General features: G+C 39.9%; 1 protein-coding gene, 1 non-coding gene and 2 pseudogenes across 5 annotated transcripts; all 4 read left to right on the top strand.

Annotated features, from left to right (window-relative positions):
- Nucleotides 1-6,100: 6,100 nt before the first annotated feature.
- Nucleotides 6,101-8,063, top strand: LOC101316522 (hepatoma-derived growth factor-related protein 3 pseudogene; annotated as a pseudogene).
- Nucleotides 8,064-13,211: 5,148 nt separating this feature from the next.
- On the top strand, nucleotides 13,212-55,553 carry DESI2 (desumoylating isopeptidase 2). Of its 4 annotated transcripts, XM_033851705.2 has the most exons (6): nucleotides 13,215-13,511; nucleotides 13,804-13,920; nucleotides 41,283-41,355; nucleotides 43,943-44,036; nucleotides 45,596-45,737; nucleotides 52,020-55,553. In XM_033851705.2, the coding sequence occupies exons 1-6, from the start codon at nucleotides 13,470-13,472 to the stop codon at nucleotides 52,251-52,253; spliced, it is 702 nt and encodes a 233-aa protein (XP_033707596.1). In that variant the 5' UTR covers nucleotides 13,215-13,469; the 3' UTR covers nucleotides 52,254-55,553. The 4 variants fall into 4 exon arrangements, with proteins under 4 accessions (XP_033707599.1, XP_033707596.1, XP_019776049.1 ...); XM_033851708.2 differs by lacking the exon at nucleotides 43,943-44,036 and having other exon boundaries at nucleotides 13,212-13,511; nucleotides 45,601-45,737; XM_004326341.4 differs by lacking the exon at nucleotides 13,804-13,920 and having other exon boundaries at nucleotides 13,220-13,511.
- A 6,364-nt stretch (nucleotides 55,554-61,917) lies between these two features.
- TRNAG-UCC (transfer RNA glycine (anticodon UCC)) lies at nucleotides 61,918-61,990 on the top strand. The gene has a single exon. It is a non-coding gene; the product is annotated as a tRNA-Gly (tRNA).
- Nucleotides 61,991-62,187: 197 nt separating this feature from the next.
- On the top strand, nucleotides 62,188-63,462 carry LOC101316822 (prohibitin 1 pseudogene; annotated as a pseudogene).
- Nucleotides 63,463-72,089: the final 8,627 nt, after the last annotated feature.

The raw sequence follows: 72,089 nt of genomic DNA, 5'->3' as shown, positions 1-72,089 counted from the left end.
CATGAGGATGCTCCTTGCAGGCCTCCTACTGCAGGAGTGTAATTGACCCAGGGCATCAGCTGCTGCCCCCTGAAATCCACCACCACATTTGCACCAAGGCCACACCTCCAACCCACCCTCAAGTCACTCCCTCTTCAGTGACTGAGTGTGGTGGGGATACTTAAGCAGCCTGGATCCTAGGTAAACACAAGACTCCTGCCAGCCTGCCTCAAGGACTCCTGAAGGCTTTACCAAACCTCCTTCATATTGCATGGCAGTTGAGGGCACCTCCACCTGATCTCTCTCTCTCTCTTTGACTCCGCCTACCTTCCACAATGTCCTATTTCCTTTCAGACAAGCATTTCCTAATAAAACTATTGCACACTTAATCCAATGTTGGTGACTGTTCCCAGAGGACCTGGAGTAACACCAGGGGTAATGTGAGTGGTCTGAGAAAACAGGAAGTGGGAGAGGATGTAAGACTGGCTCAGCCAGTACCCAGCAGGCAAAGAGGGCACCATCCTGAAGGGCATGCAAGGCACCAACCGTTCCTGGCTCAAGGTGGTAGTTTATTTGCTAAAGATTTTATTGGCAGTGACCTGGGGAAATGTCCTGATGGAGGGGAGTGTTATGCAGGTACAATGGAGCAAACATTTGAAAACCATGGGGCTAACGAAGACAGTGAAGGTTGCTGGTTACTGCTAAGTGTATATACATAGACACACATATAAATGAAACATATGTAATATATATAATTGACATACAACATTGTGTAAGTTTAAGGTATACATGAATTGATTTGATACATTTATCTGTTACAATATGATTACCACCATGGTGTTAGGTAACACTTCTATCATGTCACATAATTGTCATTTCTTTTTTTTTTTTTTTTTTGCGGTACGTGGGCCTCTCACTGTTGCGGCATCTCCCGTTGTGGAGCACAGGCTCCGGACACGCAGGCTCAGCGGCCATGGCTCACGGGCCCAGCCGCTCCGCGGCACGTGGGATCTTCCCGGACCGGGGCACGAACCCGTGTCCCCTGCATCAGCAAGCGGACTCTCAACCACTGCACCACCAGGGAAGCCCCTGTCATTTCTTTTTTGTGCTGGGAACAATTAAGATCTATTCTCTTAGCAACTTTGAAGTTTATAATACAGAATTGTTGACTAAAATCACTATGCTGTGCATTAGCTCTTCAAGATTTATTCACCTACTAGTTGCAAGTTTGTAGCCTTCAACATCTCCCTAATTCTCCCACACACACCCCACACCCCCAGTATCTAGTAGCCACCATTCTACTCTGTTTTTAGGAGTTAGGCTTTCTTTTTTTTTTTTTAACTCTTTTTTAGATTCCATATATAAGTGATATCATACAGTATTTGTCTGGTTTATTTCACGTAGCATAATACCCTCAAGTTTCATCCATGTCATCTCAAATGTCTGAATTTCCTTGTTTCTCGTGGGTGAATAATATTCATATCTACGTCTCTCTATATATATACATATAGATATCTCACATCTTTTTTATCCATTCATCTGTTGACAGACACTTAGGTTGTTTCCATATCTTGGCTATTGTGAATAATCATAATCTGCAATAAACATGAGAGTACATGTATCTCTTCGAAATCCCGTTTTCGTTTCCTTTGAATATATACTCAGAAATAGAATTGCTGGATCATATGGCAGCTCTATTTTTAATTTTTTGAGGAAACTCCATACTGTTTTCCATAGCAGCTGAACCAATTTAAATTCCTGCCAACAGAGTACAAGGGTTCCCTTACTTCCACATCCTCACCAACACTTGTTATCCCTTGACAATCTGCAGAAGGTTAGTGAAAAAAAGAACCACAGCAGTTAAAGATTGAGTGTGGGAACCAGAGTGCCTCAGTGGTAGCGTATAAAGAGATCAGCATCACCAGTAAGGGAAGGGTAGACACAATTTAACAGTAGGCTGAAGACTGGGGAATCACAGGGCTCTACGGATGTTTGTTTCGAGGCAGGTCTGTTATGCAAAGGTGGAGGCGCTGGTAGGGAAAACATGGAATTGTAAAAACTGGGACAGAGTCATCTGGATGGATGCCCCTGAATACATTGTCTCTCCACACCCACTCCACCCCACATCCACCCTCTGGGCATGCAGACATGGCCTGTCTACCTCTAGAAAGAGCTACCACTTCTGCTGGGCTGGAAGGTTCTGCAGAAGCTTCTCCCCCACAAGACAACAGGTCCCCCGCCACCTCCTCTGATGGGTTAAATCCCAGCATAATCCAGCTGGTGCTGGGCCTGATAAGGGAAGGAAGATGTACAAAAATGAACCTGCATGTACTGGCAGGAACCAGGGGAGTATGCCTGGGATTGGATTCTGAGGCCTCTTTGAAACTGGATAAGCAAGAATTTGTTGAGTTTGAGCCATTTTCTCAGGTATGGGATTTAACTAATGCCCTAGCAAAGACCCAGTGAGTCTTAGAAGCCTAGAAAAAATGCTGGCCAACTCTCTGCAAAGTAAAAAAAAAAAAAAACACCTGGTGTCCTGGCCATTGGTAGAGGATGGAATGAAAAGGCTCAGGGAGGCGGAGGGGCTGGAATGGAGGCATTATACAAGCCCAGAGGACCCAGCAGAGGATTATGTCCCATGAAAGGGTGCAGACGGCACACTAATCACCAAGGGCATTTTGATGAGAACACCACCAGCATCACTAAGACGTCCAGTGGTGTCTCTCCTCTGCAGCTAGGGATGACGACAGGTGAGGTGGCCACAGGGCTCATTGGGTGGATGAGGCCCTGCAGTAAGAGAGGCTTGGTAGTGGCACTTTACTTCCTGAAGCCAGGAGGCCACAGTTACCATAATGACAGGAAAGGTGCAGCTATGGGGGCTTGACCTACAGGGAGTTGTGAAGATAGAACATAGTGGTGTTAGTGGCAAAATTATCAAGCAGTCAACAAGGCTGTTGGAGGAGGAGGTTGAGGGCAGTTGTCCCTATAAAAAGTCACAATCCTTTGCTCTAGTCCCCAGACCTGAGTAGATTTTCAGATCCAGAATCTGTTACCTGAAGAGGTGGCCAGGTCCCTAGGAAGAAGGACCCTGCAACAGTGTGACAAGTCTATACCGTGACAATTCCCCCTCAGACCTATGGTCATTTACTCAGGTGACTACACTGAGGAACAGGGAATAATCAGATGTTTTGAGGGCTATTTGATGCAGGTCTGAGTTAACATTGATACCTAGAGACCCAAAGTGTCATCAAGCCCCCCCTTTAGAGTAGGGACCTATGAGGGCCAAAGTGGCTTTGGCCATGTGGGGGGTCTTTACCTCAGTCCCCGAGTGCATAATTGAAATTGATATACTTGGCAGTTGGAATGAAGCCCACACGGAGCCCCCAGTTTGTGGAGTAGGATCAATAATAGTGGGGAAAGGACAAATGAAACCTCTGAAACTGTCCCCACACACACCCCTGAGAAAGTTAGAAAATCATTATCATTTTCCAAGGAATAGCACAGATTAGTGCCACAATTAAGGACCTAAAAGATGCAGGGTTGGTGGTCTCTGTCAGATCTTCATTTAATAACCAGTCTGGCCCATGCAGAAAATGGATGAATCCTAGAGAATGACAGTAGAATACTGCAGATTTAATCAAGTAGTAGTGCCAATTGCATCCAGTATGCCAGGGGTGGAATCAGTGCTAGGGCAGGTTAATCAGGGCTCAGGTATATGGTATGCAACTACTGACTTGGAAAATGCATCCTTTTCCATCCCACAAGAAAAGAATATCAGAAACAGTTCACATTCACATGGACAACAATATTAAATTATCTGCCCATCCTATGAAATTCCCAAGGGTATATCCTCATACAGATAACCAAAATAGCAAACCAACCTCATTTCTGGTCCAATCACAGTGCCTGGGAAGCAATGCTGTTGTGGGCCCCAGGTCACATTGTACCAGTTAAGAATGAAACAGCTGTTCCAGATCAAGATGGCAGAGTAGGAAGATCCTGAGCTCACCTCCTCCCTACACACCAAAACTGCCGCTAGATATAGAACACTTATCTCTGAGAATGACCTGAAGACTAAACAGACTTTCTACAGATGAAGAATATAAAGAGAAGGCTATATCAAGACAAGCAGGAGGGGTAGAGAGGTCTAGTCAAAACCCACAACCCCACACCCACAAGAGGGAGGGATATCACAACTGCAGAGGTCCCCCTGAGGAACAATAGGTCCCAGCCCAGGGGACCTGCATCAGGAAGATGAGCCCCCATAATGTCTGGCTTTGAAAAGCAGTGGGGTTTACATCTGGGAGACCTGGAGGACTGTGGGAAACTGAGGCTCCACTCCTGAAGGGTTCGCCCTCAAACTTGTTGGCTCCAAGTCCCAGCCTAGAGGCAGCAGTTTGAAAAGCACCTGGGTCATACAAGAAGAAGATTCATTGACTAATTTTAGGATGTGTGCCAGAGGGGCAGGGATCTGGTAGAACTTTCTTTTTTTTTTTTTTTTTTTCCTTAATTCTTCCATTTAGCTGACAGGCACCATTTCTGTCACTCTCAGTCAACCTAGCTAACACCATGTGCCCCACCCCTGAGGACCGGCCCCAGCCAGCCCCTCCAGAGCAGCTCCTGCCCCACTCCACCCAGCATGCAATTTCAGCCTACACCAGCACCCCTCCAAAGTGGCTCCCAGTCGTGGGAGCCAGCCCTGCCCACCACTGTGCCCAAAGCAATCACAGCCCAACCACAACATGTGGATGCATGCAGCCCACACAGGGGATGTCTCTGGAGCACCTGGCTCTGGTGACCACAGGTGTGGCACTGGCCACATAGGCCTTCTACATAAGGCTACTCTTTCAAGACTGCTCCCAGGCTTGAAACTGGGACATAACTGATATACCTAATACATAGAAACAAACACAGAATGAGACAAAGAAATATCTTCCAGATGAAAGAACAAGACAAAAACCTCCAAAAAGAACTAAACAAAAAAGAGATAAGCAATTTACCAGATAAAGAGTTTAAAGTAATAGTTATAAAGATGCTCACTGAACTTGGGAGAAGAATGGATGAATTCAGTGAGAACTTCAACATAGATAGAAAATATAAAAAAGAACAAATCAGAACTGAAGAAAAAATAACTGAAATAAAAAATACACTAGAAGGAACCAGTAGCAGATTAGAGGATGCAGAAGAACAGATCAGCAGTCTGGAAGACAGGCTAGCGGAAATTACCCAACTGAAACAGCAAAAAGAAAAAGAAACCAAAAAACTGAGAATAGTTTAAGAGACTTCTGGCACAACATCAAGTGTGCTAACATTCATATTATAGAGAACACAGGAGAAGAGAGAGTAAGGGACAGAAAACCTATTTGAAGAAATAATAGCTGAAAATTTCCCTAAACGGGTGAAGGAATCAGACGTCCAAGTCCAGGAAGCACAGAGAGTCCCAAACAAAATGAACCAAAGAGGCCACCCCCAGACATATTATAATTAAGATGTCAAAAGTTAATGAGAGAATCTTAAAAGCAGCAAGAGAAAAACAACTAGTTACATACAAGGGAAACACCAGAAGACTATCAGTTGATTTTTCAGCAGTAACTTTGCAGTTTAGAAGGGAGTAGCACAATGTATTAAAAATGCTGAAAGGAAAAAACGTATAATCTATAAGGATACTCTATCCTCAAGGTTATCATTCAGAATTGAAGGAGAGATAAAGAGTTTTCCAGAAAAGTAAAAGCTAAAGGCGTTCATCACCACTAAACTGGCCTTACAAGAAATGTTAACGGGACTTCTTTAAATGGCAAAGAAAAGGCCATAACTAGAAGTAGGAAAACAAACTTATGGTTACCAAAGGGGAGAGGGAGGGAGGGACAAATTAGTAGTATGGGATTAACAGATACTACCGTATACGTAAAATATCAATAGGTAAGCAACAAGGATTTACTATATAGCACAGGGAATTATATTCAATATCATGTTATACATGATATTGAATATAACCTGTAACGGAATATAATCTAGCAAAAACTATAACTGAGTCACTTTGCTGTACACCTGAACTAACACAATATTGTAAATCAACTATAGTTTAGCTCTGGGGGAAAGAGGGCGGCGGCGGCGGCGGCGGCGGCGGCGGCGGCGACGAGAGCCGAGCGGCCGGGGACTCCCCTCCCCCGCTGCAGGGTGGTGAGGCGCGGGGCTTCCTGCGACCCCCGCCCACCCCTCGCCCCAGCCGCCGCCTCGCCGTTTCCCCTGGTCCGAGCGGCCCCTAGTCCTCCCGCCCACCCGCCCGGCCGGCAAGGAGCGCGGCGCAGTCCGTTGGCCCGCGGGGGGCCGGCCTCCCGGCGTCTTCGAGGCGCCCAAGGACGACCAGGAAGCGGAGCGGCCGAGATGGCGCGTCCGCGGCCCCGCGAGTACAAGGCGGGCGACCAGGTCTTCACCAAGGTTATAGGGCTACCAGCAGTGGCCGGCGCGGACTGAGGAGCTCCCGGAGGGAGCTGTGACGCCTCCAGCAAATAAGTATCCTATCTACTTTTTTGGCAAAGTATTTGCCAAAAATATTTGAAACTGCATTTCTAGGTCCCAAAGACCTTTTCCCTTATAAGGAATACAAAGACAAGTTTGGGAAGTCAAACAAACGGAAAGGATTTAATGAAGGATTGTGGGAGATAGAAAATAACCCAGGCGTAAAGTTTACTGGGTACCAGGCCATTCAGCAACAGAGCTCTTCAGAAACTGAGGGAGAAGGCGGGAATACTGCAGAGGCAAGCAGTGAGGAAGAACGTGAGAGAATGGAAGAAAATGGAAAAGGCAAAAGAAAGAATGAAAAAGCAGGCTCGAAACGGAAGTCATACACTTAAAAGAAATCCTCTAAACAGTACCGGAAATCTCCAAGAGATGAAGATGACAAGGACTGCAAAGAAGAAGAAAATAAAAGCAGCTCTGAGGGTGGAGATGCCGGCAATGACACAAGAAACACAACTTCAGACTTGCAAGAAAACCAGTGAAGGGACCTAACTACCGTATTGAATGCTGCATATTAAGAAAACCACACGAAGGTTATACGTTTTGTTGTCTAATATTCTTGGATTTGATATGAACCAACACATAGTCCTTGTTGTCACTGACAGAACCCCAGTTTGTATGTACATTATTCACATTCCTCTCTGCTGTGTTTGGGGGAAAAAAGACATTTTAGCCTTTTTTAAGGTTATTGATTTAATTTCATGTTATTTGGTTGCCCTTAACCACTAAGGATTATCCAGCTTTTTGCACAAGTTTATACAAGTCTAGGATCCTTTATCAAGGCAGTTAATGTTCATCACTCTCCTGCATTTACTCCACCATCACCAAACACTCAGTTAAATATAAGTTAGCATTTTTTAAAATGACCACTCAACATAATGCTTAAGGGATTTCCTCTCTGTGACAGAACCCGGGAACCAATTCCTAGATACATAATGTTGGCATATTGAAGATGAGCTTAAAATTGTTCTTTAGTTTTGAGGCCATGTGTAAAGTTTAATCATATTGTAAAGTATCTATTCCGTATTAGAAATAGCTAGTTGACAGCTTATACTTCTCAAAACTCATGTTGTTAATGTACACAAACTCAGTTTCTGTATGTGAAGTTAGTGAGTCTTTTGTGTTACTCCAAAACGAAGGCAATGATTTATTTTTTCCCAGTCTCAATACAATTTGAGCTAATGACTCAAGCTGGATACTTTACATTTTAAAGCTGGAATCAGCAGTAGCCCTATGGGAAGGAAGACAAAGCATTGCCTTTTAAATACAGACTTTTAAAATGATCTGTTGTTTTCTTTTGGAACTAGAATTAGAATAGCTAATATTCACAAACCATTATTATCTGTACCTTATTGTTGCAAATGTGATAATAGAAAAGTTTGTTTATTTTTATGCCAGCTCGTATTGTGAGAACACATTTAGTCAGTTTGGGTTTTATCAATCCTGTTATGCTTGTCCTTGGAACATCTTTCACGTATTCAAGGTTTGTAGTTGAAAACTTTACTGTAAAAAAAATCAAAACCAAAAAAAGTATTGTTTTTACAGAATAAATTTATTGGAATGTGTACTGGGAGTAAGATTTGAGGTTGTAAACAACTAAGTTAGTGTAATTTGGCTTCATATATGTAATGTGACGTATTAATGTAATTCATATCTTAAAGCAAAAATTGTTAACAGCAAGTTGACAATAGAAAAAATATATATACTTTAGTTTTTTAAAAGTTAGAGAAACAAACATCCAACAGGAAGAAAACCCAACTTTTTTTAACAGAGACAAAACTAAAAAACTAAAAATAAAATAAATAGCGTAGCATTATTGTTTCTATTTATTTAGATTTTAAAGTTTATTTCATCTTTTGTATTCTAAAATGTATGTACACCTCTTTGTAAGAAGGATTCAAAGTGGCTTTGTTTTTTCTAATGAAATAGAGAATGAAAACTAAAATATATATACAAATCTTGGCATTTGTGAAACATGGATGGACCTGGAAGGTATTATGCTTAGTGAAATAAGTCAGACAGAGAAAGACAAATACTGTTTGTTTTCACTAACATGTGAAAACAAACAAATGAACAAATAAAACAAAAAACAGATTCATAGGGACAGGGAATAAATGGGTGGTTGTCAAAGGGGAGGGGGTTGGGGGAAGGACAAAATAGATGAAGGAGATTAAGAGGTACAAACTTCCAGCTATAAAATAAATGAGTTACAGGGGTGTAATGTACAACATAGGGAATATAGCCAATAATATTGGAATCATTTTTTATGGTGAGAGATGGTAACTAGACTTATTGTGGTGATCATTTTGTAATTTATAAAAATATCGAATCACTGTGTTGTACACCTGAAACTAATATAATATTGTCAGTTATACTTCAAGTAATTGAAAAAACACGCTTGGACTCAGTTCATCTCTACAACACAGTTCAGGCAGCAATAAGCTTTAAAATGTATTTTCCTTTATAATGCTTCAAATCCTTCAGGGGGCCTAAGAAATTGTTTGTGGTAGGTTGTGATGAGGCTACTATCTCTCAGTTTCAAATCTAACTTTCTAGTTTCAAATCTGCCTTTCCTTGCTGAGGCCAGGACTCTGCAAACCACATTTCTGCTCCAGACCTAGCTCCCTGGTAGCTTTCTCTAGTACCAGGTACTGGAGGAAGAAAAGTACTTCCTGTTTCCCACCTTTCCTGTCAGCGTGAGCTTAGTCATGCTTCTTCATCCCAGCAGTGGCAGCAGATTTCAGGAGCAGTGGTTGATTTCCAGCTTGAAGTTTTTAAAACTTTCCAGGACCCATGTCACCGTGCCACTCAGAGGCACCAGCAGCACCAGCCTGCCAAACTTCCCCCTTCAGAGCTCTGGATTCCACCTCCACGGGACTCTCCTCCAAGCTTTAAAACTGTTTAAATCCCAGCCTCTTTGTGCTTCCAGGCCTAGGGGTGATAGCTGCTTCTGGTGCTTCCCACCTCTCTGATACCTTAGTGTTCCTTTTTTTTGTCTTTTTCAGCCTCCAGTACCCCATTTACAACTATTTAATTACATTTTCTTTGTTAATATTACTGTCTCCTGACAACCACCCCAAATAAGTCTCCTATTATGCTCTACTACTGCTTGTGCCCTTCGGTTTAAATTAAAAATTAATGAATACATACTTTTTTTCTGTCTTCCACTGGTTAGTAAGCTTCATGAGGACTTTAATACTTGCACAGTGAATGAATGAATGAATGATAGATAATTTCAGTTACTGGCGGATCAGTACCTAAATTACACGAGCAACACAACTCGATTCATCATCAGTGAATTCAATTTTTTTTTTTTTTTTTCCGTACGCGGTCCTCTCACTGTTGTGGCCGCTCCCGTTGCGGAGCACAGGCTCCAGACGTGCAGGCTCAGCGGCCATGGCTCACGGGCCCAGCCGCTCCGCGGCATGTGGGATCTTCCCGGACCGGGGCACGAACCCGTGTCCTCTGCGTCGGCAGGCGGACTCTCAACCACTGCGCCACCAGGGAAGCCCTGAATTCAATTTTGTAACTGGTTAATTTGAAGTGACCTTGGGACATCCTGTATGGTGGGCAGGCTAATAGCTCCCCAAAGATGTCCACATTCCAGTTCCCCAGACCATGCAAATATATTACTCTACATAGGATAAAAAGACTTTGCCGATGTGATTAGGTTAAGGATCTTGAGATGACATTATCCTTGATTATCCAGGTGGGCCTAAAGTAACCACAAGGGTCCTTGTAAGTGAAAGGGGGAGGCAGGAGAGTCAGGGAAGATATGATGGAAACAGGTCAGGGTGATGTGGCCATGAGTCAAGGAATGAGAGCAACCTCTAGGAGATGAATAAGAAAGGCAAGGAAGCAGATTCTCCCCTGGAGCCTCCAGAAAGAACATAGTCCTTGATTTTAGTCCAGGGAGACTCATTTTGGACTTCTGGTCTCTAGAACTGTAAGGTAATAAACATGTGTAGTGTTGTTTCAAACCGCTAAGTTTGGGGTCATTTGTTACAGCAGAAATAGGAAACTAATACACCTGGTGGAGACGTCTAATAGCTGCAGGTTATACTGGCCTAGTGCTCAAGAGAGAGACAGGGATTGGAGATGGGGGCCTCAGACTTTTCAGCTTACAGGTGATCCTTACAGCTGACAGAGTAGCTGAGATCACAAAGAGCAAAGGGAGTGTTTAGAGTAAGAGGTGAAATGAACCAGTAGCTTGAGCCCTCAGTAGGAGGTGTTATGACGTGTTAATGGAGAGTGCCTGCCTTTCCCCACACCTGTAGTTTGTTCAGTTGGGTTAGGAGGAAAGGAAGGCCACGGCGGCGGGGGGAGGGAAGCAAAGCAGCTGGGTACACCAAAAATGAATTTTAGAACTTTGTCCACAACCTGAGGATAAGTCAAAGAACAATCATGCACGCAGCATTTACTGTCACTCAACACTGCCTGGCAATTCAACCCTATTTCCCTGGTATATTTGTCTTCTCTATTTTACACCTTCTCCTCTGTCTTCAAATTCCCTACACCTCACCCCTCCCCAACTTTCCAGTGATCTTGCCTCTTACTCATTGAGAAGATCAAAACAAATCAGAGAAGAACTGCCCTCATTTGTCTTCTACACTTTCCATACCATCACTATGCACTTGCATCTACCTTATATGCTGTCACTACAGATAAAGCATCCCTCCTACTAAAGGCCAAACCCTCACTTATGCACTGGATCTCTTCCCCTTCTTACCTTGCCCATGGAAATCCCCTCTCTCTCCTACATCATCAATTTCTCTTTTTACATACAAGTATACTTTAGTATCTCTCGTCTTTAAAATGTCCTCCATTGACCACACAGCCTTATTCCACTATTGCCCCAAGTTGCCTACAGTCTCCATTTCTTCACTTTACACTCACCCCTCAAACCATTCCAAATGTTCTCTGGATCCCACTCCTCCCCTGACACTGCTCATGTCAATGCTACCAGTGACCTCCATACTGCTGAACCTAATACTTAACAGCTTCTGTGCTACCATGTACTCCTCCTGCCTCTGTGATTCCTCTTCCTCCTCTACATGATGGGGGCTAGATCTTTGTCTTTGACCCCTTTACCTTTTCTAAGCTACACATTTTCCTGTCATCCAGTAAGTCCTAAGGCTTTAGAGTCCATTTATCATGGCCATGTCTCCACTTTTTCCAAATGCCTACTTGACATCATGGATGTCTCAATGGTATCTGCAACTTAACAAGACCAAACCAAAACTCTTGATTTCCCTCTTCCCAACCTGTTCTTCACAATTTTCACATCTTATGAATGGCACCACCATCCACACAATTTCTGAAGTCAAAAATCTAGAAATTAGCCTTGAGTGTTCTCTCCCTAACAAACTCAATATCCAATTCATTAGCAAGTCCTGTAGAGCAGCAGTTCCCAACCTTTCTGGCACCAGGGACCAGTTTCGTGGAAGATAATTTTTCAAGGGGGTCGGGGGGAAATGGTTGAGGCGGTAATGCCAGCGATGGAGAGCGGCAGATGCCAGCGATGGAGAGCGGCAGATGCCAGCAATGGGGAGCGGCAGATGCCAGCGATGGAGAGCAGCAGATGAAGCTTCCCTCGCTTGCTGCTCACCTCCTGCTGTGTGTGTGTTGGGGGGGCGGGGCGGGCGAAACCCCTGCTGTAGAGTCTACTTCCAAAATAGTCCAAATTAATTTATTCAGTGTTACCCACTACCCCCAATATCCAAGCCACCTTTTGGCGTGCACTTGTGGAATAGCTTCTTAACTGGTTGAATCAATTAACTTTGCAGGGCTGGCTTTTCGTCATTCGGATCTGAGCTTACACCTAGACCTTCGCACTGCAGCCAATCTAAGCTTACTCTCAATCACTTCATCCTATTTTAACTCTCTACAAAGCACATATCACCGATATTTTGTTTGTCCTCCCTCCTGTTCATTTCTATATTCCCCAGGGCCTACATCACGGCCTGGCAAAGGGCAGGCACATAAATAATTTTTGAACGAATACAAAAGCACATACTGCGTCCCACGGTTGTGCTAATCTATGAGTACTGTCCTCTCTTCCCATCTCAGCAGGATACTTTCGTAAATGTAAAATTCCACACTGAGGATTAACTGGATGCATATTACACCGGTTCCCCCACCAGTAACCCGCCTTCCCCTATTTCCCCACCCCTCCCCTTGCAAAAATAAATAATAATAATAATGAGGAGAGATTTGGAAAACGGCGTCATCAATATGGTCTTCTGCCACATTCCGAAGGCTTCATCGAGTTAAACGTGACAGAAACTAACCGCAGCAGCAGCGGAGAGGTAAGGTAGAAGAGTTAGAAGACCTCACCAGCCGCAAGAGCGGACTACAAGTGCTGGGGCGCTGACCGCAAGCACTGCATGCTGGGAGCTGTAGTCTCCCGGGGAGGCCTGGCTCGACGCACCGGGCCCCCGCAGCATGCTGGGAACTGTAGTCGACGGCTGGCAACCCGCCGCGAGGAAGGACCGCAGTTGAGACTCCGCCTCTGCGCTTCCTCATTGCATGCTGGGAACTGTAGTCTTTCTGGGAACCCGCTCCTCCCGGGCCGAGAGGCACCGAGGCTGCGCCATCTTAGGTCCGAGTGCGGCAGTGGAGGCTAGAGCGCAGGCGGGCTCAGCCCAGGCGCCGGCCGGCCGGCCCCGCCCCCGGGGGCCTGGCGCCCGCCCCTCGCTTGGGCCCCGCCTTCCCCCACGTGTCTGCTGCCGGGGGAGGCGCCTGAGCCGGAGCGGGCCGCCTGCGGTCCGGCCCGGTCGGCGCAGAGGGTGTAGTTGGCGGCGCCCGGGAACGAGTCGCTTCCCGATGTTCCCGCCCCGGCTGCCGCGGGCCGCGCTGTGCGCTTAGTGCCCGGCTCCGGCCCCCTGAGGCGTCCGGGGGGCGGTGAGAGCGGCCTCGGCCCCGCGGAGACGAAGCAGCTGGAGGGCGAGGCGGCGGCCGCCGGGAGGAGGATGGGGGCTAACCAGTTAGTGGTGCTCAACGTGTACGACATGGTGAGTACGGCGCCAGCGGCGGGAGCCCGGCCCAGGCCCGCACCCTCTCGCCGGTCGGCTCGGATCCGGCCCCACGCGCTTCCTGCCTCGCGTCGCTGTCTCCCGCTTGGTTCTCTGGTGTGGGGGGAGGGGAGTATTATTTTTTAATCCTTGTAAACGTCGACGCGCTTGTTAGCGTTGCCCAGTCTGCCCCGGGGCTTTGGCCAAGACTCGGTTCGTCTTGAACCTCTCGCGTGCCCCGACTTGGCCCGGACCCTGGGCTGGGCCCGAACCTCTTGTCCCTTCCGCGAAGCTTGGGTCGCGGGCCGGACTTCCCACTCCACACGGACTCCGGGGCAGCCCCGCTTCTCCCACGCCGACTGCCTACTCTGCCAGACCAGCCCAAGACTTCAGAAACTCCCAAGCTCTTGTAAGTCCACAAAGTCACCGCTTGTGATGCCTGTGTTAGAGTCTCTTTAAAGGTGAACAGGAGCCAAGACACCCTTGCCTCCAAGGCAACCTCATTAAAATGAATGAGGCTAAAATTTATCCAAAAAATAGCCCAGCAGAATTATTTAGGGATCATGGTGGTGCTCCTTTCCTGGATTTTGGAGACCACTTTCCAGGTGATGCAACAGGTATGTGACGTGACCACAAGAGAGGGACTCGAAGAACTTGTTTGTTGTCATCTAACTTTGGAGTACTGTGAGCACACAGAATTGAGTCCAAGGATTGGTTTGCGTTATAATTGCCATTGAAATACCCAGTACACAGTTATTGTTGCAGTTAGATGCGTGTTTGGGTTTGTTTGCTTTCGGTTGATAAGTTTTTGTTTTATAAGGGATTCCCTTCTACCTGCGATGTTTAAAATTTCTTGTTAAGTGGATTGACAAATGAAAAAGTCCCCAACATTATTTTTGTTGTCTTAAAGATGCAGAAGAGCAAAAATACTGGAGGTCAGGAGTCTCGGTTCTCATTCACAGATCTAACATTTTTGCTCCCTTGTACTGTTTTTAAGTTTTTAAATTTACAGTGTAACATCTTGGGTAGAAAGGGATTCCCATGCCACAATCTGGGAATTATGTGAGAAGGCCATAAGAACTGCTTGAGATTTGAGATCAGATCTCTGTTGAGTTCACATATAAACTTGGGAGGTGAAAGGAGATGGGTTAACATACAGAGAAAAGTGGCACATGATAGAAAAAGTTACAGAGAAGACTGTAATTCTCTAGAGTAATAATTCTCTAGAGTAAATAATTCTCTAGAGTAAAACGTTTTGTGGATAGCTGTGGATGCCTTTATTTTCCAAGAATTTTTATTGCTCTTTTATTGTTTCTGTTTACCCTCCTCCCTACCACGCCCCCAGTGATCTGAATTTGGTTTCTTGTTTATTCGTGAAGATTGTTACCAACCATCTGTCCCTCGGGATATATTCTGCTCTTGAGAGCACAATATCCCTTTTCTTCTAGATTATTAAACCCCGTTAGAAATTAGGATTATGCAATGGCCAGAGGACCACGGTTTCATAGCCTAAAAGAAGTCTGTGAAAGTAGAGGAAGAGAGTGTTTTGCTTTTTTAATAAAACTGAAAGTACATTCTTTGGCTTTTAATGGCCTTTTTTACACTTTAGGTATTCTGTGAATCACAAAAATCATTGCCATGTGGTAAATGTAGGAAAAGCTAGAGATGATATTAAAACCAGTATATTTTAAAGGGAGGAGTGTTCTGAAAGATTTTAAAAATATTAACTGGATGACAAAGATCTTATTCTTCACATCACTTTTGTAAAGTAGGTAGTTACAAAGGAAGCAGAGAATAGGGTAGGTTAAACCTTCCCAGGTAACTATGAATAGGATCTAGAATTTCTAGACCACAGTCTGTTTCATTATTTTCTCTACTGAATAATTCCTGTGTCAACAGGAGGAGAAGGAGCATGTGAATGTTTATTATCAGAATGGAAACTAGCTGAATTATATGACTTCTAATAAACTTCCTTTTATATGTTCTTTTAAGGGCTTTTGGTCTGTGAGTGTTTTGTCTCACTAACTCAGCAACCTACAGTTATTTAGTTAGGACCCTGTAAAAGTCACAAAAATTAATTACCCTTTTTTTCTTTAAGGAATTTAGAAAGTCATAGGGGAGTTAACAATACAGTAGTAACAGTAGTAACAATTCAAAACAGAATACCATGCTTTTGATAAGAGGAGAACAAGATGTAAAGGAGAAGACTGAGTGTGCTTGTAGGATCAGGGAATGCTGAAAGATAAAGGGGGCAAAACCTGAAGGATTGGTAGGATTTCCGCAGGCAGGGAACATTCAGCATGAACACTGGCAGGAGTAGGAAGGCATAGGTTGGATTTGGGAAATCCAGTATAGCGAGAGTGTAGGATGCATGAAAGGAGACAAAACTTTCAGTTTGATTAGAATTTTTATTATTTGGGGCTGAGGGGCTGGGCTGCGAGCCAGGGGGAACCATTTAAAGTTTTTGTGGGGAGGAGCAATGTGATCAGAGTTACGTTTTAGAATTAAGACCAGTGGGTTGAGGTACAAATTTGTATCTATTACACTCTCATTTTTCTCAAGCCAGTTTTGGTTTTTGAAACATTTTTGCTTGATGTGAAGGGCAAATTCCTTTTATCTTTGGTAGTACTTCCTATTCATCATAAATGACTTTGATGAGGATTACTGTGGTCTGTCTGTACAGGCCTAATACATCAACTATCTATCTAGTCCAGACTTGGTAAACATGAAAATCAGCCTTTGATTTGCACTTAATAATCACTGTTTATAGGGACCTCTTGCGGTGTATCCTTGTACCTCTTTCTCTGTGAGACTGTTACTTGCTCTAGGTGACTGTAATTTTCCTGTTCAGTAGATTGGGAGCTGTTCATCATTTCTTTTCTCCCATAACTCTGCCACATACATGAAAATAATTGTATCAGGGTCATCTGAATTAACTTTCTTCTCATGAAGAAACAGTATAATCCTCAAAAGGTTACTTAATCTTACACAGTGCTGCTTAATTATTGCTTGCTGCCTTCTCAGTGATTATGTTCCTCTCTGTACTTTGGGGTAATCTACCACCAATAAAACATGTCCTGGAGTTATTTTCCAAGTCTTGGGAACGAGGTTATTCACATATTGCTAACTTACTGGCATACATAGTAAAGCAGGTGATTCAGATTAGTTTCCCTTGCTGGGCCAGTCTCTGGTATAGTCACTTTAGCACAAAGTCTTCATGTGTCATAGATCCAGATTTTGTGCTACTAAGGAATTTTTATAAAGTAAGAATATGCAGTAATATGATGACGTTTGTAGATTCATTCCGTAAACAATTTTCTTCCTATTGTTAAACAGTACCTGTACATCTTCAGAGTCTTAACAGAAAAGAAACACTTTCTAGGACTCTTCAAATGAGGAAGTTTTTGTCTGGACTCCATTCTTTTGATCCTCCTGTCTGCATTACACTTCCAGAGAGTGTGAGGCCATGCAGGTGTGACATGGTCTGACTTCCCGTACATCTGTAGATCTAATTCAGACTTTCTGAAAGAGTTTCAGACTCATTTAAATATACTTTTCACCTAAGTGATTCCATAATATTATTAAAACAACATGTCCAGGAACAAACTTCTTTTCCCCTTTTCTCCTTTCCTGACTTCAGACCCTTCCCCGTTACTCTACCGAACCCCCCCAGTCCCCCACATTTCTTGTTAAAGGCCCATTTCCTACCAATCCCCCACTGTCTCCCCTCCCCCCAACATATACTCTTTATGCTCACACAATGAAATTTTTAAGTTATCCGAGTAAGCTATACTGTACCCAGGTTCTTTCACACATGCTGATCCTTCTGTGTGGAATGTCCTATTCCAGCGTTGATCAGTATGACCCCCTGCTCCTAGCTGTAGCTTAGCCTTTATTCATCAGACTTGGCTTAACTTCTGTGCCCTAGTTGTAATTTCTACATGTCTCAATCACTGCATGTATTATAATTCTGTGCATCCCACTAAACTGTAAGTTCCTTGATAGCATCATACTATCACCAGTGTTTAGAACAGGGCCTGTCGCTAGAATGTGTTCTGTAAGTAAATCTTTACCAGATGAATGGGATTTTAACTAGGCAGTTTTGTTAGGAATGGTGCTAGTACTTGAATGGCCTGAAAAGGTCATCTGTTCCCTCTTCTCCCTGTGTCAAATGCCTATTTCTGGGTTTTTTTCCTTGTACTTTTACTTAGTTTATTGCAGGATTTTAGCTTTATTGGACCAAGAAGGGAAGTAAGATAGCAAAATAACATCAATTATTCTTCTTTGACATTGTTTTTTTGTTCTGTTTTGTTTTGTTTTTAACACTGTGTAACTAGACTGAAGAAATGTTCTTAATCTGTTTATTCTTTGAACTTGGATTTTAGTCACTCCTTGGAAGATAATCCCTTCAAAAACATTGTCAGTTCCTGAATTTTAATAAGATTTAACTAGTTAATAGGAACTAGTCTTAACTTTCTTGTACCAAGTATGCTTCTTGGGCCAGTGACTTTCCTACCACTTGATACAGAAACAGTGACCCGTGAGTCTAGCTAAAAAAAAAGAAAAAGGGCAGTCATAAATCAGCCCTCCTGTGTTATCTCTGACAGTATCTCCTTTTTTCTTTTTTCTTTCTTTTTTTTTTTTTGGTTTAGTGTATAAAAGAATCCAGTCCCTCTATATATTTGTTTTATATTCCTGCAATAACAAATTGCCCAAAACTTAGTGGTTTAAAGTAATGCAGATTTATTCTCTCACATTTCTGTAGGTCATGCATTCAGGTGGACTAGGCTGGTTCCTTTGCTCCAGATCTCACAAGGCTTGAAAGCAAGGTGTCAGCTGGCCTAGGCTGTGGGGGACACATCTGCTGCTAAGCCCGTTAGATTGTTCCCAGAATTCAGTTGCTTGCAGTTGTAGGGCTGAGGTCCCATTCCTTGTTTTGTCAGCCGAGCCTCTCTCAGATGCTTAAAGCCTCTTGCATCCTTCATCCTCAAACCAGCAATAATGCATTGATTCCTTCTCACACTTCACATATCTCTGGCCTCCCCTTCTCCCACATGTTTCCTACCTCCATCCAGTAAAAGTTCTCTGCTTTTAAGGGCTCTTATAATTAGATGAGACCCACAAGGATAGTCCAGGGTAGTATCTATCTTAAAGTCTGTATCCTTACATCTGCAAAGTCCCTTTGTCATGTAATATAGCATATTCACGGGTTCTGGAGAGCAGGATCTGGACATCTTAAGGAGTCATTCTGCTTACCACACCATCTGTGAAAGGTATTTTGTAAACCCCAAAATGTTCAGTGTTCCCTTTTAGCAGTCCCTTGACTTGGCATGGAATAAATGTTAACCTAGTAATTTAAAATGGAAAATTTGAGGTACAGTCATCCCTCAGTATCCATGGGGGAATTGGTTCCAGGATCCACCCTAGATGCCAAAATCTGCAGATGCTCAAATCCTGTGGTTGACCCTCCACATGCGCAGGTGTGGAACCTGTGGATACGGAGGGCTGACTGTATGTTATTGAAAAAAATCCACGTATTAAGTGGTCCCGTGTTGTTCAACCGTCACCTGTATTCAGAAAGTAAAGTATGGGAATCTTTTATGATTGGCAAATACTCCGATGTTAAGGGTCCAAGCATGCTGATGACTACAGACCCTTCAAACTGCAGTGGTATAGTGTATATCAATCTCGAGGTCACGTGTTGATGGATAAAGTTAACAGTATAGAATTCAGTGAAACTTATAAATTAAGTACTTTAAATACTAAGGAGAGCCTACTATTTTAGGTGAAATCTTTTGTTAAATGGATTTTTCTTAAGACAGGTTATACTTACACTTTCCATTTGTTGACTGTCAGATTTTCTATAAGAATATTTAAATTCCAAAGCACCATTATTGTTCAAGTATCACCCAGCTGGTTACTAGAATATAAAGAGAAGACTGCCAAAATAATCTTAAACTATGAGAAAGGCAGAACAATAATAAAGGGAAACGAGATACATGTCAATAATTTTGTTTCAATTTATTTGGAATGTATTTTGGTGTATGACTGTGATAGTCCCCTACCCCCAAAACAATAACTCAAAACTTAACTAATTAACCCCACATTATTTGAAATAAAAGTCTCTCCTCACTAAATTGTGATGTCATCCTTATCATAATACTAAATTCTTGCCCATACAGGATTGATTCTAGTCTCATTACTACAGTATTTTAATTATTATAATCTCACAATATATTTAGTATATGGCTGGGCCAGTTTCCCTTTCTTATCATTCCAAAGTTTTCATGGCTGTTACTCATTTTCTTTTTTAGAAGTACTTTGTAAGGCTCTGAAAAAATTGCATACTTTTTTGTCTTTTTTTTTTGACTTTGTTAAAATACACATAAAATTTACTGTCTTAACTATTTTTACCTGTGTAGTTCCGTGTATAACACATTGTTGTGCAACCAATCTCCAGAACTTTTTCATCTTGCAAAAGTGAAACTATACCCATGAAACAATTTCCCACTTCCCCTTCCCCTCAGTCCCTGGTTATTCCCATTCTACTTTCTTTCTCTGTGAATTTGACTAGATGCCTCATATAAGTGGAATCATACATTTGTCTTTTTGTAACTGACCTATTTTTCTTTGCATAGTGTCCTCAAGTTTCATCCCTGTTGTAGCATGTGTCAGAATTCCCTTCCTTCTTAAAGGTGAATAATATTCCACATTTTGTTTATCCGTTTATCTGTTGATGGACACTTGTTTGCTTCCACCTTTTGGCTATTGTAAATAATGCTGCTGTGAACATGGGTCTACAAATAAATCTGTTCAAATCTTTGCTTTCAGTTCTTTTAGCTGTATACCCAGTAGCCCACAAGATTTTTTTTGTTTTATGACATTTCAGTCTCATGTCATCCCTAGAAAGGCTTCCCCTAGCCTAAAATTATAGAAATAATCTACATGTTTGTTCCCAAGTGGAAAACCAGTACTAATTATTGAATGATCCATGGTTCCCCATGTTAATTGGAGGTACGTGCCACGTTTATCCTGTCTTAAATTATCATGGATATATAAATCTATTTAACTTTCTATACTGTTCATTTATTTAGTTACCACTTCCTGCACCATTACAGATGTTTAATTGCAGTATTCTACTGTGTTTTGATAACTGGTGATAAGTTTCTCATATTCTCTTTCAGAATTCTCTTTATTTTTCCCACACATTTGTTTTTCAAATAAAATTTAAAATCAATTTGTAAAAAATGTCATTGAAAATTTAAGTGTAATGACATTAAATTTATGAATAATTTTGGGGAGAATTGATAGATTTACAATATTGAGTCTTTTCCCGTAATAATAAGAGCTAACGGGACTTCCCTGGTGGTCCAGTGGTAAAGATCCCGCCTTACAATGCGGGGCACAGGGGTTTGATCCCTGGTCGGGGAACTAAGATCCCACATGCCGCGGGACAGCTAAGCCTGAGCTCGCACACCTCAGCTAGAGCCTGCACGCCTCAACTGGAGCCTGCGTGCCGCAAACTACACAGCCCACGCGCTCTGGAACCCAGGCCCCACAACTACAGAGCCCATGTGCCCTGGAGCCTGCGTGCCACAACTCGAGAGAGAAACATGTACGCCACAACTAGAGAGAAGCCCACGTACCACAACAAAGAGCCTTGTGTGCCACAGTGAAAGATCCCGCATGTCTCAACGAAGATTCCACGTGCCGCAACTAAGACCCAACGCGGCCAAAAATAAATAAATTAAAAATAAATAATAAATAAACCTTTAAAAAAAATTAGAGCTAACATTTTTGAATGTTTTCTGTATGCCAGCCATTGCAATAAGCCATTCCCTCATATCCTTTTTAAAAATGATGAAACTGGGGCTTAGTTGAAGAATGTGCTCAGAATCATGCCATAAGTGATAGAGCAGTCTTGAACCAAGAGCTCTGACGCTAAAATCTGTGCCCTTAACCACCATATAGCTGCCCTCATCCTTGGAAAGTGCTGTGTTTCTCTTTTTATTTGTCCTAATCTTACACCCATTCCTAAACTAACTTTCACTGTGCTCTTTGGAACTCATGAATGAGTAGTGATTTTTAAAATCCCCTACATCCTAAACCTTTTCTGTAAATGGTCCTCTGATGGTTAATTTTATGTGTCAACATGGCTAGGGCAGAGTACCCAGTTTTCAGTCAAACAGCAGTCTAGATGTTGCTATGAAGATATTTTTTAGATGTGATTAATATTTAAATCAGGAGACTGAGTAAAGCAGATTATCCTCCATAATGTGGGTGGGCCTCATCCAATCAGTTGAAGATCTTAAGAGAAAAGACTGCGGGTCCGTAAGGAAGAAAGAATTCTGCTGCCAGACGAGCTGTTACATCACCTCTTCCCTGCCTTTCCTGCCTGCTCTCCTGCCCTGCAAATTTCACACTTGTCATCCCCCACTATCACGTGAGTCAATTCCTTAAAATAATCACTCCCTTGTTCTCCCCCTACCGTCTAAGTTAGATTTTGTAGTCTACCATTTTAATCATTCCCTCTGTCATATTTGTCTGGCAAATGTTGTTAAATTGAACTCTCCATGTCCTCTACACCTCAGCAGACAAATGCAGCTAGAGAAAAATATACAACCATACAGACTAATCTCACTTTAAAATCATGACCACAAACCCCAAGAGGACCCTAAGTGCCGTCTGGCAATGCTTCCTTATTTCTATGGTCAACTGACTTTCCCACTCTCCAAGGCAACTACAGTATTTCATACTCTCTCCCCACATTCCTTACTGTCAGCTGATGGCTTCACTGCTTATTTCACTTAAATTAAAAAAAAAAAAAAAAGCGATTGAAGAGAATTTTCTCATCCTTCCACCACCGCTGTTCACCTCCCTCCTATTACATGGAAAGGGAACGCATTGCCGGTGTCCCTGCCTGAGGTCAAACCTTCCACTGTGTGCTGAAGCCCATGCTCTCCTATGCAAGGACTTTGCTTTTCTTCTGTTCTCTCTCAGTTTTTCCCCCTCTACGGTCATTCCAGTCAGCATATGAATATGCTGTAATATTTTCCAGTCCTTATTATCTCTGTTTATAAATTCTTCACTCTGCAGTGAGCTTGAGGGTAGAGAGAGTGTGTTACTCTTCTTTTTATTCCCAGAGCTTGGGACATAGTGATCACTTTAAAAAGGTTTGTGGACTTACCTGAAGTTCCCCTAGGACTTGTCGTCCTAAAACAGTTTCTCCCTCCACTGTGTCCTCTTGTTCATTGCTGCTACTTGCAGGATGGAGAAGCATGCTGCTGGACACCTGCAATGGCTTTGGGTTTCAACCCTGTGGCTGGCTGCTCACTTCCGGGGACGTGCTTTGCTCTGGTGTCTTGACGGGTCTCCCTAGCCAGTCAGGTGGCAAGTGAGAGTCCCAAAGCATCCACACTGGTTCAGAACAAGAGTATCGATGTGAGAAAGAGTCAGGGCTGAGACAGACCTGGCTTCTCCTTGGTCACGCCTTCTCTACCTTCTCCTTGGTCACGCTTACTGTGTGGAATCTGTTATCGGAAGTAGTGAAATGCAGTTCTTTGTGGTTTAGCCTGGCATCAGGCTGCATGGATTTGTATTCTACCTCCTGCGCTTTAGCTGTGTGACTTTAGGAAAATTACTTAACTTCTCTGTGCTTCTATTTCTTTCTAAAATGGGAATAGGACTTCCCTGGCAGTCCAGTGGTTAAGACTCCACGCTTCCAATGCAGGGGGTGCTGGTTCAATCCCTGGTCACGGAGCTAAGATCCCACATGCCAGGAAGCACGGCCAAAAATTTTAAAAATAAAATAAAATGGGAATAGTACTGTACCTAGCTCATAGGGTTTTTTTAAGGATCATGAGTCAATTTGTGTAAAATGCATAGGATGATACCTGGCACATGATAAGCACTAGAAAGTGTTGGCTATTGTTATCGCTAGTGTTGTTATTTGCAGGATTGTAGAAGCTAAATGAGCTTCCATTTGTATACTTTCAGCCGTTGCAACACTTAATAACTCAAGTTTTGAAATTTCATCAGTTTATCTAAAGGAGTGTTAGTACACAGAACAAAGTGCTACCCAGATTTAAGCATTAAAAGCAGGCTGTTGAATGGAGAGCAAACTAGGGGTTACCAGTTTGCAGGGGTGCGCAAAAGGGTACAAATTTTTGGGTGTAAGATAGGCTCAAGGACATATTGTACAACATGGGGAATATAGCCAGTATTTTATAACAGCTGTAAATGGAAAGCAACCTTTAAAAAATTGTATAAAAAATTAATAGTAAATTTAGATTTAAAAAAATGTGGGCTGTTGTACACTTGACACCATCTCCAAGATCTCCATCGTACTATATGTATAAAATTGAGGTTAATTGTATAGCCTTTTTTTCCCCTTTGTGTGTTAGAGTTGACAGCTGGTCTTCAGCCTTTCTGCCAGATGAACTTAATGCTTCTAATTTATATAAGTCTTTAAATATTTGTGGAAACTAAAAATAAACAACTTAGCTTGAGATTGGTTTGTATACCGTAGTGTAATTATAATTTCTAGCTCACTGTCCAACACTGAGTTAAATGAACCACCAGATAAAGTTAAGATGTTAATTGTCTCCAGCAGTTCTCAGTATAATCTGTTGTGTGTATTCTAGTCTACTGAATAGTATAAAAAGAGTTGTCTGGTTGAAGTACAGTCGAAATTCTAGTTTCCAGAAGGAACATATCTTCTAGATTTTCCCACTCCTTCAGATTTGAGGGTTAGTTATAGCTCCCAGAATAGGTCTCTACATTACTAAACTAGTAATAAGGTAGGCATGTCACATGGCATTTAGGCAAGAGTAAGTGATGGCTATTTCTTTTTACTTGCGATGGTATATGATGGGCCACCATAATTTCACATTTAAGGAAAAATAATGAACTAATAGTATTGATCTCCATCTTATTCTGAAGTTTCAGGGTACTTCGAGATCATGTAAAGAAAATCAAAGCCACATGAGACTGTTAGGAAGTAGTCATGTGACTTCAAAAGGCACTAGGTGAAGGCTAAGAAACCTGGGCTCTGTTTACAGTTTAGCCAGTCATTATGTGGCCTTGGGCACAGATTACTTGCTTGAATATCCCATAATTGATTTACATATTTTATGTGGACTGTTATTATGAAAGAATAAGTGAAAGCATGTGTTAGAGTAACCCAAAAAGAGTTATTAATTTATTAGATATACACATACTTGTTTTAACACTTGTCAAATTTTGACTGATTGTTTACATTCTTAATGAGTTCCTTATGGGCAAGGACAGTGAGTTAATCATCCTTGTATCCCCAGTGTCTAGCAGAGTCCCTGACATACATTTTATTGAATCAAAGTTCTCTAACTTGCTTTATTTATAGCTTTGTAGGTAAGTAAAAATTTTAAATGAGATTTAAATTGAGATGCAATTTAGGGGAACCTTCTAGAACTGTTTCTCAATTTTATCCTGGACCAACTAAAATACACATTTTACATAATACTTACTATACACACATGTAACTGAAACCAGATGTTCAGGAAACACCTTGCTGTGTGTGATGTCCTCTGATAAGTTCTATTGCATTATGTTTCATTCATTTAAAATAATGCTGGTGCAACCCACTGAAATGATTTTAGGATTCTTTAATGGGTTTTAAACCTACAGTTTAAAAGATACCTCTCAGGAAGGCAAGCTCCATGAGAACAGGAACTTGATCATGTTCACTTCTGTATTGCTAGTTCTTAGCACATAATAGGCGTTCAGTACATATATCTTGAATGAGAGAAAGAATGGAGTTGTTTTCCCATGGGTCACGTTTAAGAACAGGACAAAGGGAAAAGCATTACATATTCCTTGCTACATTTCAGCTCATCAAGTATTTGAGTGATCTAAGTACGATATAATACAATACACTAAGCAACATGGAAGGTACAGAATTAAGTAAGACTTTGTCTCAGATCTCATGCAGTTTTAGAACCCAATCCACGAGGACAGTCAGGTGCAAATAGGCCTTCTTAAAAGGAGTTTCAGGGTTTTACCAAAATTTTTATTTCACACAACTAAATTAAGTGCCTGATACGAGAGATTTTCCAGAACATGGTTTTCTGGTGTAGATGTGGCTCAGGACCAAGAATTGGCAGTACCCTGCCCCATCTACTTATCATCACTAGTAGAGTCTAACGGTGGCTAATATAAAATAGGGTTAGTCTTAAAAATATTCAAGGGGCATTTGGTTCACTGTTGATTTGACTTCTAAAAATCTGTTCTCCTTTAAATAACTTAATTCACAGTCATCCTATGTCTAGCTTGTTGTGGGAGGGTCTTAGAAATTAGATCCTTTGGTAAACATAATAATTTGTTTTTGAAAATTAGTTTGCATAGTTAGTAAACAGGAGGAAGCTTTAGCTCTGTACAAAATACACATCACCACATTTTCCTTGGTTTCTTAGATTATCGTGTCAGTATGTAGTTAGGCATATTCACACTTGTGAGGTCAGGACAGTGCTCAGGAGCTTTTTAAGACTCAGAGTACAGTTCTTAAGAAGGCCAGTCTTAGGCTAACTTTAAATTTTATCATCAAAACTGAGACTAAAGAGTAAAAGAGGGTGCAGGCGTAATGGTTGTATTGAAGCAAACGTAAACTGGGACTGTCCCAGCAAACAAGGAAGTTTGGCTAGGCTAGCTTTTGTGCATATGTTTGTGTTTGGCTACACTGTCTCAAAAAGAAAAAAAAAATTTTTTTTTACAGAACATTTATAAAACTTTATCTTTAGGGCTTCCCTGGTGGTGCAGTGGTTGAGAGTACACCTGCCGATGCAGGGGACACGGGTTCGTGCCCCAGTCCGGGAAGATCCCACATGCCGCAGAGCAGCTGGGCCCGTGAGCCATGGCCGTTGAGCCTGCGCGTCCGGAGCCTGTGCTCCGCAACGGGAGAGGCCACAACAGTGAGAGGCCCGTGTACCGCAAAAAAAAAAACAAATTTATATTTATAAAACACTATTAACTAAAAAATTACAAATCTTTCATAATCAGGAGAGATTATGTACTCTAAAAAATTGAGGCTTAATACCTACTGTTATCAACAATTTATAAATAACTTTGTAATGAAAATATTTTTGTTACATAAAGATTTTTTTTTCTAAGACAGAAAGTTGGCCATGTGCTTATTAGATAATATTTTCAGGTAGTGAAAAGATTGGACATTTTCTTAGAAATAATTATTATGGAATAGAATCTATATATTTCTTATAGTATAAAGCAAATTAACAGACATAGCACTGGATATTCGTGATTTCATCTAAAAAAGATACTAGAAATTCTTTTCATTCAGTGAGTTTTTATTATCTCTCTGCTTTATGACTAACCTGATGCTAAGGCACCATAGATAGCATTAAATATGATTTACTGTCAGTATTAAATAGCATTTGCTGTAAGGTTATCTGGGGCTAAATCCAGTGGTACCAGAAAGACTTCATAAGGTAGTTTAACAGTGTGAACATCAAGGACAGTTTTATATTAGATGACACTATAATAATTATCCCACAATCTCTACTAGTCACAGTTTATTTTGGATTTTTTTTTTTTCTTTTTTTTTTTTTTTGCGGTACATGGGCCTCTCACTGTGTGGCCTCTCCCGTAGCGGAGCACAGGCTCCGGACGTGCAGGCTCAGCAGCCATGGCTCACGGGCCCAGCCGCTCCGTGGCACGTGGGATCTTCCCGGACCGGGGCACGAACCCGTGTCCCGTGCATTGGCAAGTGGACTCTCAACCACTGCGCCACCAGGGAAGCCCTATTTTGGAATTTTAACTCAGTAATTGAAATGCCTTGTCCTAAACACCTTTTTTTGGGAATTAAGTAAAATGTTTACTTTTAATCCAGTGAACACTGGTTCTAGTTTATAGGGGAAACAGTCATACTTTATACTTAGATCATTTAATACTGCCTTTTAAGGAAGTCAGACCCAGGCTCTAAGTGGTTATATTAAGTGTTTTAAGTTCCAGACTAGGGAGATAGCATTTATCATTGCTGTTGCTTTCAAACAGGAAGCGTAACATTTTATTAAATGAATAAAGCAAATCACTGACTAAAATGAAGTTTAATGAAAGTTCTCTATCAGAAGAAGAACTTAACATTTTAATATATGACTATAATATAGTACAGTCAGTTCACTTCTATAAGCAATGCTTTAAAATAATAAATAGAAATATTTAGGCCAATTTTTTCATTGAAGCAAGATTGAGCTCAAAAGTTAACTATAGTTGGGGCTTCCCTGGTGGCGCAGTGGTTGAGAGTCCGCCTGCCGATGCAGGGGGCATGGGTTCATGCCCCGGTACAGGAAGATCCCACATGCCGCGGAGCAGCTGGGCCCGTGAGCCATGGTTGCCGAGCCTGCGCGTCCAGAGCCTGTGCTCCGCAAAAAAAAAAAAAAGTTAACTATAGTTTATGTATTTATTGCCTTCCCACATATTTCAAGATGATAACTTTTCTGTGAATGGTTTCCTCTTACCTTTTTATATTAATAATTTGGAATGCTTTGATAAGCCTTCTAAACTTCAGTGACACTGGCTGGTATCAAAGGAGGTAAAGCATGTATTAGTGGTCCTTCCTTGGCCCTCCTCTCTTTACTTACTTGCCACCTCCATGGACTTAGGAAGTACAAGACTGTAAGGTCCTAGCACCAAAGTGAGATTGGTTCTCCAGCCCTCTGCTCATGTCCTTCATGAATATATAAGAATCCTATAAAACCACTGCCTTATTTACAGAGACCTTTTACTCAGATCTGTACTTTTCAAGAATATAAATCATTGCTTATAGGAGTCTTAGAGTCAAATTAACTTTGCCATTGTTTGCTGTTCAGTTTAGTGAGTCACTGCTCTTGGTGATTTGACATCAACTCCCAAAGATTCTTGAAAATTCTGAGAATTAACAGGTGGCCAGAACCAATCTGATTATTTACACGTGCATACGACCCTTTACCAATTTGTAGAACAGAGTATTAGGGAAGGATCATATTATCAATATATGTGTTTGCTACTACTAATGCTTAATGTTTACTATAGGTCAAGCACTGTTCTAAGTACTTTATACATACTACTTTATTAATCCTCATAATAGTCCTCTGTGGAAGATACTATTTATTATCTCCATTTTATAAATAAGGACAGAGAGGATAAATATCTTTACCCAGGTCACACAACTAGTAAATAATGAAGTCAGAATTTGAACCAAGGTGTTCTGGCTCCAGGATCTGAATTGGAATCAAACAGCTTTTGAGACATATTGGGTATCTTTAAAAGTTATCAAATATTAGTGTGGGATGGGGACAGATTGGGACTTTGGGATTGACATGTACACACTACTATATTTAAAATAGATAACCAACAAGGACCTGCTGTATAGCACAGGGAACTCAGCTCAATATTCTATAATAACCTAATGGGAAAAGAATTTGAAAAAGAATGGATACTTGTATGGGTATAACTGAATCACTTTGCTGTACACCTGTAACTAACAACACATCATTGTTAATCAACTATACTCCAATATAAAATTTTTTTAAATTTTTAAATAAAATTAAAAAAAACTTTTTTAAAGTTACCAAATATCTGTGAAGAAAACAAGGCAAAGAACCCCCATCTCCTGACACTCAGCCCAGTGTCTTTCCACTATAGTTCAAATGCTTCAGCGTTGTTCATTGTAATGCTTGGATCAACCTTTTTCTATCCAAGCAATAAACTCTGAAGTAAATTCAAAGGTAATAGAAGCAATACTCTTGTGATCCAGACTGGAACACAAGAACGTTGTGGGCTTTCCTGTTTGATCCTAAGGGAAAGATAGCCTTAGATTAAGCTAACCAAATGGTTTAGTAGGTGGTTGACATGGACATGTTGTGGTAACTCTGCTGTTGTTTGGTGGTTTGAGAGATACTCTTTTGTGGTAGCAGCTGGCTGGTTTACTGTTTTCCTTTGGTATGTTGGGAAAAGTTTGAGAAGAATCAAACTGTAAACTTTCAAATGAAAACATCTGATTTTTCATATAATCCTTGAGAGATTGTATAGTTGTCAGCATTGGGTAAACTTGAATGTATAGTTTCCTTTAGTGGATCTGCCCCTAGTGTTCCATTTCACTCCTGCCTCACACAGCATGGCCCTGTGTGGTAAGCTTTCTCTGCAGGGCTGGCCCCAGTGTCATCATATATACCTTTTCATCCCAGCTTCTGCAGTTGTCTCAGAGCAATAGTTCAACTAGTCTCCTGAATACTTGTTGTATTCTTAGACTTGGAAAAACTCTAGCAATAAAAGTGGTCTTTTCCCAATTCAAATAAAAAGCTAAGCTTTAAATAAAATTGTCCTGTATTATCCATTTTTCCCAAGTATATAATTTCAAACTTTTGGCATCTGCTGCTATTTAGACAACAAAATCAATGAAGACGTACCCAACAAAAATTAACAGAAATCTTGCTAACATCCAGTCATATCTAATTCAGCAGCTTGGTTTGTTTGTTTTTCATGGATACATTTTCTTGGCTGTGATTTCATGTTGCATATTTATATCTTCTGTTAGAAAATATCAATGTTTTGTGGTTCTACAAAAGCATGAATTTCCACATAGCAAGTTTGAGAAGCTCTTTTGAGCTTTGTAGGGAGATTTTTATTCCAGAGATGCCATGTGAAATGTTTTGACAGTGGTAAATAATTTTTTAAAGTAATGACAAAGGATGGAAAACAAGTTAGAGGAGCATTGAGAAACACTACTATTAATTTCAAAAATCTTAAACTATGAGGGGATAGTAATTACATGAATAACTACCAACAGCAAATCATTGTAGGAGAGTTTCACAACTGAAATCATTTAGTAAAAGACTCAGTCCTCATACACAGCCGGCGTTCTGTATCCGCAGATGCAGGGGTCTGACTGTACCACACCGTTTCAAATAAGGGACTTGAGAATCTGGGGGGGTTCTGGAACCAATCCCCCGTGGGTGCAATAGGACTGCTGTACTTTCTCTGTTTGTTTACAGTTATATCATTAAATCTCCACTTAAAGTAGGCATCATCCATATTGTCTGCATAGCCTTGGCAGGACTTTGAGGCAGAAGGACTAGATAAGGCTTGCTGACCTTGAATTAAACACATGTCTTCCACAGGCAGCCTGCCCAGTTTTTAAAGAGTGAGCCTTCCAGGCGTGTTCTCTGATAATAGAGCTAGGAAACCCTAACAGAAACAAGAACATTTTAGAGAGCATCTCTGTGGAAGGCTTACCCACTTTTCTTTGGAGTCCATTCAGAAAAAAAATCACACCAAAGAAAAACATCACATTTACTTCATAATATTTATTCAGTAATGTTCTGCTGTTTATATATGAGCGGTGGTTGACCAGAATATGTATATTTAGAGGATTTTTTTTCCTGGGTTTTTTTTTTCTTCAGTCTTGCTGCGTGGCTTGCGGGATCTCAGTTCCCTGACCAGCGATTGAACCCAGGCCCTCGGCAGTGAAAGCGCAGAGTCCTAACGACTGGACCGCCAGGGAATTCCCTTTTTTTTTTTTTTTTCTGTTCTTGATATGTTATTTGTATATAGTCTGTTTTCTGCATGTTTTTGAAGGCAGCTATCTGGAATTAGGAATGCGGTCTGTAATTTGAGAAATAATCTAAAGTTTTTGATTGGGGATAAGTATCTGCAGGAAATTTTGTCCTTGGAGGATTCATGATATTTATAGAATAGTTTTTGTTTAGGTTTGCCAACTGTGAAAGTATATACTCTTCTACCATTTGGTACAAGTTAGTAGATCCTTTACTTCTATTCCTAGCATTTTTTAAACAGTTTTATTGAGATATAGTTCACATACCATACAGTTTACCCTTTGTGTATAATTCAGTGGATTTTGGTATATTCAGAGTTTTACAACCATCATTGCATTCAATATTAGACATTTTTCATCGCCTCAGAAAGGAACCGTATACCCATTGGCAGTCACTCCCCATTTCCCTGCAAACCTCCCAGTCATAAGTAGCCACTAATCTATTTTCTATCTGTATAAATTTACCTATTCTAGGTATTTCATATAAATGGAATTATACACTCTGTGGTCTTTTGTGATTGACTTATTTCACCTAGCATAATGTTATCAAGGTTCATTCATTTGCTGCATGCATCAGTACTTCTTTCCTTTTTGTTGAGAAATAATACTACATTTTATAGATATACCACACTGTATTTATTCATTCATCAGTTAAGGGTCATTTGGGTTGTTTCCACTTTTTGGCTATAGTGAGTAATACTACTGTGAACATAGATGAAAAGTTTTCGTGTGACTATATATTTTCATTTCTCTTGAGTATAAACCCAGGAGTGAAATTGTGGGTCATATAGTAACTTTAGGCTTAATATTTTTTTGAGAAACTGCCAAATTTTTCCAAAACTGCTGTACCGTTTTACATATACACTATGGAATATTACTCAGCCATTAAAAAGGATGAAATAATGCCATTTGCAGCAACACAGTGGACCTGGAGATTATCACACTAAGTGAAGTAAGACAGAGAAAGACAAATATCATATGATATAGCTTATATGGAATCTAAAAAAAAATGATGCAAATGAAATTATTTACAAAATAGACTTACAGACTTAGAGAACAAACTTATGGTTACCAGGGGCGAAGGGTGGGAAGAGAAGATAGATTGGGAGTCTGGGATTGACATGTACACACTGTTGTGTTTAAAATAGATAACCAACAAGGACCTACTGTATAGCACAGGGAACACTGCTCAATATTCTGTAATAACCTAAATGGGAAAAGAATTTGAAAAAGAATAGATGCATGTATATGTATAACTGAATCACTTTGCTGTACACTTGAAACTAACACAATATTGTTAAGCAACTATACTCCAATATAAAATTAAAAATTTTTTTAACTAAAAATAATAATAAATAAAATAAAACTGCTGTACCATTTTAAAATCCCATCATCGGTGTATGAGGATTCCAGTTCCTCTGCATCCTTGTCAACACTTGTTATATCTGTCTTTTTGAATATAGTCATCTGAGTGGGTGTGAAATGCATCTAATGGTAGTTTTTATTTGTCTGTCTTCTTTAGAGAAACACCTATTTAGATCCTTTGCCCATTTTTTAATTGGGTTATTTGTGGTGTTCTTGATTTCTAAGAGTTCTTTATATATTCCGGATATACATCCCTTATCAAATTTCTCCCAGTCTGTGGGTTGCTTTTTCATTTTACTTATGGTGTCTTTTGAATCACGAAAGGTTTTAATTTTTATGAAGTCCAATTTATTTTTTTATTTTGTTGCTTGTATATTTGGTGTCACAACTGAGAGACTGTTGCCTAATTTAAGATCATGAAGATATACTTTTGTTATCTTCTTAGAGTTTTATAGTTTTAGCTTTTACATTTAGGTCTTTGATTCATTTTGAGTTAATCTTTGTATATGGTGTGAGGTAGGAGTCCCACTTCATTTATTTGCATGTGAATGTCCGGTTGTCACAGTCCAGTTTCTTGAAAATACTGTTCATTTCCCCCATTGAATTGTCTTGGCACCCTTGTTGAGAATCAGTTGACCATAAATATAAGGGTTTCTTTCTGAACTGGATTCTATTCCATTGGTCTGTATTTCTGTCTTTGTGCCAGTTACACAGTGTGTTAATTACTGTAGCCCTGTACTAAGTTTTGAAACCAGGAAGTGTGAGTATTCCAACTTTTTCAAGATTGTCTTGGCTATCATGGGTCCCTTGAATTTCCAGCATTAGCTTGTCAATTTCTGCAGAAAAGGCAGCTGGGACTTGGATAAGGATAGCAATGAATCAGGTCAATTCAGAGAGTACTGCAATCCTAACAATATTGTCTTCTAATCTGTGAGCATGGAATGTCTTTCCATTTATTTAGGTCTTTAAATTCTTTCAGTAATGTTTATAGTTTTCACTTACAAAGTTATGTAGTTCTTTGTTAAATTTATCCCTAAATATTTTTTACTGCAACTTTAAAGGGAATTGTTTTCCTAATTTCATTTTTGTATTGTTTACTGCTAGTATATAGGATTACAGTTGATGTTTGTATATTAATCTTGTACCCAGCAACCTTCCTGAACTTGTTTATTATTATTGGTTTTAGTATTTTTTAGTAGATTACTTATAATTTCCTATATACAAGATCATGTCATTTGCAAATAGAAATAATTTTACTTCTTTTCCAATCTGAATGTCTTTTATTTCTTTTTCTTCTCTATTTACCTTGGCTAGAATCTCCAGTACAGTGTTTCATAGAAGTGGCAAGAGCAGATATCCTTGTTTTGTTCCTGATCTTAAAGGGAAAGCATTAAGTCTTTCACCATTAAGTATGATGTGAGCTGTGAGTTTTTCATAGATAACCTTTATCAAGTTGGAGAAGTTGCCTTATATTCCTAGTTTGTTGAGTGTTTTGGTCATGAAAAGTGTTGTATTTTGTGGATTTTGTCCTTTACTCTAGTGCTATGGTATATTACATTAATTGATTTGGGGGGATGTTAAATCCGTTTTGCATTCCTGGAATAAATACCACTTGGTCGTGGTGTATAATCCTTTTTATATGTTGCTGAATTCAATTTGCTTGTATTTTGTTGAGGATTTTTGAGTGGGTATTCATACGAGATTGATCTGTAGTTTCCTTATGATGTCTTTTTCTGGTTTTGGTGTCAAATTAATACTGGCCTCATAGAATGATTTGGGAAGAGTCCCCTTTTCTTTTGAGCAGTTTATGAAGAATTAGTATTCTTGTTTAAATATTTGGTAGAATTCACCAAAATCATCTGGTTGTAGGCTTTTCTTTGAGGGTAGTTTTAAAATTACTAATTCATTCTCTTTTTTTTATTCCCATTCATTATAGATCTATTCAGATTTTCTCTCTCTTCTTGATTCAGTTTTGGTACTTCGTGTCTTTCCAGGAATTTATCCATTTCATCTCAGTTATCTAATCTGTTAGTATACAGTTGCTTATAGTATTCTTTATAATCATTTTGTTTCTGTAAGGTCAGTAGCGATATCTAGTAATAGATTTCTAACTAGTAAATAGTTGCTTTAATCTAGAAAATGAATTAACTCTTAACATTTGGGGCCCTTTCTAAGGATAGAAGGTACAAAGAACATGAAAAGCAAAGAACTATTGAGTCCCTCATTGTTATTGCTAACAGTGAATAAGCAACATCAGCGTTAATTCCTGCCTGGCACAGAATATTGATTGAGACAGCCTTTAGGAAACAAGTAATGTTAAGAGCGGGTAGCTTCTGCTTTTTAATACTGTTCAAAGGAATATCTCTGGGTTAAGAAATCCTTTTCCTAGCCACTTGCCGGCTGCCTAACCCTTGAGCAGAAACACTTTACCTGATTGTCCAACTTTCCATCTGAGAGTAGAGGTAACATTACCACTTGCAAAGCCTGTCAGGTATTCATTTTTCATTGCAGTGTCTCAGCAATTCTTTAGAAACCTTACATAGGTCAAATCTCATTATAGTAAAATCCAAAGGACTGACCAGATTTTTAGATGGTACATTTCTCTCTCATATTTAAGTTTCTCTCATTTTATAGATTTTCCAGTTTATAAAATGTGTCAAAACATAACCTTTTATATGTATAATGTAAAATCTTGAATACAGGGAAATTTCAGACTAAAGTATGTATATACATATACACCCACACAACACACACACACACACACACACACACAGGCAACATACAGAAGTTCTAACGTGGAAGAGATTATTTTCAACTGTGAAACAGCAGAGAATAAAAGATTTCTGAGTCCAGGATCCCCATTCTGACAAGTACATTCCCATCCTAACCCTCTCTTAACTCTTTGGCTAAAAATAAGTGTGCGGATTTTTTTTTTAATCAGTGAAAGACTTTCTATCTCTTAATAAAACATTTAGATTCCCATTATGGAAATTTATTATAAAAGCACTTTCAGAATGCTGTTTACTGGTCAACAAAAGATAAATTGTTAAAATTAAGCGATACTATACATTAAATGGAAATAAATGTTCGATTTACTAAGAGTTTAAAACCTTTCGATTATTGCAGACAACAATTTTATATCTGCCTCTTTTTTAAAATACTCTATATTTTGAAAGAGAAGTGCTCACACTGTAAAAAGAGAACAGGTAACTTTAAGTAGGAGCTGTCTGCATCCAGAACAAAAGCCTGTTGGTGTCATTGTTAAGGAAATCAGTTAGTAGATCAAATTATTGGTTGTAAACAATATAAGCAATGAGATTTCTCAATTGGAAGAGACAATTTAAGTCCTAGAAGTTGGCTGCCAAGGAAACCACTGACTGCAGTAGCCAAGATATAGAAGCAACCTAAATGTCCATCAGTGGATGAATGGATAAAGAAGATGTGGTGCGTATGTATGTGTGTGTGTGTGTGTGTGTGTGTGTGTGTGTGTGTGTGTATACACACACACACACACACGTTGGAATATTACTCAGCCATTAAAAAAAGAATGAAATCTTGCAATTTGCAGCAACGTAAATATTTCTGGAGGGTATTATGCTAAGTGAAATAAGTCAGAGAAAAACAAATTCCAGGGTTTCCCTGGTGGCGCAGTGGTTGGGAGTCTGCCTGCCAATGCAGGGGACACGGGTTCATGCCCCGGTCCGGGAGGATCCCACATGCCGCGGAGCAGCTGGGCCCGTGAGCCATGGCCGCTGAGCCTGCGCGTCCGGAGCCTGTGCTCCGCAACGGGAGAGGCTGCAGCAGTGTGGGGCCCGCATACCGCAAAAAAAAAAAAAAAATCCATATGATTTCACTTATATGTAGAATCTGAAAAAAAATCAAAAACAAATGAACAAACAAGACAGAACAGAAACAAACTCATAGATAGTAGTTGCCATAGGAGGGTGGGGTGGGAAGATAGATGAAATAGGTGAAGGGGGATTAAGAGATACAGACTTCCAGCTATAAAATAATGAAGTCATGGGGATGTGATGTCCACATAGGGAATATAATCAATAATATTGTAATGACTTGATATGGTGATGGATGGTAGCTGGTCTTATTGTGGTGACCATTTCATAACATATAAAAATATTGAATCACTGTGTTGTATACCTGAAGCTAATATAACATTCTATGTTAATTATAACTCAGTTTTTTAAAAAAGACTAGCAGAATTTTTATGCAGACTAGTATGATCAGCTTGTGGTATTTTCTACTCTCTTTCTGTAAAAGGCAGGGGAGAAAGGAGGAGGATAGCAGGAAACTTGGAAAGGTATCTTTTCTGTCGGAAGGAGACAAGGAGTAGATTGTTCTCTTTGGTTCCCACTAACTTTTTATTTTGAAAATGTTTAAATCTTCAAAAAAAAGTGAAAGAAGAGTACGTTTTGTACACTCTTCACCTAGATTCACCAGTTTTTAACCATATTTGTTTTCTTTTACCGTCTTCTACACACACGCACACAGAAAATGTCACAACCATTATAACATTTCATTTCTAAATACTTCAACATGTATTTCCCAATAAGACATTGTCTACTTAACCACAGTACTATTTACCAAACCCAAGAAGTTTTCAGTTGATACAATAATTTATCTAATGAACAATCCATATTAATATTTCCCCCAATTATCCCAATAATGTCTTTGGCTTTTTGTTCTTTTTTAATCTAGGATCCAGTCAGAGCTCCTTCGTTGTATATATTGATAGTTATCGTGTCCTTTTAATCTTCCTTAAAGAATAGCCGCCCTTCTTTTGACTTTAATGTCATTATTTTTTAAAAGACCAGGCTGCTTTTCTTATAGAATGTCCCGCAGTCCAGACTTATCTGATTTTTCCTTATGATTATATTCTGTTTAATATATTTGAAAAGAAAACTAACAAAGGAAACGCTTTCTATTTCATCACATCAGGAGGCACATAACATCAGTTTGTCCAACTGTTGATGACACTCAGTTTAATCACTTGGATAAGATGATACTCACCATAATTTTCCATTGCTAAGGTATCTTTTCTCCTTATAATTTAGGAAAATGTGAGGTTGATACTTTAAGACCATGGGAACATTGTTCTTCAACAACCTTCTCCCAATGGTTTTAGCATCCATGATCCTTGCCTGCATCAGCTGGAGGTGCAAAATTATTTAATTCTGCCTTTACTTCATATTTATTAGGTGACTTTCCTCTGTAAAAAGAGCTTTCTCTCCCTTCACTTTTTGTTTTTCTATTCTGTTTTGTATGGGGGTTTTGGGGGTTTTTTTTGATACTACTGTGGACTCAGATTATTTGTTATTCAATATGCTATAGTCCATTATTGTCGTTATTCTTTTTGATATTCAGATTTTCCCAAAGTTGACCAATGAAAGCACCATCAAACCAGCCTCTGTATCATTTTGCCATGTCTCCATTTTTCTTTTCCTTTTGTTCGCCTCACATATCCTAGAAATTACTCCCTATCAGTTTCTCGAGAGTATCCCCCTTCTTTTTATGGCTTTGTATATTCCAGATATTGTTTATCATAGTTTATTCAGCCAGTACCTTATGTGTGCACATTTAAGTTGTTACCAGTATTTTGCTACTACAGATAATGCTGCTGCTTGTGTTTTATATATATGCAGCCTATTCTTTTAAGATAGTATAAATATTCAAATAAATTGAAGCCTGTTAAGCTAAGAGAATATAGTATTTTACTTTAACATTTTTCTAATTATAAAAGTTGGTAATACACATAATTCATAAAATTCAGAAAAACAGTCCTGAAATGTATGGAGTTAAAAGTGAAAGTATTCCTTTACACACCTGTATTCCCACCCCTGCGCTATATCTACTCCCCTCCCCCAAACTGTTAACAGTTTGATCTGTAATGCTTCAAACTTTCTTTTGTTGTAATTGGTGGTGGTTTTATTTTTCCATATTTAGCATGTAAACATACACTCGGGGCCAATTTATTTAACTTACAAAAATGTGATCTTGCTACAGATGATGTAGTATGACCTGGTGTTTTTACTTTATGTGTCTTAGATATCTTTTTATGCCCTTACGTATTGAGTTAACTCATTTATTTCAGTAGCTGTATGATAGTTCATAATATGGATTTACCATCGTTTATGTAGCCATTTTCCTATCGATATTTAGATTGTTTCCAGTTTTTCAGTGCTATAGACAACTGCAGTTAACACCCTGGAACATGTCTGCCTATGTTCAAGCATTTCTGTAGGCTAGATTCCAGGAGGTAGAATGGTTAATTAATTGTCATTGATTCACATTTCTGCAGTATCTTCCTGACATCCTTACCAACACTAAGTATTAGCAATATTTTGTATATTTGCCAATACAATGAATAAAAGAAAACAAAAAAGTAGGGAATTCCCTGGTGGTCCAGTGGTTAAGACTGTGCACTCTCACTGCCTAGGGCCTGGGTTCAATCCCTGGTCAGGGAACTAAGATCCCGCAAGCTGAGCGGCCAAAAAAAAAATGAATGGTAACTTATTGTTTTAATTAGCATTTTTCTGTTACTAAGGAGATCTGTTTACTAGTCCATGTTTGTTAGCCACTGATTTCTTCTATGATTGCTCACTTTTGTCTGTGGGAGTTATTTTTTTTAGTGGAGTTTTTGTATATAGTATCCCTTGCTGTCTGAACTTTTGCTGCCCAAATTCTGGAATTAAATAGATTTGGGTAAATGCTTTGAGAAATCCCTTACTATATGTACCCTCGCTACTCTCCATCCAAAATCAAATTGTTTCAGATAAAAAGGTGTCACTCACCTTCCTAACTTGCCATCTAAATTCAGACTGTCCAAAATCAGGAATCAAATAGGATGAGATAGAGAGGAAGATTTGTATTCTCATACTGATCTTCGTGTTAACAACTTTTTTCTCCCTGTGTATTGTTTATCTTTTGTTCTTGTTTGTGTAGTTTTACACAATAAAAGGTTGTAAATGTTTATGTTAAATATCTGTTGTTTTCCTCTATACTAGGTTTTGCTTTGCTTAGGTTGGCTTTTCCCATCTAAGATTTTTTTTTCTTTATTTTTAAAACTTATTACAGAATACTGAGCAGAGTTCTCTGTGCTATACAGTAGGTCCTTGTTGGTTATCTCTTTTAAATATAGCAGTGTGTACATGTCAATCCCAAACTCCTAGTCTGTCCTCCCCCCCTGGGAACCATAAGTTCATTCTCCTAATTCTGTGAGTCTGTTTCTGTTTTGTAGATAAGTTCATTTTAAGATTTTTTAAATCTATTTTATTTTCTTCTATACGATTATTTTTAGAAACACTGAAAGTTTTAGATGTGTGAAATGTATTTTTATGCATAGTCAATTTTATCAACACATTTATAATAACTTATTCTTTATCATTAATTTTAAATACTACCTTTTTCATATACCAGATACTTATGTATACAAGGATGTTCCTGCAACAGTACCATACTGGGTTTTTTTCTCTTTTTGGGTTTTTTGGGGTTTTTTGCAGTACGTGGGCCTCTCACTGTTGTGGCCTCTCCCATTGCGGAGCACAGGCTCTGGATGTGCAGGCTCAGCGGCCATGGCTCACGGGCCCAGCCGCTCCGCGGCATGTGGGATCTTCCCGGACTGGGGCACAAACACATGTCCCCTGCATCAGCAGGCAGACTCTCAACCACTGTGCCACCAGGGAAGCCCAGTACCATACTGTTTTAATGATTATTTTGATATCTAGATGAGACAGTCCCTTGTTCTTTTTTAAATGTTTCTTGTTTATTATTGTTTAATTTTTCTTCCAGTAACATTTTAGGGGGAAAAGTCTCCCTTATCGTTTATGCTTCCTCCAGCAGTGTATGAGAATGTGCATTTTCCCAGGTCTGGGAGAAACTGGCTGGGGGTCTGAAGCCAAGGTTAAGACTTGAATAAACCTAGAAAAATTAAAATCAAATCATCTACCCTCTAACCTGGGAGAAATCAAATAGGTTTGTAACACTGTTAAGTGTTACCTAAGTGTTTGTTTAGCATTAACTCCTTTACCTTCTAGGTGTAACCCTCTCCCCTCCACACTAACCCCTTTCACAGTCATCTCACAGAATTTCACATCACATTACTTGTGTACATCCACTTCCCTCTACCTGGCATTTCTTCTCATTCCCCACCACCTTCCCCCAGCAACCTCACTTTACCTTCCATATTTTTTGTGTGGGGAAATCTCATTTGTTCCTAAAAACTCAGTTCAGATATTGCCTTTTCTGGGAAGTTTTTCTTCATGCCAACAGTAAGAAGATTGTTCTAATCTTTGTGCCTCATGTTATTTATTCCTAATATTATCATTATCAAGCTTTGAGCTGAATCAGGACATATATGCCAAATGCTTTTGAAAAAGAATAAAATATCCCTGTCTTAAGGGAGCATACCAGAGAATGAAAGGGAACGCTTAAGATAGAAGAAAAATAGGTATGAACACAGATATTATATGTGATTCTTTAAAAAGTCACTAACAGGAGAGCTTTTATATCACTTCCCCAACCTAACCAAGTTTAGATTTTATGGCTTATGTGCTAAGCCTTAGAAAAGGTGCTGATACACAAACTGAGACATTCATTTGAATTCCATATGGGATGTGGCATAAGCAAAGGCACAGAGTTAGGACTGAATGCGTCGTTATCATGGGAGTTTCAGACCTGTAAGGAAAATACCAAGAAATGGGATTAGAAAGGCCTAAATATTCAGTAAAAGATTTGGAAATTAGTAGCCTCCTATAACGTGGATTTGAATTATAAATGAACAAATATTCTGAATCTTTTTTTTTCTTCTTCAGTATTGGATGAACGAATACACCTCATCCATCGGAATTGGAGTTTTTCATTCAGGAATTGAAGTATATGGCAGAGGTACGTGTACACACAGTCTAAATATACTTTCTGAAGATTTTTCTCATTTAAAGGAGTTGCAAAATCATGACTGTAGCTCTTCCTTTTTTTTTTTTTGAAGTACTTCCATACTTTAAAAAGTAGAAGAAAATCTCCCCATATTTGTTTATACTGTATTTTGGAAAAATACCCAAAGTGGAATGTATCTGGGGAGAAAGTACTCAAAGTACACAAGTGTACATTGATTTGGTTATCTTTTATTCTAGGTACTATGTCTTAAAAAATATTTTCCTTTCAAGATTGTTATACTATGACAGTTTTGCCTTAATATGTATTGGCATTCCTAAGAAACCTTGCACTTTGAAAAATAGTGTGATAAAAATAATCATTTTGATTGGAAAAGGGTTGGTGCTAGAATGTCAAACTTGAAATACCAATTTCCTGAGGGAATTTCAGTAATAAATTTGTTTTTGTAGACCTACAAATATATAAAGTTTAAAAATACTGCTGAGCAAATCCTGCCTTTGATTACATCTAGCTTTTTGCTTAAGAATGATGGCCTTTGTCATTAACTCAGCCCTTTTTATTCTTTATTACCCTTCATTATGATAAACATAACTGGAGCCACTAAATCAAGCAGCTCTGTTTCAGCAGCTTTTTCCTTTGTTCTAATTCTCTCTTGATACAAGATAATCTCCTGATCAAGTTGTAAGTAGAATGTTCTGCATAAGACAGATCACATTGCTGATTTCATCAAGCTTGTAATAATATACTAGTTTGAATCATAAACTCACCATATAGCAGAAATGCTTTTATTTGCTTCAGCTAGGAAGTCTTTGCTATAATGTTACTGCACTTTACTCCCAGTTACCCCTGAAGACTACATAACAACTTCAGCTAATACAAAGAAAAGGCTCATTTACTTAAATGTGTCAGTGTGGTGTTTTACTGTCCCTTTTTTATATGCTAAATTAACCGCTTCTAGGTGCAGTGTACCATATTAAATATTGGCTATAAAGATCTGCCATATAAGCTCCATTTTACCTGAAAGACCGCATCTACCAGATAATTCCAAAAAGCAGTGAGGTTTGTGCTGAAAGTTCCAGTGGTTGGAGTATTGATACGGGTGAAATGGTAGTCTGTGGGTTTGCTCCCGGTTTGGTTTGGCTTTTGCCAAAGTTGCATGTATATTCCGTTTTAGCTGAATTTGTATGGTGTGTTACAGTTGTTTTTTTTTAAGTGCCATCGAATTTTGGACCACATGACCTCGCTGCTCTGAGGTAGATTGGAGCATGAGACATTTTCTCCATTTTTCAGATGAAGAAACTAAAGCTCAGACCTGCTGAAAGTCATACTGCTAATTAACAGAACTAGGACTTGAACCCAAGTATTCTTATATACTAGTCCATTATCCATTTATCTGCCTAATCATTGCTCCTATTCATAAAATGACTTAGGAATAATTAGAAACATGGCTCAAAACAGCAAAGCCAGGGCCAAGTACATTCCTAAAAGTGAATTATTGCTTCTTGAATAGAAGAATAAGTGGGTCTACAACTTTCCTTACCATAATTGAGAAAGTTGAAATACGATATTTCCACATCTAACCTTATCTACAGTGTTTTATAAAATTCGGTCATTAAATTTTTAATGTATGTTTTAGAATTAAATGCTAAATACTTTTTTATTCTACATTATTGCTCTTTTTTCCTGAAAGGTCTGAATCAAAAGTAAATGTATTGTAGAATTGCCTTTTTCTTTCCCATGCTTTGTTCTGACCTTATAAGATTGTATTTAATAAATTTTAAGTGACAAGATTAATTTAAGCATTTGTTTGGAATACTTTAAGTAAGTCTACTAAGATTTGCCACTTAAATATCGAAGTATCTAGTACCAGAATTGTAGCCAGAAATTTTATTTCCTTCCTGATTTGAAACCGTTCTCCATTTTTGTTCTGAATGAGAGTTTATATCTGATGAGGCTGGATGTACATTCACTGTAGTACAAGTAGCTCTCTCCTAGCTTAAAGATGTGCTGTGGAAGGTGTGTGTGTCTTTATGTGTGCGTGGGTGTGTATGTTAATTTTGCAGCTTATCTTTTCTTGAATGAGGGGAATTGAATTCAGTTTTTCTGGTTTGCTAATGTTTTTTCCCTCTTACTCAAAGATAAAACAAGAGTCTTCATCTCAGGAACCATGAAAACTCATTGTTATTAGACAGTTTTTCCAGTAAAGTCCAGGTTTGAAATTTGATCACTTTAATTTAGAAAGTGGCAAAACACAGAACTGACCACGTACATACTTTGGCGTGATAGGTAAATGCAGGGACTTTTTTCACCTTTGAGTGTTAGCCAGTCTCCTCTAGCCAATATAAAGTAAATATAGAAGTCAGGATTACCTTTGAGCGTCTTTTGTTATTAGAGTTTCAAGTCCTTTACGTCAACTGTTCTATACAAGCAATAGGTAAATAAGATGTTTGTAAAAGCATTACTAAATTGAAAAATATTTAGATGGTATCATTATTATCCTCATCATTTATTAAATCTGATTCAGCATACTGGTTAAGTTTTATGTGATAAATACTAAAAATCATGAGTTTTCTCTTTTCAGAATTTGCTTATGGTGGCCATCCTTACCCCTTTTCTGGAATATTTGAAATTTCCCCAGGAAATGCTTCTGAACTAGGAGAAACATTTAAATTTAAGTAAGTAGGGAGGATAATTTTTATTACACTGTCTTAGATGCCAAAGCTTGTTTTCAGGCATACAGAATTCATTCTGTAGATTAAAATCTAGGAACTTAAAATGTTTCTTTAATGTTGTTTTAGTTGCGGACACTTTAAAATCAAATCTAAATTGTTGTGTAAAGATAGTAATCAGCCAAATAAAGTGCCTGAAATAAGGAAGTCTGTTGCTCTTATTCAGGACCCACAGAAGTTACTATGTCTACTTTAAAAGTGTTTTTACCTGGTATAAGATTCTGCTTTAGAAAACATTTCCTATATAATGACTGCTTCCCGTCAGTCTCCTATTTGGGGGGAGATGGAGGAAAGTTTTATTGTGACCTACTTAACACTCTTAAAAATCTCTTCATTTTCCCAATGAAAGCGACACTGTTTACAAACTTGAAATAACTAAACTAAAATAATTTGAGTAGATTAGCCAAGAAACTGTTGTTAAGGTTCGTGTAGTATATGTATGGATAAACCTAAAATCATGGATCTGAGTGTACTGTGGAGGCTTATGTGTAGTAAACAGCACTGAAAACCTGAATGCTAATAATCAAACTTCCATTCCTTAACTGAGTTTTGTATTTAAAGTGATATTTAGAATCTTAGTTTCAAGGAACTTTAAAGAAACTTCTGGACCTATAATAGTTAACTTGCCAAGTGAAAAATAGTGAAATGAGGTTATAACATTGAAATTCAGTATAGGGTTGTATCTTTTTATCACTACTGAGTTAATTACTGTCTTAACCTATAACTAATTTGAAATATTTACACACAGAAGTGCTATAATGCCAGCCTGAATCCATTCCTTAGGTCTCCCTTTGGTCAAAACTGCTAGATAAAAGGGTTTTCTAAGTATTGTCAGCTTTCTTGGATGCCTGACTTGTATCTGACTAAAATTCTACTCTCTATTGAATGATGTCTATTGCATTTCCAGGGTAGTAGTTTGGGAGTGGTGGCAGGGCTGGTTGCTTTTTTGGTTTGGTGTATTGTTTTTTTGGTTTGGTGTATTCTTTTGGAGGGTTTTGGGTTTATAATGCTTTTTTAAAAATTAGTCATTTGACAGTCATCTCACTGCAGCCGAGTGGCAGATAACTTAAAAGATTATTTCTAAGTGAGAATATGACCAGCCATTTGATGGTGAGTGTAATTAAGCAAGAATATTTGCAGCATGGATCTGGTTCTCTAATAATGTAACTGCCAATGTAATAGTAATAAAAATAACTGTGATATTATATTTTTAATATGACACTGTTTAATAAAGAAAATGACTTATTTTGCATTTGTATTATTTAGAAGTGGTATACTTAAGAGTTTATTGCTTTTAAAAAGTAGAAAATAATCGAAATTATTAAAATACCTCATTTACCTTTTAGTCTTCTCACAGTAACCCTGCTTTGTTACATCAGTCATAATATTCCTGGCAATAAGCATTTCTGGAAATGAGTCTTTAAGCATGCCTATAATACCTATAACTCACGCAGCTATATTCTTTTTTTTCTTTTTTTTTCTTTTTTTTTTTTTTGTTCTTTAAGAGAAGCTGTTGTTTTAGGGAGCACCGACTTCCTAGAAGATGATATAGAAAAAATTGTAGAAGAATTGGGAAAAGAATACAAAGGCAATGCTTACCATTTGATGCATAAAAACTGCAACCACTTTTCTTCGGCTTTATCAGAGGTAAGTTAAATTTTATTCTAAAAGTTCTTCAAATAAATAACACTAGTATATTTACTGTCCCACTATATTTAATCAATTATTTTTTTCTGATTATTTATGTTATGTAATATATGGTATTTTATTTCTTTTATGTGAATATTTCTTTTATATGAGTGACCTTTCCAAAGTTGGTAACTTTAGAGTGAGCACAGTTTTAAACTGTAATTCTGTTCATGACTTTGCAGTGAGTAGAGTGAATACAGTAACGGGTCTCTTCTTATTCTAATTTGTTTCATTACAATCTTATATTTTCACTTAAAAATTAATGCCTAGGGGGTTGGGGAAGAAAAAAATAATAAAAAATTTAAAAAATTAATGCTTAAGTGACTTCTGCTTCTTAGCCACTATGATTTCTCTTTTCCTAAATTTTAGTTGCCAACTTGAAATTTTTCTGGCTCTTATTAATAAGTAATTCATTTCTCCTATCTTGAAATTTTACTCTGCCAGTTTATCACACACACACACACTTATTTGCCTTCCCAGTTCTTGAATGCCAAGCAGAAAACCAAAAGTAGATCCAAATTAAAGGTCTTTAAAAAAGGAAATGATGGGAAGAAAGCAAAAGGTTATAAAATAAGGTCTGGAGAATTAAATAGCGCTTGAAACAGCTTCCCAGCTTTCTGACCCTTAGCAGATGGTTGCAGAAGCCACATCAGGTACCACAGAAATTGTGAAATGTGTAAAAGAGAAAATGAGCTGCTGCTTCAGTGACCTCCTCTGCAGAGCTGCTTAGCTACCTGGCCCTTTTCACTGCCCTCATGGCTTCCACAGCATAGGTTTCAAACAGGACTACAGCAGACTGCTGCTGTGCTTCTCCAGTTATTTTTTGAGGACTGACGGCATTAGCATCACATAGGAATTTGTAAGATATACATCATCTCTACCCCACCATAGATGTACTGAATCAGAATCTTCATTTTACCATGATCCCCAGATGATTCATAAAAGTTGGAGAAGCACCCACTAGTCTAGTGGGTGCATTGATACCGCAGAGGTGACCAAGTTGATTTTCAAGGAAGAGACAAGGTAGTTCTAAGCTTTCTTGACCCTAGACATTACATTTGTAGGAAGTGCATTCAAAGATCCATAGAACGTTAAAATTAGCAAAGGTTTTAGATAGCATCTAATCTAGTCTCCTCATTTTATGGACTAAGTAACAGGCCCTGATTGGGGAAATGACTTACCAAGATTGTGGAGAACTCAGATTAGACCCAGACTGCTTAGTTCAGTGCTTGTTATATTTTATCGTTACTTCTTCTGGTTCCAACTTATCCTCTCTCCGAAATAAATTATTAGCTTTATTGAGCATCTGTAACACCACCTCAGCCCTGGTCTAACCCTAAAACCATATTGGAGTTGAGTGCCTGAAGAGCAATTCTAGATGCCCCTGGAGCCATCTTTTTAGGTCACAGTTTTCATGCTTTCACCCGTGTGAGTGCTGAATTGTTAAAGAAACTGAGACTCAGAAGTTAGGGGACTTAGCCTAGCCAGCTTGTTAGTGACAACTGAGACTAGAATTCTGGATAGTGGAGGAGGTAAGGGGCTATTTTTAGTAAACCTCATATAATCAAGGCAAAAAAATTAACGTTAGGCACTCTTAAAAAGTTATTAAATCTAATGTGCTTCTATGTCTTTGACAACATAGTTTCTACATGTGTCGTATAACCAGTTGCAGATAGAAAACCATAGCTAATTATAAATGATTGTTGATATATGTACTCTGTTATTCAAAATTGTTTCAAAAGTTCTAAGAAGCATCATAGTTATCATTGCAGATGCTTCTCTACAACAAGGATTAGCAAACCACTACAACCTGCACACCAGTACTAGCCTACCACCTCTTTTTGTATGGCCTGCAAGCTAAAGATGGTTTTTACCTTTTTTTAAATTTGTTTGCTTGTTTATTTATTTATTTTATTTTTGCTGCATTGGGTCTTCGTTGCTGCGTGCGGGCTCTCTCTAGTTGTGGCGAGCGGGGGCTACTCTTCGTTGCCGTGCGCAGTCTTCTCATTGCGGTGGCTTCTCTTGTTGCGGAGCACGGGCTCTAGGTGCGTGGGCTTCAGTAGTTGTGGCTCGTGGGCTCTAGAGCACAGGCTCAGTAGTTGTGGCGCACGGGCTTAGTTGCTCCATGGCATGTGGGATCTTCCTGGACCAGGGCTCGAACCCGTGTTCCCTGCATTGGCAGGCGGATTCTCAACCACTACGCCACCAGGGAAGTCCCGATTTTTACATCTTTAAACCGTTGGGAAAAGGTCAAAAGAAGAATATATAGTTACATGTATAAATTATGTGAAATTCACATTTCAGTATCCATTAAAATCTGACTGGAACACATCCGTACTCATATTTTTAACCTATCATCTTTACTGCTTACAGGCTGCAGCAGCAGAGTTGAGTAATTGTATCAGAAACCAAATGGTCTGCGGAGCCTAAAATATTTACTGTTTGGCTCTTTACAGATAAAGTTTCCCAACCCCTACACTACAGGTCAGATGCATTCGAATCTGATTCAGATTGACTTAAACAATGAGGAAATATTTTATCTCACAAAACAAGAAGTCCAGGATAAGGTGGGCTCCATGTCAGTATGGTCAGTGTCTCAACTGTGTGTCACCAGTGGCCTAAGGTCTTTTTATCTCTCTGAGCTGCCATCCTTAGGGTGTTAGGTTGGCTCTGCCCTCAGGCTAGCTCCCTTTATGGTTTTCAGGTAGTTGCAACAATTTTCGGCACCATATCCTGATACAGCAACATCAAGAGAAAAAAGAAAGCTCTGTCTCTCCCGTTACTTCTCTCTGAGAAACTGAGACTTTCTCCAGAACCTCCCACCCTTTCCAAAGCAGGTCATGTTTCATGGCCAGAATTGGGTCGAATGCCATTTCTAAACCAGTCACTAGCAAGAAGAATGGCATTGCCGTTACTAAATGCCACTGGCCTGAATACCTTCTGTAAATTAATATTTTCAGTGGGAAATTCCAAACCTGAATAAAAGTAGAGAGACTAGTATAATGAGCCTGATATACGTATCACTTAGCTTCAAAAATTATCAACTCATGGCTAATTTTGTTTCATCCATAAATGCCCACTCTGAAATAACACTGATCCCTAGATTACTTTGAAACAAATCGCAGGTGTTATTTCATTTCAGTTGTAAATAGTTTACTTTGTAGCTCCGAAGATAAAGATTTTTTTAACATAACTACAAATATTATCAACCTAAAAAAAATTAACATGCATTCCTTAATATAATGCAAATATACAATGTTGAAATTTTCCCACTTGTCATAATTTTTTAACAGTTTGTTTGAATCAGGATAAATAAAGGCCAAATACCCTCTTGTTACCATGAGGTTCAGTCCGCATAGGAAAGGTAGGATAGATGTCTTGATTCTTTTCCGTTACTTAACAGTCTTCGAAAAAAGAATTGGTTCCTGTGCTGTGCAGAGAAAAATTAACATAGCAGAGGGCTTTACTGTTAGGAAAGCATATTGTGGAGAGAAGGCCAAGGGTGTGACTGGATAACCTTTTGCTGCTGCTGAAGAGATTAAACATGTGACTCGTGGATCCTCTCAGCCATCTCAGTGGAAATCAGGAATAGAAATGGGATTTTCCAGGAAAGATCTGTAGAGGAACCTCTTATCCAATAGAGTGAATCCCACAGGAGACTCAACATTTTTGACGATGTTATATTAGCAGAAACACTGCCGGCTTGGACTGAAAGAGGACAGAATGAAAGATGACTGTTGGATTCCGAAATTTCACAGGCAGTAAACAGCCTGGCGAAAAAGGGTAATTTCAAGGGCCCAGACGACAGAACTGAGGGCCGCAGAGGATTAGTCCCAGGCCTTGAAACCTAATGGAGGTTGCCCAGTCAGATTTTGAAATTGCTTGGGGGCTTCCCTGGTGGCACAGTGGTTAAGAATCCGCCTGCCAATGCAGGGGACACGGGTTCCATCCCTGGTCTGGGAAGATCCCACATGCCTCGGAGCACCTAAGCCCATGCGCCACGACTACTGAGCCTGCGCTCTAGAGCCCACGAGCCACAACTACTGAGCCTGCATGCTGCAACTACTGAAGCCTGCACCTAGAGCCCATGCTCCACAACAAGAGAAGCCACCGCAGTGAGAAGCCCGCACAACGCAACGAAGAGTAGCCCCCGCTCACTGCAACTAGAGAAAGCCTGTGCGCAGCAACGAAGACCCAGTGCAGCCAAAAATAAATAATAAAATAAATTTATAAAAGGAAATTGCTTGGGACTAATGATTCCTTTCTTCCTTCCGTGTTCTCCCTTTTAGAATGGGAATGTCTATAACTTACTCTGTGCCGGTCCACCATTATATTTGGGAGGCATCCTACACACACTTTGTTATTTTAACTTAACATTGTACCATGGAGTTTATTCTGTAACAGTATATAGAGATAGTCCTCACTTCTTTTCACAGCTAAATAGTCCTTGTTTGTGCCAAAATGTATTCAGTCAGTTTGCTATTAATGACATTTGGATTATTTTTAGCCTACAAAAAAGTGCTGTAATGAATAACCCTGTGCATACCTTTTTTTCATATTTTTGCCAGTGTGTCTCTGGAATAAATTCCTAGAAAGAGGGATTACCAAGGTGAAGCTTAAATGCAAAAGTAACTTTGTTATATGAATCACATATTTTTTGACCGCTACCTACAGTAAGAAATATATTTTACATCATGATCCAGATATGTACACATAACTAAAACAAGTGTCACAATTTCCCTAGTATCTACAGTCTATTTCATTTTAAGAATTCAAGTTAAAATGCTAAAGCTACTAATGGATCTTGACTCAAAGTTTAAAAGACATTGGCTTGATCACGGATCTGCACACTTTTTCTGAAAGGGCCACATAGTAAATATTTTAGGCCTGTGGACTATTCCTGGACCCCACTCGGCCATGGTAGCCCAAGAATTGTAGGCCATAAAAAAAAAATGAGGGGGCATGGCTGTGTTGCAATAAAATTTTACCTATAAAAACAGGTGGCTTTAGTTTACAGACCTCTGTTTTAGGTTAATCAAGCCGCCTTCAGGTGTTGGGATGAAGTCAGCTTCCTGTGAAGCACATTGATGTATGGAGGAAGGCAGGTGACTGAATGAAACCAGGGTTTAGGAAGGAGAATGAAGAGAATAGCTGCTGGATAGTCAGCAGTGGCTCATTACATTAACCTTGCTATTCCTAGTCACCGCTCTGTGGTAACCTTCAAATATACGTATATCCCCAATTATGTCTTGGGTGTAAAATATAATGTAATACTTGTTTGCCTGTGTTTTTTAGAATAGACAGATAGGAACGGTATAATATAAGGGCATTGCTAGCTTTCCCCCAGATCTAATTCATGCACATTCTTCAGGTATTTTTAAGTACTGTCTACCTCTCTTTGATTACAGGCCGGGTAATCAAAAATGATCAAAACATGCCACTCTCCCTCCATTGAGACCACCGCCTAGCCCTGTAGTTAAGACAGAGACATAGTATTTAAATGTAGCCCTTAAGGCATAGGGCTAAACCTTTAGGGAGAAAAGTTATATTGCTTGATGACAGGTGCCAGCTTATTTACATTTTAGCTAATTTTTGGATGTAAGATACTTTGAAACCAACTAAGCTAAAGTAGATGGTACTTCCAGATCATAAGTATAATGATTATAATCTTTGACATGATTGGAGGCAAAAACACCACAGGGACAATAAAGCGTGGATTAGTTAACCCTAGTTTTGACTGCAGAAGGAAAGGAGGGTAATAAAGAGTAAAGTTAGTATTATAAAAGACCTAGTTCTTATTATTTGCAGTTGGGAAAAGAGGGGGCTTACAAGTCCTAAGAACAGGATAAGGATGAGAAGTGCCTGGAGCTTCTGTTACTTGAATAGTATCTTGTATTAACAAGTCTTCTATGTGTTCAAAGTACTTCTACATGCTACTCAAAGCAGTTACAAAGACCAAAGAAAGAAAGGAGCCAAATGGAATTAGCTTGATTTTATAGATGTAAAAAGTAAGCAACTTAACAAAGTTCTTCAGAAGGGAAGGGATGGAGCTGACAGTAGGGGGACCCCAGGCTTCCGAGTTAGGGAGCTGCTTGTCATCAAAGGCCGGAAGTAACAGCACCAAAGGCTAATGCGCAGTGGCCTTTTTGTATATCCGCCTCCCTCCCCGACCCTCCCCTCCTTGGCAGCTGACCAGATAACCCTAACCTCTCACGTAATACTACACTCTTTCTCCTGTAGATTCTTTGTGGGAAAGAGATTCCTCGCTGGATCAATCGGCTTGCCTACTTCAGCTCCTGTATACCCTTTCTCCAGAGTTGCCTCCCAAAGGAGTGGCTCACTCCCGCAGCCCTGCAGTCTAGCGTCAGCCAAGAGCTCCAGGACGAACTGGAGGAAGCGGAGGATGCTGCAGCCTCCGCTTCCATGGCCAGCACTGCCGCAGGCTCCAGACCCGGGCGCCACACTAAACTGTAAATGTCTCCAAAGTCACGCATTCAGAACTGTCTCTGGCAGTTGAATATCAGTAGAGAAGAGTAAAAGAGTAAATGTCCTCTGGATATTTTGTATGCAAAGATGGCTCTCCCCCAAATCCCAGTTTTTCAGCTCAGGATTATATTTGTAATCAAAAAAAAAAATCACTTGGCGCAGGAGGGAGAACTTTGTATGAAGCTGCCCTCTGTCTTTTTTACCCACTTGTAAATTTGGATTTACTTCTGTTTTATATAAGCTCTGTTAAGTTATGTTTACAGTATTTTGTATCGCTGTTTACAAATCTTGCATGGACTCCTGCCACCATGAAAGAAGAAAATCTTCATGTCTTCAGAAATTAGGCAGGTAATCTTTGTACACTTCTGACAATTGCCCGAGCTTCGGCATAAATAATAGGCACACAAGAAGGTACTTACACAGTTACAGTCACCATCACCTGCTTAAGAATTGTCTTTTAGGTTTGTGTTTGTTTTTGTTACCATTTTGGTACCAGGGTGCACAGAGGTGAAGGAGCACACACAGCCCTGAGGGCTTGGGACCTCGATCTGCGTGAGAGGCGCCCGACCCTGGGCACCCAGCACTCCCTCCACTCCAAGTGGTACATCTCCTGAGGTTCCCACCGAACGGTGGCTTTCATCCCAAATATCTGGCCACCTCCACGGGGTGGTATACTCTCGTGTCAGTCTGGCTTTGATGCCTCTGATTCTGTAAGTAAGATGTTTTTCGTTAAAGGTATTCTTACTAGTAACAAGTGTTTTTGCACATGTTGGGGGCTTCATTTTTATTTTAATATATATTGATATCCTCCCTGCAGAGGATTTTGTTTGTGGGGCAGGAATATCCTAAGTGGTAGCCTTCTGAGTAGCAGTGTGAGTTGACATTCAACTGCTTTTAAGTCTTCAGGCTACCTTTTATACCACACCTTGAAAACTAGAGTCTAAAGTAACACTCTCCAAAAAGTTAATACTTTGATATTTTAAACATTTTATGTACCATACCAGAAAGAGTATGTTGCAGTTTGTTAGTTTGTTATGGGAGTAGTTTCACCTCATTATAGAAAGCTTAGTCTCATTGACCTCTTGTGGAAAACTCATATTTATGTGTCTTATTCATGTTTTTCTTTCTCTCAAATGTATGTCTCTTACATAACCTACTCGAAGAATGAAATTGTCACCACAGATAAGTCCTCATTAGCAAGGAATCTGTCTGCTCAAGTCTACTCCCAGTTTGACCCTTGGATGTAAGAGCCAAGTCATTACATGTCAAATTCAATTTTTCTGCCTTAAGAATGAATGTTCTACATAAAATATTGGATGCAGTGTATAAATTATCCAAGGCAGTGACTTCAGCTTTATATATATATATATATATATCATTAGTTTTAAAATCATCTACTTTTATTTAAACTTCTAGATTGGATTGTTTGCTATTGCTCTTTGTAAGGATACATATCTTTCAGTACACTACATTTTTAACTTTTCCATAAGCTGATTTTGAATCATTTTATCAAATTAAGCACACCCTGTTCATAGGGAAAATAAACCTTGGGTTTGACCTGAGGAAAATGAAGCCACTTAACCTAATTTATGCTTTTGACTGTTCTGTTGCTGGAGAGGAAAGCTTTTACAAATTATTCTCAGTTCTTTTAGCGTGGGGGGGGGGGGGGGGGGGGGGGGGGGGCAGAGCACTTGTTTTAAGAGATGTGACAGAAAGGAATCTATGATCTTTATGAAAAGTTGACCTGATTCAGGTCTAAAAATGAGATTTAGAATAAAATGCGAAGACTCTTGACAGTGAATCAGTTCACTCAAAGAAGAGTCCTACCACTAAAACCCAGGTTAGTGAAAAATGTTTGATGCCATTCGCTTGGGATTTTTTGTTTTTAATAATGTGGTGGATTCCAGTTTTTTCTAATCCATTCAAATAGACATGAGTTTAAATCTGTGCTACGGACACACGTGAAGGAGTGGCCATTATTTAGGCACTTCTTGGCGAGTAGCCAGGAGCCTTCCACCTTTGCTTATCCAGAATCCAGCGCCTCAGCACACAAATGATTATATTGTTATTTTGTTGTACTGACTTTCATCTGCAGCATTTGGAGTTTAAAAATAGTGTTAAGGTCCTAGTAAAAATAAATAATGGCCCTGAGGCCAATTATCGTAGAACCACCAGATAAAATTCTGGACGTGAGATTGCTTGCAGTCTAATGGTACTTGAGGTTGAGAAATAAATGTTTTTACTTTAGAAAATCTCATTTAAGTCAGTTTGTCCACTACAGTTCAAAATTGAGGGTGAATTCAGTTAACTAGCATTTCACCAGCTTTCCCTTGGAGGAAAAGAATCTTGTTCTCAACCCGATCTCTGTTAAGAAAAATCCTATATAAAAAATCCAGTCATTAAGATACATGTGATATGATGGCATCAGATATTCTCTTCGTAGTTGTAACCAAGTGAAACACATTTCTCATTGTGGGTTGGACAGTAATATAGTGTTAAGAGGGTCAGAAGCTGCTGGTTTCTACTGTTTGTTTTCAGTGCCCTTGGGTTTTGTTTTTCCTTTGTTTCAACCCTAAGAAAGGGGCATCAGCTTTGGAAAGTGTGGCCTGTGGAATGGTAGAAGGCAGTGATACAGCAGTAAAGAGAGCCTCCACTTGATGCCTGAAATCCAGCCCACTATTGTTCTGACCCACAGCAATAGTGCAAGTTACCTTCACCAGCATTTGTACATAGCAGGGAATTCTGGTTTTCACCAATTGATAGCATTGTGTGTGTGAGGAGATTCAACCCTACAGACGGCTGCGGGACTCTATATCCATGGCTTCTTTCCATCACAAAACGGGTAGAAACTCATTCACTGCTTCAGGGTTCTAATCTGTGTGTCTTCTAATGGGTCCATTTCTATAAGATACTCTGTAATTTTGATACATGCTGTGTTTTCTTTCAGTGACTAAGTTTAAAAGGCTTGGATTTTGTCCAGCAAGCTGGCCAAACTGCCATTGTACCCCTTTCCTTCAGTATGGTTTAGAGTGCAGCTCAGTCATTAGACTTTCATTGTCTACTCAGTCAATACACATCTTCACTGTTTGAAAGGTGTCAGCTGTTCAAGAATCTTCATGAACCTGAGGATAATTTCTTGTGAAGTTGAATGCAAATGTACTGTCATTCATAGTGTTTATATAAAAAAAAAATACCAGGAATCTTCACTTTTGCTACCTTGATATAGCATTGGGCTATCATGTTAACATTGAAATACATCAATTTATTAAAAAATACTTTTATAAGAAATGTTTTGTAGTGCTTTTTGACCTCCAGGAGACTGCAAATGTTATATATTTGTGTTGGGGAGGGGTACTTTTGTTTGATATTTTTTATTTTTATACAGTTTTAAAGGTTACACTCCATTTACAGTTATTACAGAATATTGGCTTTATTCCCTGTGTTGTACAGTAGGTCCTTGTAGTCTGTCTCACGCCCAATAGGGAGATTATTTTTGAAACCCAAGAATCCCATCTGCTCTGCAGAAATATAGTCCGCCCTTCTCCATCATACATTTCTCTTGTGTTTGCATGTACATTTACTCCCATGTATTCCCCTCAAGCTCAGGTCCACGGGCCAAGTCCTTAACTGTCAGAGAGCATAACCACACCTGTTCCCAGGCAGCAGTGCCAGCCCCAGCTTCTGGAGGATGGAGACAAGGCTGGGAGGGGAGAACATGCCCTCTTCTCTCCGCCAGGAGCGCAGCAGAGAGACCTGCAGGGGAATTGCCCCCACTGCTCGTGCACACACACTTCCCATCTAGAAGCATCAAGCAAGCAGGAGCCTGGGTGACTGCGCACCTCGTTTTCTACTAACCTAGTCTGCTTTGCACCTCCAACCTGACCCTTCCCCCGTCTCCATTGGCCTTTTGGTACCTAGCCAAGTAATATTTCCCTCCACAAACTCAAAAGACCTCTCTTGGATTAAGTATTATTAAAAAATAGGGCTTCCCTGGTGGCGCAGTGGTTGAGAGTCCGCCTGCCGATGCAGGGGACGCAGGTTTGTGCCCCGGTCCGGGAGGATCCCACATGCCGCGGAGCGGCTGGGCCCGTGAGCCATGGCCGCTGAGCCTGTGCGTCCGGAGCCTGTGCTGCGCAACGGGAGAGGCCACAGCAGTGAGAGGCCCGCGTACCGTAAAATTAATAATAATAATGGAGGGGCTTCCCTGGTGGCGCAGTGGTTAAGAATCTGCCTGTCAATGCAGTGGACACGGGTTCGAGCCCGGGTTCGAGCCCGGGTCCGGGAAGATCCCACATACCGTGGAACAACTAAGCCCGAGCACCACAGCTACTGAGCCTGTGCTCTAGAGCTCGCAAGCAACAACTATTGAAGCCCGCGTGCCTAGAGCCCGTTCTCCGCAACAAGAGACGCCACCGCAGTGGGAAGCCTGCGCACCGCAATGAAGAGGGATCCCCTCTCACCGCAACTAGAGAAAGCCCGCATGCAGCAGTGAAGATCCAACGCATCCAAAAATAAATAAATTTTAAAAAATTAAAAAAAATAATAATGGAGGTCATTTGTGGTCTGTCAATGCCTGTCCACTCTCTGCTAAGTAGGAATGATCTACAGCTCATTTGTTCTCAAGGACAGGAGCCGAAGGGGAATTTTTCCCCTAGTCTACATAGGTTTTTGATAGACTATAACAGTTGATCACCAACTCAAATCTGGTATAGCAACTGGTTTTACCTGTAGAAAGGATACCAAATACACTGAGGGACAATGGTTTTTTCTTTCCCATTATTATCTGCTCCTGAAGTTCTCCTTATCACCCAGATACGGACCTTGTTCTAAGTGTGCAGAAGTCCACGCTAATAAAGATGAGTGGCTCCATGCTATGCATTCCAAGAGGCAGATTAGAGGCAGGCAGCTGCTTATTTCCTTCTGGATTCTAAACCCAGAGAACTGCTGAGTCCTCTCAAGCTTGTCCCTTTGATCCTTTCCCCCAAAAGGAAAATCCTCCCAAAGAGGACCATACCTTGTTCCTACACTGGGAAGTGTGAAGAGCCCATCTTGTCAAGGCCAAGGGAAAAGCGAAGGTTAAGCGGGGCCTCCTCTCGATCCCAACGCGGTGCGGGAGGCATTCATTTCCAAAGGCTAGATGGGCGCACCTGTGCCCTGCAGCCCTGCCCTCACTGGGAGGGCTTTGTGGACCCAATCAAGAATGTACCACCCCCGGGCTGTTGAGGAGTGGCGTAGAGCCGTCTACATTGATCTCCCTGACCCCAGGACCCCTTCACTCAGGAAGAAGTGCCTGGTTCTACGAAACACTCATGGCCTTCGTGGGCCTCAGTTAGGGGAGCCATTGACCGCCAGGCTGTATCCTTCACACCCCTAACTCCCAGTGATTAGTGGGATTTAGTGCCTGGGCAACCTTCAGGTGCTTCTGAAGCTGCAGCCATGCAGAGGAAGCCACAGGCCTCACCAGGCTGTCCTTATAGCCTTGCAGGCAGGTGGACTCAGGGATAAAGTTACCAAAGTCACTAAGCCAGACTCCACAGGGGGAGGGTGGGAGGCCTGCTCTACTCATTCCACACTGGAAAAGGAATATGCACTGGACAGGGCAGTGAAAAAATTAGACAAGGAAAAGCCATTCGGTCTACCTAGGACCCTCAGTCTTGGTGGCCAGTAATTATCCACCCAAATAGGGACTGGGATTTTCAGATTACAAAACGGAAAAAAGAAAAGCTAAGGGGAGCTAGGGCAGCCAGCTTGGCCCTAATCAAAGATAGAAGAAGACTCCTGTACCTTCCTCTCCCACTGGCGTCAATGAGTGGCCACCACAGAGCTGCCCTCGCAGGCAGCTGACACACCACAGAAGGCCAGTATGCCCACGAATACGAAAAGGTGTCACGTTGAGTCTGGAAAGGCAGTGGGTTTTGTGGACAGGACAAAGGGGAAAGAGAAGTCCTCCTACAGTGCCCCTGCTGTGTGCTCCTTGGGCATTTAATTATCACAACAGCCTATGATGTTATTCCTGCTTTACACCAAAGGCGTTTAGTGGTTAGTAGCCCATGAACGCACAGACAGCATAAGGAAAACCCATATTTGAACCTAGCCAGCTGCAAGGCTTCTTCTACTCTTTCCACCTAAGTACACTGCTTTCCTGCAGTGGAGAACCCGGGTCCAGTCCAGACCCACTGAGTCAGAATCAGCATATTAACAAAACCTCCAGGCAATTCACCTGTACAGTAAGGGTTCAGAAGTACTGCTTTTGCCCATAGGACTCTATTCTGCATGGTTCCAGCCTACTCCGCCCATAGAAATCAGAATTTCCTCGACGAGGTGACTCTGTCAGGCAGCCTGGACTCATGAATGTCTGAAGGACCCGGTAGCTGAACCTTCTCCAAAATTCAATAGAGGTGTGGTAGGATTTTCTGGATTTTTCCTGGGTTTGACCGAATCCATATAAATTATTCAAGGAGTACTCTAATAAATGTGAAAGATAAACTTGAACCCTCTGGGTTTACTTCAAGGAATGGTTACCTAGAAGTCCCTGATCCATGCACTAAGGATTCTGGACCGTAGTTTGAACTGATTATCCACCTTCCTGTGAGAGACCACCAGGGCTACACCCATCACGCGGCCATCCCTGCTGTTTTGCTTTAGATCACCAGAAGTTTCCGTGCCCAAATCCTCATCCCCAGCTACTCTGGGCATGCTCTCATTTGGCCAGCTCTCTCTCTCTCATCCTTACTGGCCCACCTTCCAATGTACCCTCTGGAACTTTCCGTCTGTGACAGGAAAATGCCCAATAGCCTCCACTTTTTCAAATGCTTCTTGACCTCTCTGCTTTATGTGAAACCCAGCCGTCCCCTGTGGTGCTCTCTCCCTCGGGGTATGTGCCCTCGGTCTCCCATGCTTCTTTGCTTCCAAACCTCCGGCTCCACTGAAATCGTGCTACCGAGTGCTACCAGCTGCTGCCTCGTGGCTCTCTTCGGCTCTCCCTCGCCTCCTCTGTCTTCCTCTCCACCTTCTTCCTGTCATCAGTGACTCTGCATTCATGCAGGTGACCCATCCAATACCCTAGCCCAGCGTTTCTCAGCTGAGGCTCTATTGCCATCAGGGTAGGACGATCCTTTGTGCTAGACAGTCCTGCCCATTACAAGACATGTGGCATCTCTACACTCTGTCCACTAATTAGCAGCGTTTTTCCCGCTCCACAGTCGTGGCCACGTTAAGCATCCCCACACATATTGCCCCCAGGAGGTAGGCAGCCCTATCCTGGCTTGAGAACTACCATCACTGTCTCAGGCTCCTGATCTCCTCACTTGCACCAGGCACGCAGACCTTGGACTTGTCATCACCAGTAACGGCGCCTCTGCTAAAATCTTCATTTCAAGTAATCTCTGACCACTAGCTTCCCAGCTCCCCTGAGTACCCAACACACTGAGACAAGTCTTTGACCTCATTAAGATCCCAAAGCCACTAAGTTCAGCACTGGTTTTACTAATATCACTCCCTCCCCCATCTTTCCTTTTTCTCCTCACTCAGCCTAAATTCCACGGTCAGTAATTAAACTGTTTCCGTCTCTGGATCCTCCACTTCTGTGCCCTTTTCTCGCTTCATCTCATGGCCTGGCCAACCCAGCCCTGTTCAGACCCAGACCTCTCTGTGCCTGACCCGCTGAATGTTGCTAGGGTGAACTCACACGACTGGGCTGACCAGTTTTATCTTAATGTTCCCGTCTCTCAGCACCACACGCGGTTTCTTGCAGGTCCCTTGTAAGCCTGCTTGCTGCTCTCCTGGATGACACTTCAGACTTTATCTCTTCAAACCTCCCACGCGTTCCCCACACGCATTTCAGTTGAGAACTTCACTTTATGCTTCATTGAAAACACAGACAATTTAGGCAGTTGACCTCTGTAATGGAGGAAAATACCCGGTTCTCCCTCCCTTGTGTTTCTCCCTTACTGTCACACAGAACACTTCACTTGGGACACTTCTTCACCAGATGTGTGGGGATTTTCCCTACACCAAGCAATTCTCCATGACACCAGCTGGTTGGCCTACAACTTAATTCTGACGCTATCTACCTGGAGATGACATCAGATCCCACAGGTTAAGCGCTCAGTCCCACAAGACTGCCCCCCACTTCAGATGCCAATTGCTAGTAGTACGGCCCCAGGTTACCCACAATTTCTGTCCAGCTTGGGTACAAATCGGAGGTTCCCAGGTTTGAGTCTGATTTGCTAGAGAGGCTCACAGAACTCAGGGCAACGCTTCCATTTAACAGTTTATTAAAGGATATGATTTAAAAAATACAAGTGGGGCTTCCCTGGTGGCGCAGTGGTTGAGAGTCAGCCTGCTGATGCAGGGGACACGGGTTCGTGCCCCGGTCCGGGAAGATCCCACATGCCGCGGAGCGGCTGGGTCCGGGAGCCATGGCCGCTGAGCCTGCGCGTCCGGAGCCTGTGCTCTGCAAGGCGAGGTCTGAGAGCGTCCTGGGCACAGGAGCCTCTGTCTCCATGGAGTTGGGGTGCATCACCCTCCTGGTCTGCGGATGTGTTCAGCCACCTGGAAACTCTCCAAACCTCATACTACTGGGATTTTATGGAGGCTTCTTCACGCAGCGATGATCAATTATTAACTCAATTTTCAGCCCTTCTCACACTTCTAGAGAAGTGGAGGGAAGGGGGTGTGGGGAATCGGAGGGTGGTAAAAATTCCAAGCCTCTAATCGTAGCTTAGTCTTTCTGGAGACCAGGAGCCATCAGGCACCCACCCAGAGTGGCCTCAATAGAACAAAGGTTCCCCTGGTGCTTGTATCACTTAGGAATTTACAAGGAAGAGTTCTAGGAGCTCTGTGCTTGGAATTGGGGCCAAAGACCAAGACATATATTTACTATTATCTCACAGCTTCCAATTTTTCAACCTACATACTCATTGGAGCTCGTACCCAGAGTCACTGTCTGTGTTACAATGGGAAAATGTCCTTACTATTTTCAAAAGCCAAGCCTTCCTTTGTCACTGGATCCCACCCTCTCTCATCTCTGAAGGACTTGCTCCCACATTATTCCTTCTCTCCTTCAAAACGCCAGCTTCCCTTTCTCCACTGCATCATTCCTGTGAGCATAAGACATGTTCCATGGTTTCTCAGCCACAACCGAAAACCCAAGACAAACCTTCCCTTCACTCCCTCATCCCAAGCAGGGCAACATTTCCCGATTTCACTCCACAACAAAAGTTCATGCACTTTCATGTCCCATTCACTCTTATAAACAACACTTTGGTTTACATATATACGTGTCATACGTATATACACACACACATATATATGAAAGAATATATAGGATGTATATGTACAGTCTGAAAAATAATAAAACGAACACCTCCTGTACCCACCACCCAACACCCAGACTAAAAAGTAGAACCTGAGAAGGACCTCAGAAGCACCATCTCCCTCCCCAGTCACTTCCTCCTCTCCCCCCCACTGCTATCCCGAACTCTGTGTAGATCATTCCTTTGCTTTTTCTTTTTAATGGTTTTTTAATACCCACATATGCATCCCAAGATAGTATAATTATTTGCTTATACCTATTTCAAAACTTTTTATGAATGGAATCATTTAGTATATATTCCCTTGTGATTTAAAAAATTTCTACATACTGTGGAATTCCCTGGTAGTCCAGTGGTTAGGACTCTGCACTTCCACTGCAGGGGGCCCAGGTTTGATCCCTGGTTGGGGAACTAAGATCCCGCAAGGTGCATGGCATGGCAAAAAAAAAATTAAAAATTAAAAATTCTACATATTTCTTTAATTCATGCATGTTTATGTGTACAGTTATAGTTCATTTTCACTGCTGTATTCTTCTGTACAACTACACCACAGTTTTATTTATATATTCGACTTTTAACGGACATTTGGCCTGTTTCAATTTATGGCTATGAATATCGTAAGGCATACCTTCTGCTGCAGATGGAAGGGTTCTTCTGGGGGTGGAGCTGTGAGGCTGGAGGGAAGATGGGAGGGTTTCCACTTCTCTGGGAGAGGAGCCGCAAAGTTGGAGGGAATGTACACATCCAACTTTATTAATTTTTAGAAAAAAACAATGTATTCCTCTTACTGCACTTTCATTAAATAAAATCCTATTCAGCCTTCTCTCCATCTGCTAGTCAAACAGAGCTCCACAGGCTATTTTCTTATAATGTCATATAATGAAATTTCAGAGCCTGGGCCTGAAAAGTATTTTTTTCATTACTCAGAGGTGAGTGCTGTTCCCTGCTCCCACACAACCGCTGGGAGGACAATACTCAACATCACAAAAGTGGTTCAAAGAATCTGCTTGACAGGTGAGAATGTAGGGGATCGGCTGCCTCGTGTCGGAGGGGAAGGGGGTGAGCCCGGGAGGAGCCAGGGCTTGCGAAGGTGTGAGTGGGTCCAGCAGAAGGAGAGTGTTTGAGTCCATTGTCAAGTTCAGCCTGGCCTTAGCCGTTGCAGGAGGCATGGCAAATTCTGCCTTGTATAATACAGATGCTGGGCACAGAGGTATCCTATCACCTTTGACCCGTTCTGTGGAGTTGTAGGAAAAGGGACTCGCTTTCTCATCCCTTGGGTACAGAAACCAATTATCTTTGTTTACCGCCCTCCAGCACGTAACGTGCCAGTGATCACTGGAAGCAAAGATTTACAGAATGTCAACATCACCCTGCGCATCGTCTTCCAGCCGGTTACTAGCCACTTCCCCGAATCTTCACCAGCATCAGAGAAGACTCTGATGAGCACATGCTGCCGTCCATCACTACAGAGATCCTCAGATCCGTGGTGGCTCACTTTGATGCTGGAGAACTTATCACCAGAGAGAGCTGGTCTCCAGACAGGTGAGCAATGACCTCATGGAGCGAGCAGCCACCTTTAGGCTTATCCTGGATGACATAACCCTTGACACATCTGACCTTCGGAAGGGAGTTCCCAGAAGTGGTGGAAGCCAAATAGATGGCTCAGCAGGAAGCAGAGGAGCCAGATTTGTGATGGAAAAGGCTGAGCCTCAGAAGCAGCAGCCGTCATCTCTGTGGAGGGCGATTTCAAGGCAGCAGAGCTGATAGCCAACTCACTTGCCCCTGCAGGCGACCACCTGATTGAGCTGCGCGAGTTGGAGGCCTCGGAGGACATCACGTACCAGCCCGCCGGGCAGTTGGTGCTCTTCCAGCTGCCCCAGTGAGGCCCACACCTCCTGGGGCCATCTGGACCACAGCCCTGATGATTTTCAACATCACCTTCCCTCTTCCACTCCAGAAATCACTGTGAAACTTCATGATTGGAGTAAAGTGAAGGAAATAAAAGTAAAATCACTTCAGATCTCTAACTACTCTATCAAAGAAAAAAAAAAAAAGAACCTGCTTGTTTGGTTCAAAACTTTTAACGGAATGTGTCCTGTTCTCCCATGTAAAGTGGACACATGTGACTCTTCATCGCTCTTGGCAACTCAGAGCAGCAGGGTCTTGTTCGACTCCTATGACTTTAGAAATTGTTGCCACATCCTGTGAAAATAACCACCATGTGAAAATAACCTCCAAAGAAACCAATATGTGGTTGCTTGTCTCAATTCACTGACTTAATTATAATGTTATAATAAATTGTCTCAGTATTCCTAAAAGTTATAGATACTTGAAAAAAACTTCTCTTACAGATCAGAAGAGGATCATGGCACTTTTCTCTTACATGCGTCATGGAAAAATCAAAGCCCCTGCTAGATATATTATAATATTTAACAAATCATCTGAAAGTCCTTGTATCATCTTGTCAACACTGGGTAATCAAAATTGTTTTCCAAGGTAGCTGTAACACTCTCCAATCCCACCAGCAGAAGATTTTCGTTCCCATTACTCCACACCCTTGCCTAGACTTGATATTGACTAACTCCTTAATGTTTGCCAGTCCGGTAGGCATAAATTGGCATCTAGCTGCACATCTAATTTGCATTTTCCTGGCTATTAATAAGAGTAAGAATCTTTCTATGTTTCTGGGCCTTTTTTTTTTTTTCTGTGAAATGTCTGTCCTATCTTTAGCCTGTTTTTCTGTTAGGTTATTTATCTTTTTCTTACAGATTTGTAGAAAATAGTTACACATTCTGCCTACTCTTCTTTGACAATTCTTTGTGTTACAAATATTTTCTCCCAGTTTGTTATTTGTCTTTTCACTGTCTTTAAAGTGTGTTTCTTGTTTGGTTGGTTGGTTGGTTGGTTGTTTTGGGCCATGCCGTGGCAGTGGAAGCATGGAGTATCAACCACTAGACCACCAGGGAAGTCCTAAAGTATGTTTTGATAAACAAGTTCGTTTTAAAGTAGTCAGTAATATCAGTATTTTTCTCTTTGGTAAATATTTTTTTAATCCTAAGAAATCCCTCTCTCCGCCTGAATTGGAAAGATATTCTCCTACGTTTTCTTCTCAATATTTCAATCTTTGCTTTTTGTATTTAAGAATTTAATCCAGCCAGAATTGATTGTGTGTGTGTGTGTGTGTGTGTGTGTGTATGTGTGTGTGTGTGTGAGAGAGTTATCTATTTCTTTTTTTCTGTATAGGTAACTATTTGCCCTGACACAATACGTTGAATAGTCTACCCTTTACCCACTGACCTACAAGTTCCATTTCCATTAATCAAGTTTCCACATATATGTGAATCTGTTTCTGGGCTCTCTAGTTCCATTGGTCTATTTACTGTCTCCAGATCAATGATACACTGTCTTAATTACTAAGGCTTTATAATAACTCTCAATATGTGGTAAAGTAAGCTTCCCCATCTTCTTCGAGAAGTTATTTGGTTATTCTTGACCCTTTACTCTTCCATGTATATCTTGGAATCAACTTCTCAATTTACATACCCACACACAAATCCTATTGAAATTGCATTGAATTAATTTATCAATTTGTAAAGAACCAATATCTTTATGATATTGTCTTTATCCAAAAACATGATCCATCACTCCATGTATACTGACCTTCAGTGTCCTTCAATAAAGTTTTATAATTTTCTCCATAAAGTGCTCTCATGTATTTTGTTAGCTATATCCCTATGTTCCTTATATCTTTTTCTTGCTAGTGTAAATGATATCTTTTATTTCTTAATTATATTTTTCGGACTCATTGTTCCTCATATGTAAAAATGCCATTGACTTTTTCATTTTTTTAGAAAAATGATAGATGTTATTTTTTTAAACAGATTTGAATTAATAGAAAAATTGATCAGAACAAAGAGTTCTCATATACCGCCTCTCACACGCACACTTTCCCCTACCATTAACATCTTACGTTAGTGTGGCACATTTATGAATTGATGAACCAGTTAATACATTATTATTAACTAAAGTCCATTTATATTAGGGCTCACTCTTGTGCTATTATACAGTTCTATGGGTTTTACCAAATGCATAGTGTCACATATCCACCATTGAAGCATCACACAGAATAATTTTACTGCCTCAAAAGACTCATGTGAAAAAAACAAAAGACCCATGTGCTCCACTTATTATTTTTCCCACCCCCCTAATCCCTAAACCACTGGTGTTTTTACTGTTTCTCTATTTTTGTCTTTCCCAGAATGTCATGCAGTTGGAATGTTACAATATGTAGTCTTTTCAGACTTGGCTTCTTTCACTTAGCAATATGTATTTAAGGTTCCTCCATGTCTTATCATGGCTTGATACCTCTTTTTTTTTTTCTGAATAATAGTCACTGTATGGATGTACCATAGTTTGTTTTTCCATTCACCTACTGAAAAACATCTTGGTGGCTTACAAGTTTTGGCAATTATAAATAAAGCTACTATAAACATTCACGTGCAGGTTTTCGTGTGGACTTAAGTTTTCAAATCCTTTGGGTTCATACCAAGATACGTGATTGCTGGATTATATGTTTAGCTCTGTAAGAAATTGCCAAGCTCTCCAAAGTGGCTGTACCATTTTGCATTCCCACCAGCAATAAGTGAGAGTTCCTGTTGCTCCACATCCTCGTAAGTGCTTGGCATTATCAGTATTTTGGATTTTGACCATTCAAAGAGATGTACAGTGGTATCTCACTATTTTAATTTGCAATTCCCTAATGACATAGGATGCTGAACATCTCTTTAATGCTTATTTGCCATCTGGATATCTTGTTTGATGAGGTAACTGTTCAGATCTTTGCTCACTTTTTAATTGGGCTATTTGTTTTCTTATTGTTGAGTTTTAAGAGTTCTTTGTATGTTTTAAATAATAGTCCTTCAGCAGATATTTGTTCTGCAAATATTTTCTCCTACCTGTGACTGCAGTTGTTTTTTATAGGTAAAGTTTTTTCCAGCAATTTTGCAAAACTCTCTTGTTAGTTTTAATTATATATTTGAGATTCTTTGGAGTTTTTTACATAGTCAACTATATCATCTGCAAATCATGATAGTTCTGTTTCTTCCTTTCAAACCCATATAATTTTAATGTTGTCTGTTATTTATTTATCTCTATGCCTTTGGTTAAGTCCTCCCATGCAATGTTTCCTTGATCTTAAATAAAAGTTTTTGGCCTTTCAAGTTTTTGTCAAGTTTTGCTTCATGTACTTTGAAGCTCTATCATTGGGTGCCTAGACATTTAGAATTATGTTCTTAATGAATTGACCCCTTTATTATTATGAAAATCTCCTTCTTTATCCCTGGTTATATTCCTTGCTCTGAAGTCTACTTTGGTATTAATATAACCACTCTTTCTTATGATGTTTTTTATCTTTTTCCATCCTTTTATATTTTCAATCTGTGTATCATTATATTTAAAGTGGGTGTTTTTTTTAAACCTACAGCATATAATTGAATCTTGCATTTTTATCCCAGTGTGACAATCTCTTAGATTGGAGCTCTTGGACTTTTGCGTGGAATGCAGTTATCAATATGGTTCCGTCTAAATCTACCACTTAGCTTTTTTTTTTTTTTTTTACCATTTGTCCTGTGTTTTGTTTCTTTATTCCTTTTTCCTGACTTCTTTTGGATTTATTTAGCACAGTTTAGTATTCCATTTTGTCTACTTTATTAGCAATCTGTCTTCGGGGTTTTTTTTAAATTATTTTTCTAGGGCGGTTTTAGGTTCATATGTCTTTGGGTTTTGTTTTGTTCTGTCTCTAGTGGTTGCTCATGGTTCACAACTTGCATCATTACCTCATCACTGTCTACACTCAACTAGTATTATCCTACTTCACATATATTGTTAGAACCTTAAAACAGTATACTTCAAGTTTTTCTCTCCCGTTCTCTGTGCTAGTTTTCATACATTTTAGTTCTATGTATGTTATAAACCACACAATACTTTGTCATTGTTTTTGCTTTAAAATGGTTACCTTTTAAAGAAACTTTTAAATGACAAAAAATATTTTAAATCTACCCACATATTTACCATTTCCAGTGTTCTTTGTATAGATCCAAGTTTTCATCTGGCATCATTTTCCTTTCACATGAAGAATTCCTTTAATGTTTCCTGTGATACAGTGGTTTTCTTGTAGTTTTCAAAAATTTCAAAAATTTTACTCATTATGTCTTCAACTACTTTTTCTGCAGTGCTTCCCCTCACCTCACCCTTTCTCTTCTCCTTCTGAAACTCCAATTACACATATGTTAGAATGCTTTGATATTGTCACACGGCCAAATGCTCTGATCTTTTTCCTAGTCTTTTTTTCTCTGTGTGCTTTACTGCAAATAGTTTCTATTCTATTACTGTGTGTTGATGTTGATTGATATTTTCTTCTGCAGTGCTTAATCTGCTATAAATCCCAATAAGTGAAATTTTTATTTAGTATATTATATGTTTTAGTCTCCAGAAATCTTCCATCTCTCCTCATTCTGTTCACGTTTTCCTTTAAATCCTTGAGCATATTTATAATAATTATATTAAAGTTCTTATTTGCTAATTCTATCATAGCTTTCATTTCTGGTTTGTTTGTTTTTAAATTCTGTCTGTTTTTATTGACTGATTTTTCTTTTGGTTGTGGGTCACATTCTTCTGCTTATTGGCATACATAATATTTTTTGATTGAATGTTCTATGTTTCAAATGTTACATTGCTGAGTGTCTGTATTTTAAAGGATGTTGAGGGTTTTTTTTCTGGCTGGCAATTAAATAACTTGCAGATCAGTTTGATCTTTCCGAGGCTTGTTTGTAAGCTTTTATGGCTGGTTCGTAGTAGCCCATGCTCTAGGGGTGGCTTAGCCCTCCTATTAAGGTGTGACACTTCGGGTCTCACTATGGAGTACCCCAGATGATTAACAAGACCTTTCGAGTCTGACTGGTCAGACTCTGTCCTGTGGAGCTCTGGGAATTGTTTAGCTTAAAGCTTCCAGGTCATTCTTTGCCCAGATTCATGGAGTTTCACCCACTTCTTTGTCACTTAGTATCAAGCAAAGTCTCAAGGTGACCCCTATGGAGAATGCTGGATCTCTTTTCTCTACGTAACTATATCCTCTCTAGAACTCTGTCCCACAACTTGCAGCATCTTCTGCCTTCCTGAACTCTGAACCCTATCTTCTCAACTCAGTGACTCGTGCTCTGCTTGGGAACCCCCTCCCTACACTGTGGTCCAGAAGGTGCCTACAGGCAGAAAGCCAAGGCAGTTGTGAGATTCACCTCACTTACTTCCTTTACCACCTTCAGGGATCACAGTCTTGCACTGCCTGTGTCCAATGTCTGAAAATAGTTGTTCCACGTCTCACATTTGATTTTTTAGTTGCTTACAGCAGGAGAGCAAGTTGGAACCCTATTAGTTCATAATGGCCAGAATCGGAAGTCTCTTTTAATTTCTTAATGTGGTGAATTACATTAATTGATTTTCTAAATAATTGATTTTAAACTTTGCATTCCTTGCACATCTGGCCTAAACCCAACTTCCAACTTGGTCATTATATCTTCTTAATGTATTGCTGGATTTAGGATAGATAGACAGGAGCACAGACAGGTAGGTAAGTATATATATAGATAAGTAGATAGATAGGTATTCTAAGTTCTGAGTGAAATTGTCATATAATTTTCCTTTCTTGAAATGTCCTTGTCTGATTTTGGATTCAAGCTTGTGCTGGCCTTATAAAATGAATTAGGAAAAGTTTCTTCTGTTCTCTAGAAAAGTCTGTGTATGAGCAGAATGGTAAATTCCTTAAATGTTTTGTAGAACTAGGCTGTTAAGCTGACTGGACCTGATGATTTTTTCATGGGAATATTTTTAAATATTGATTCAATTTCATTAATAATTACAAGATTATTCAAATATTCAATTGTTTCTCAAGTCTATCTTTTGTCAGTTATACTTTTGTAAGAATTTATCCATTTTATCTATTTTTTCAAACATAGTGCATAAAATTGTTCATAATATTCTTTTGTTGCCATTTGAATTTCTTCTAGATATATAGTTATGTCCTCTATTTTATTATTAATATTTTTTCCTTTTTCTCTCTCTCCCCTCCCCGACCCTTCTCTTTCAGTACTGCCAGTTTGGTTTTTCCGTTTTACAAGTTTTTTTTTTATTTATTTCAAAAGATTAACTTTGGGGTTTATTTGTACTCTCTTGTATGACTATATTGTCTGTCATTAATTTCTGCTTTTGTTTTTTTAATGCTCCTTCTTTCTCTTTATTTTTTGGTTTATTATGCTATTCTTTGTTTTTCATGAATTCTCAGCTACTTTCAGAATTCACAATCTTGTTGTCTAATTTAAATCATATATTTTCCTCAAAATATTGTGTTCCTCAGGTTCTGTTACATAATATTGGTGATATCATCTAGTTCAGAATAGTTTCTAGTCTTCAATATTACTTATTCTTTTTTTAAAAACATCTTTATTGGAGTATAATTGCTTTACAACAGTGTGTTAATTTCTGCTGTATAACAACGTGAATCAGCTATACATATATCCCCATATCTCCTCCCTCTTATGTCTCCCTCCCACCCTCCCTATCCCATCCCTCTAGGTGCTCACAAAGCACGGAGCTGATCTCCCTGTGCTATGCAGCTGCTTCCCACTAGCTAGCTATTTTACGTTTGGTAATGTACAATATTATTTATTCTTTAACCCACAAGTTTTTTTTAGAATTATGTGCATTTATTTTCAAACTCATGAGAATTTTCTAATTATCTTTTATTGGTTTTCCATTTAATTGCATTGTAGTCCAAAAATGTTGACTGTATACTAATTCTTTGAAAGTTGTTAAGGTTTAATAGCCTACTGCATGATCAATTTTTTTCTTCCAGTTTTATAGAGGTATAATTGACATACAGCGCTGTATAAGTTTAAGATGTTCAGCATAATGATTAGACTTACATACAACATGAAAAGTTTATCACAATAAGTTTAATGAACATCCATCATCTCATATAGATACAAAATTAAAGAAATAGAAAATAATTTTGTGTGTGGTGAGAACTCAGAATTTATACTCAACATTCATATAAAACATACAGCAGTGTTTATATTCACCATGTTGTACATTATGTCCCTAGTACTCATTTATCTTATAACTGGAAGTTGGTACCTTTTGACTGTCTTCATCCAATTCCCTGTTCCTCCACCCCCTGCCTCTAGTAACCACGAATATGATCTCTTTTTCTATGAGTTTAATTATTTACTTATTTTTTTAATGACATACTATTTGCATATAACACATCCTCCCATATAATTTTTATTTATTTATTTTTCAACATTTTATTTATTTATTTTTGTTTATAAATTTATTTATTTTTTGGCTGCATTGGGTCTTCATTGTTGTGCAAGGTCTTTTTCTAGTTGCGGCGAGCGGGGGCTACTCTTCATTGCGGTGTGCGGGCTTCTCATTGTGGTGGTTTCTCTTGTTGCGGAGCATGGGCTCTAGGCATGCAGGCTTCAGTAGTTGTGGCATGCAGGCTCAGTAGTTGTGGCTCACGGGCTCTCGAGCACAGGCTCAGTAGTTGTGGCTCATGGGCTTAGTTGCTCTGCGGCATGTGGGATCTTCCCAGACCAGGGCTTGAACCCATGTCCCTTGCATTGACAGCAGGATTCTTAACCACTGTGTCACCAGGGCAGTCCCATATGAGCTTATTTGTTTTTGAAGCATAACTGATTTACAACACTGTAGGAACTCCTGGTACATGACCTAGTGATTCAATACTTCTATACATTTCAAAATGATCACTACAATAAGTCTAGTTACGATACCACCATACAAATATATTACAGGGTTATCAACTATATTCCCTGCATTGTACATTTCATACCTGTGACTCATTTATTTTGCAACTTGAAATTTGTACCTCCTAATCTCCCTCACCTATTTCTTTCATTCCCCATCCCCCTCCCCTCTAGCAACCACCTGTTTTCTCTCTGTATCTAACTTTGTTTCTGTTTTGTTATGTTTGTTCATTTGTTTTATTTTTTAGATTCCACATATTGGTGAAATCATACAGTATTTGTCTTTCTCTGTCTGACTTATTTCACTTAACATAGTACCCTCTAGGTCTATCCATGTTGTCACAAATGGCAATATTTTATCCTTTTCTATGGCAGAGTAATATTTCAGTGTGTGTGTGTGTGTGTGTGTGTGTGTGTGTGTATCACATTTTCTTTTTCCAGTTTTCTATGGATGGAAGCTTGGGTTGCTTCCATTTCTTGACTATTGTAAATAATGCTGCAATGAACATAGAGGTGTGCATATCTTTTCTAGTTAGTGTTTTTGTTTTCTTCAGATAGATACCCAGGAGTGGAATTGTTGTATCATATGGTAGTTGTCTTTTCAATTTTTAGAGGAACCTCCATGTTGTTTTCCATAGTGGCTGCACCAATTTACATTCAGTACACAAGTGTTCCCTTTTCTCCACATCTTC

This window comes from Tursiops truncatus, chromosome 1 (assembly GCF_011762595.2).
Source record: "Tursiops truncatus isolate mTurTru1 chromosome 1, mTurTru1.mat.Y, whole genome shotgun sequence".
Lineage (NCBI taxonomy): Eukaryota > Metazoa > Chordata > Mammalia > Artiodactyla > Delphinidae > Tursiops > Tursiops truncatus.
The sequence above is the reverse complement of the archived record's forward strand: the minus strand, read 5'-3'. Positions and strand labels throughout refer to the sequence as shown.

What these genes read in the sequence shown, in the direction of transcription:
- DESI2 (XM_033851705.2), top strand. Translation starts at nt 13,470, where the DNA reads ATGGGGGCTAACCAGTTAGTGGTGCTCAACGTGTACGACATG. An exon ending in TCAGAAACTCCCAAGCTCTT is followed by an intron (nt 13,921 to 41,282) that starts GTAAGTCCACAA and finishes TTTCTTCTTCAG; the next exon opens with TATTGGATGAACGAATACAC. An exon ending in GGAGAAACATTTAAATTTAA is followed by an intron (nt 44,037 to 45,595) that starts GTAAGTAGGGAG and finishes TTGTTCTTTAAG; the next exon opens with AGAAGCTGTTGTTTTAGGGA.